At 47.3% G+C, this 52,224-nt stretch overlaps 1 protein-coding gene across 1 annotated transcript; it reads right to left on the reverse strand.

Moving 5' to 3' along the window:
• Positions 1–3,042: 3,042 nt before the first annotated feature.
• PDPR (pyruvate dehydrogenase phosphatase regulatory subunit) lies at positions 3,043–51,895 on the reverse strand. The gene is made up of 17 exons (XM_068126015.2): positions 51,510–51,895; positions 48,715–48,848; positions 48,341–48,422; positions 46,190–46,353; positions 44,282–44,403; positions 42,600–42,717; positions 41,861–42,010; positions 37,116–37,308; positions 31,388–31,512; positions 30,979–31,128; positions 30,695–30,828; positions 25,041–25,189; positions 23,147–23,259; positions 22,158–22,252; positions 21,085–21,174; positions 13,192–13,374; positions 3,043–4,951 (listed from the first exon to the last, which is right to left on the reverse strand). The coding sequence occupies exons 1-17, from the start codon at positions 51,752–51,754 to the stop codon at positions 4,592–4,594; spliced, it is 2,607 nt and encodes an 868-aa protein (XP_067982116.2). The 5' UTR covers positions 51,755–51,895; the 3' UTR covers positions 3,043–4,591.
• Between the last annotated feature and the right edge of the window lie 329 nt (positions 51,896–52,224).

Raw genomic sequence — 52,224 nt, forward strand, 5'->3', positions numbered from 1 at the left:
ATCTCGTTGTGTGGCGATGTTGGGTGGCCGGCCCGTTCCCCTGACCTCACCCCTTGTGATTTTTTTTTCTGTGGGGCTACTTTAAATCACGAGTGTATACTCATCGACCCCAAACTCTTGAAGCCCTTAAGGTTGCTATTCAGCAGGAGATAGCCGCTGTTCCACCCGACATGACCCGTCGAGCCTTCAGAAAATCATAGCCGCTGTTCCACCCGACAGCCGCTGTTCCACCCGACATGACCCGTCGAGCCTTCAGAAAATCATAGCCGCTGTTCCACCCGACAGCCGCTGCTCCACCCGACATGACCCGTCGAGCCGCTGTTCCGCTGTTAAACACCGCTGTTCCACCCGACATGACCCCTCGAGCCGCTGTTCCGCTGTTAAACACCGCTGTTCCACCCGACATGACCCGTCGAGCCGCTGTTCCGCTGTTAAACACCGCTGTTCCACCCGACATGACCCGTCGAGCCGCTGTTCCGCTGTTAAACACCGCTGTTCCACCCGACATGACCCGTCGAGCCGCTGTTCCGCTGTTAAACACCGCTGTTCCACCCGACATGACCCGTCGAGCCGCTGTTCCGCTGTTAAACACCGCTGTTCCACCCGACATGACCCGTCGAGCGTCACGCCTTCAGAAATCGCCTCCAAGCGTGTATAGACAATGACGGCCACCATTTGGAGGATGTCATCATTAAAACATGATGAATAAAAACTGTATTGAATGAAGTTTCATGTGTGCAAATAATATCTTGATTATCGTTAACCATTTTTTTTTTCATTTACCTTTGAAATGTGAGAGGTGTTTTTGGGTCACCCTTAGGGAGGCCGAGTCGGTAGGTGGGCAGACAGCTTATACCACCGTGGTTAGGGAGGCCGAGTCGGTTGGTGAACAGACAGCTTATACCACCGTGGTTAGGGAGGCCGAGTCGGTTGGTGACCAGACAGCTTATACCACCGTGGTTAAGGAGGCCTAGTCGGTTGGTGAACAGACAGCTTATACCACCGTGGTTAAGGAGGCCGAGTCAGTTGGTGACCAGACAGCTTATACCACCGTGGTTAGGGAGGCCGAGTCGGTTGGTGACCAGACAGCTTATACCACCGTGGTTAGGGAGGCCGAGTCGGTTGGTGACCAGACAGCTTATACCACCGTGGTTAAGGAGGCCGAGTCAGTTGGTGACCAGACAGCTTATACCACCGTGGTTAGGGAGGCCGAGTCGGTTGGTGAACAGACAGCTTATACCACCGTGGTTAGGGAGGCCGAGTCGGTTGGTGACCAGACAGCTTATACCACCGTGGTTAAGGAGGCCGAGTCAGTTGGTGACCAGACAGCTTATACCACCGTGGTTAAGGAGGCCGAGTCGGTTGGTGGGCAGACAGCTGATACCACCGTGGTTAGGGAGGCCGAGTCGGTTGGTGGGCAGACAGCTGATACCACCGTGGTTAGGGAGGCCAAGTCGGTTGGTGACCAGACAGCTTATACCACCGTGGTTAAGGAGGCCGAGTCGGTTGGTGAACAGACAGCTTATACCACCGTGGTTAAGGAGGCCGAGTCGGTTGGTGGGCAGACAGCTGATACCACCGTGGTTAGGGAGGCCAAGTCGGTTGGTGACCAGACAGCTTATACCACCGTGGTTAGGGAGGCCGAGTCGGTTGGTGAACAGACAGCTTATACCACCGTGGTTAAGGAGGCCGAGTCGGTTGGTGGGCAGACAGCTGATACCACCGTGGTTAGGGAGGCCAAGTCGGTTGGTGACCAGACAGCTTATACCACCGTGGTTAGGGAGGCCGAGTCGGTTGGTGACCAGACAGCTTATACCACCGTGGTTAAGGAGGCCGAGTCGGTTGGTGGGCAGACAGCTGATACCACCGTGGTTAGGGAGGCCAAGTCGGTTGGTGACCAGACAGCTTATACCACCGTGGTTAAGGAGGCCGAGTCGGTTGGTGAACAGACAGCTTATACCACCGTGGTTAAGGAGGCCGAGTCGGTTGGTGGGCAGACAGCTGATACCACCGTGGTTAGGGAGGCCAAGTCGGTTGGTGACCAGACAGCTTATACCACCGTGGTTAGGGAGGCCGAGTCGGTTGGTGGGCAGGCAGCTTATACCACCGTGGTTAGGGAGGCCGAGTCGGTTGGTGACCAGACAGCTTATACCACCGTGGTTAAGGAGGCCGAGTCGGTTGGTGGGCAGACAGCTTATACCACCGTGGTTAAGGAGGCCGAGTCGGTTGGTGGGCAGACAGCTGATACCACCGTGGTTAGGGAGGCCAAGTCGGTTGGTGACCAGACAGCTTATACCACCGTGGTTAGGGAGGCCGAGTCGGTTGGTGAACAGACAGCTTATACCACCGTGGTTAGGGAGGCCGAGTCGGTTGGTGACCAGACAGCTTATACCACCGTGGTTAAGGAGGCCAAGTCAGTTGGTGACCAGACAGCTTATACCACCGTGGTTAAGGAGGCCGAGTCGGTTGGTGGGCAGACAGCTGATACCACCGGGGTTAGGGAGGCCGAGTCGGTTGGTGACCAGACAGCTTATACCACCGTGGTTAGGGAGGCCAGGTCGGTTGGTGACCAGACAGCTTATACCACCGTGGTTAAGGAGGCCGAGTCGGTTGGTGAACAGACAGCTTATACCACCGTGGTTAAGGAGGCCGAGTCGGTTGCTGGGCAGACAGCTCATACCAGCGTGGTTAAGGAGGCCTAGTCGGTTGGTGGGCAGGCAGCTTATACCACCGTGGTTAAGGAGGTAGGTGTGTTTTTCGGACAACTCTGTAGTGGTAAGACAGTTCACCGTAAACCAATTCGACTTCCTGTAGCTTGGAATTCAACTGCCATAATTTTTCTGCTTTAAACCGGTTTTGAACCCTCACCCTCTAATATCCCGGTCTAGCGTCCACACCAATAAGCAATCTTCGCCATATTCCCACTATACATTTCCTGGTTTGCTTGTTTCGTGTCCTTCATCCCCCACCACATACAATTCGTCAAGTGAATAAATTAAGCAAAACAAAAACACCTTGAAGCACCAATCTTAACACCAAAGCTCAAAACGATGCTTGGATTTTATTATCGTGTAACAATAAAATAATGACAAAAATATATTTAAAGCAAGCATACCTGTACACAAGTTTACAAGGGAATCAAAGAACCATCCAGAAAACCCTGAAGATCAAATGTTACAAGTGTGTCACAAAACATGCAATCGTTTTATTTAATACCATGTTCTGGCTTTGCATGTCCTTCAGAATCACACACAAATTGGCAACTTCAAATCATTCCATGTTTGTACACGAGATAAAAAAATGTTCATGATAAAACACCTGTGCATGTGTTCAAAGAACGTCGCTGTTCATCGGAGGGCTGGAGCTTAATATCAAGGTGGACGCACAGGTACCAGGTTTTCATAACAAACATGGTTGTATGAAGAACGTGCGTGTGCCTGCGTCTGTGCGTGTCCCCAACTTAAAATCGGAAATGCTCTTTCACCCCATGAAATCTTGTGCCTTTGGCCACTGGGTATACGTCATAAGCAGGTGGTCACATGCACAGGTTGTAGAGCTCAGCAGTGTAAGGTATGTTGTGTCGTTTCGTATGCAGCCGGTGGCTACTGGCAGCTGTCCGCTGATGCAGTGCCCGCAACCAGTAAGCTGTCCGCTGATGCAGTGCCCGCAACCAGTAAGCTGTCCGCTGATGCAGTGCCCGCTACCAGTAAGCTGTCCGCTGATGCAGTGCCCGCTACCAGTAAGCTGTCCGCTGATGCAGTGCCCACTACCAGTAAGCTGTCCGCTGATGCAGTGCCCGCTACCAGTAAGCTGTCCGCTGATGCAGTGCCCGCAACCAGTAAGCTGTCCGCTGATGCAGTGCCCGCAACCAGTAAGCTGTCCGGTGATGCAGTGCCCGCAACCAGTAAGCTGTCCGCTGATGCAGTGCCCGCTACCAGTAAGCTGTCCGCTGATGCAGTGCCCGCTACCAGTAAGCTGTCCGCTGATGCAGTGCCCGCTACCAGTAAGCTGTCCGCTGATGCAGTGCCCGCTACCAGTAAGCTGTCCGCTGATGCAGTGCCCGCAACCAGTAAGCTGTCCGCTGATGCAGTGCCCGCAACCAGTAAGCTGTCCGCTGATGCAGTGCCCGCTACCAGTAAGCTGTCCGCTGATGCAGTGCCCGCTACCAGTAAGCTGTCCGCTGATGCAGTGCCCGCTACCAGTAAGCTGTCCGCTGATGCAGTGCCCGCAACCAGTAAGCTGTCCGCTGATGCAGTGCCTGCTACCAGTAAGCTGGTACTTATTTTGCCGACCTCGGAAGGATGACCGGCATTGAAATAACACCAGGTAGGTAACCCACCTGGTGTTATTTCAACGGCATGACATGGTCCGGAACTCAAGACGTTAAGGTCTTAAGCGAGCCACCTCAACCGTTAAACCAGCACCAGGTTTACTTTATGAGGGATAATGGGGGCAGAAGAGATTGTAACGTCTAATATTTTCTACAATAACCAATGTTGCCAAAACGGATTAGTGAAGGAAACATGAGGTGAAAGTTCCTGAACTGACTCTCCCAAACCGCATCACCTCATGTGAACATTTGTAGACATCTTTAATTTATATTTGGTAATGGCACGGGGTATAACCGGGCCTTGGCCTTGTACCTCATGCCTGCAATCTCCAGTTCATAATCCCCCTGCGTGACGTAATCAGGGATGACCGACAGCAACTGGCCGCTGGTCGCGTCTCTGTGTTGCACGTAGCCTAAACAGACATGACCTTTGAGGGAGAAGCTATAGTCACAGCTCGTGGTGAAACCCACAAACTGATTGTTCCGAAAGATCGGCTCGTGCCCATGAGGCCAAGGGTCTTCATCACAACTGTGTTCATTGAGGATGAGCATCATCAAGCGTCGCCGCACGCCATCTTGTTTTTGCTGGAGCAGGGCTTTACGACCAAGAAAGTCTATGTCCTACAAACAGATGGAGAGGGAAACAACCTGTGGACCACCACCCAAAATGGACAGTCTCAAACTTCTCAGTGATTTGGAAAAGAAATAGACAAACTGTTTATGCCTGAAAGCTTCATTTACAGTGCATTCAGAAAGTATTCAGACCCCTTCACTTTTTTCACATTTTGTTATGTTGCAGCCTTCTGCTGAAATCGTTTAAATTCATTTTTTCCCTCATCGATCTACACTCAATACCCCATAATGACAAAGAGAAAACAGGATTTTAGAACGTTTTGCAAATTTATTAAAAAGAAAAAACTGAAATATCACATTGACATAAGTATTCATACCCTTTGCTATGACATTTGAAATTTATCTCAGGTGCCTCCCATTTCTGTTGATCATTTTTGAGAGGGAAGCCTCTCCTCAGTGAAAGACACATGAAAGCCCGCTTGGAGTTTGCAAAAAAGCATCTAAAGGACTCTCAGACTGTGAGAAACAAGATTATGTGGTCTGATGAAACCAAGATTGAACTGTTTGGCTTCCATCTGGCCACTCTGCCATAAAGCCCAGATCGGTGGAGTGTTGCAGTGATGGTTGTCCTTCTGGAAGTTTCTCCCATCTCCACACAGGATCTCTGGAGCTCAGCCAGAGTGACCATCGGGTTCTTGGTCACCTCTCTTACCAAGGCCCTTCTCCCCCGATTGCTCAGTTTGGCCGGGCGGCCAGCTCTAGGAAGCGTCCTGGTTGTTCCAAACTTCTTCCATTTAAGAATTATGGAGGCCACTGTGCTCTTGGGAACCTTCAATGCAGCAGAGATTTTTTTGTCGGCTTCCCCAGATCTGTGCCTCGACATAATCCTGTCTCTGAGCTCTGCAGGCAGTTCCTTCGACCTCATGGCTTGGGTTTTGCTCTGATATGCATCGTCAGCTGTGAGACCTTATATTGACAGGTGTGTGCCTTTCCAAATCATGTCCAATCAATTGAATTTACCACAGGTGGACTGCAATCAAGGTGTAGAAACATCTCAAAGATGATCAAGAGAAATGGGAGGCACTTGAGCTAAATTTCAAGTGTCATAGCAAAGGGTATGAATACTTATGTCAATGTGATATTTCCGTTTTTTCTTTTTAATAAATTTGTAAAACTTTCTAAAATCCTGTTTTCTCTTTGTCATTTTGGGGTATTGAGTGTAGATTGATGAGGGAAAAAATGAATTTAAACGATTTCAGCAAAAGGCTGCAACGTAACAAAATGTGAAAAACGTGAAGGGGTCTGAATACTTTCTGAATGCACTGCAGAGGCTTTCAACTTGTTCAGAACCCCAAATAATTCTCACAACCCACGATGTGGCAAAGCTGGCAGGACCCAACCACACCTACTTAAGCTACATCTCTTCGTACAAACTACATCCACGTAGTTTAAATCCATCGTCTCAACGTTGCCAAGACCGGTGCGATGATGTCCTGCTTTTGTCGTTCCTTTTCGTAGATGACCCATCCAACTAATAGATCATCCGAGTCTACGCTTCATTTCATTGTTGATATTGATAATTATGAAACCATTTGGAACATTGAGAGACCATTTTAATATTCTGCAAGAAAACAGGGAAGAATATCAGTTTGTAGCCCCTCACCCACAACCAGTAGGCCTTATATCCCCTTCCTTGTCCATCACGACTTTCTACTCCCACCCACATTTATTATCTCCATCACTACTTTCTGCTCCCACCCACATTTATTATCTCCATCACTACTTTCTGCTCCCACCCACATTTATTATCTCCATCACTACTTTCTACTCCCACCCACATTTATTATCTCCATCACTGCTTTCTACTCCCACCCACATTTATTATCTCCATCACTGCTTTCTGCTCCCACCACCATTTATTATCTCCATCACTACTTTCTACTCCCACCCACATTTATTTTCTCCATCACTACTTTCTACTCCCACCCACATTTATTATCTCCATCACTACTTTCTGCTCCCACCCACATTTATTATCTCCATCACTGCTTTCTGCTCCCACCCACATTTATTATCTCCATCACTACTTTCTACTCCCACCCACATTTATTATCTCCATCACTACTTTCTGCTCCCACCCACATTTATTTTCTCCATCACTGCTTTCTGCTCCCACCCACATTTATTATCTCCATCACTACTTTCTACTCCCACCCACATTTATTATCTCCATCACTACTTTCTGCTCCCACCCACATTTATTATCTCCATCACTACTTTCTGCTCCCACCCACATTTATTATCTCCATCACTACTTTCTGCTCCCACCCACATTTATTATCTCCATCACTACTTTCTGCTCCCACCCACATTTATTATCTCCATCACTACTTTCTGCTCCCACCCACATTTATTATCTCCATCACTACTTTCTGCTCCCACCCACATTTATTATCTCCATCACTACTTTCTGCTCCCACCCACATTTATTATCTCCATCACTACTTTCTACTCCCACCCACATTTATTATCTCCATCACTACTTTCTGCTCCCACCCACATTTATTATCTCCATCACTACTTTCTGCTCCCACCCACATTTATTATCTCCATCACTGCTTTCTGCTCCCACCACCATTTATTATCTCCATCACTACTTTCTGCTCCCACCCACATTTATTTTCTCCATCACTGCTTTCTGCTCCCACCCACATTTATTATCTCCATCACTGCTTTCTGCTCCCACCACCATTTATTATCTCCATCACTGCTTTCTGCTCCCACCACCATTTATTATCTCCATCACTACTTTCTGCTCCCACCCACATTTATTATCTCCATCACTGCTTTCTGCTCCCACCACCATTTATTATCTCCATCACTGCTTTCTGCTCCCACCACCATTTATTATCTCCATCACTACTTTCTGCTCCCACCCACATTTATTTTCTCCATCACTGCTTTCTGCTCACACCCACATTTATTTTCTCCATCACTGCTTTCTGCTCACACCCACATTTATTATCTCCATCACTGCTTTCTGCTCCCACCACCATTTATTTTCTCCATCACTGCTTTCTGCTCCCACCCACATTTATTTTCTCCATCACTGCTTTCTGCTCCCACCCACATTTATTATCTCCATCACTACTTTCTACTCCCACCCACATTTATTATCTCCATCACTACTTTCTGCTCCCACCCACATTTATTTTCTCCATCACTGCTTTCTGCTCCCACCCACATTTATTATCTCCATCACTACTTTCTGCTCCCACCCACATTTATTATCTCCATCACTACTTTCTACTCCCACCCACATTTATTATCTCCATCACTACTTTCTGCTCCCACCCACATTTATTATCTCCATCACTACTTTCTGCTCCCACCCACATTTATTTTCTCCATCACTGCTTTCTGCTCCCACCACCATTTATTATCTCCATCACTACTTTCTGCTCCCACCCACATTTATTATCTCCATCACTGCTTTCTGCTCCCACCACCATTTATTATCTCCATCACTACTTTCTGCTCCCACCCACATTTATTATCTCCATCACTACTTTCTGCTCCCACCCACATTTATTATCTCCATCACTACTTTCTGCTCCCACCCACATTTATTTTCTCCATCACTGCTTTCTGCTCCCACCACCATTTATTATCTCCATCACTACTTTCTGCTCCCACCCACATTTATTATCTCCATCACTGCTTTCTGCTCCCACCCACATTTATTATCTCCATCACTACTTTCTACTCCCACCCACATTTATTATCTCCATCACTACTTTCTGCTCCCACCCACATTTATTTTCTCCATCACTGCTTTCTGCTCACACCCACATTTATTATCTCCATCACTACTTTCTGCTCCCACCCACATTTATTTTCTCCATCACTGCTTTCTGCTCACACCCACATTTATTTTCTCCATCACTGCTTTCTGCTCCCACCCACATTTATTATCTCCATCACTACTTTCTGCTCCCACCCACATTTATTATCTCCATCACTACTTTCTACTCCCACCCACATTTATTATCTCCATCACTACTTTCTGCTCCCACCCACATTTATTATCTCCATCACTACTTTCTGCTCCCACCCACATTTATTTTCTCCATCACTGCTTTCTGCTCCCACCCACATTTATTATCTCCATCACTACTTTCTGCTCCCACCACCATTTATTTTCTCCATCACTACTTTCTGCTCCCACCCACATTTATTATCTCCATCACTACTTTCTACTCCCACCCACATTTATTATCTCCATCACTACTTTCTGCTCCCACCCACATTTATTATCTCCATCACTACTTTCTGCTCCCACCCACATTTATTATCTCCATCACTGCTTTCTGCTCCCACCACCATTTATTATCTCCATCACTGCTTTCTGCTCCCACCACCATTTATTTTCTCCATCACTGCTTTCTGCTCCCACCCACATTTATTATCTCCATCACTACTTTCTACTCCCACCCACATTTATTATCTCCATCACTACTTTCTGCTCCCACCCACATTTATTTTCTCCATCACTGCTTTCTGCTCCCACCCACATTTATTTTCTCCATCACTGCTTTCTGCTCCCACCCACATTTATTATCTCCATCACTACTTTCTACTCCCACCCACATTTATTATCTCCATCACTACTTTCTGCTCCCACCCACATTTATTATCTCCATCACTACTTTCTGCTCCCACCCACATTTATTATCTCCATCACTACTTTCTACTCCCACCCACATTTATTATCTCCATCACTACTTTCTGCTCCCACCCACATTTATTATCTCCATCACTACTTTCTGCTCCCACCCACATTTATTATCTCCATCACTACTTTCTGCTCCCACCCACATTTATTATCTCCATCACTACTTTCTGCTCCCACCCACATTTATTTTCTCCATCACTGCTTTCTGCTCCCACCACCATTTATTATCTCCATCACTACTTTCTGCTCCCACCCACATTTATTATCTCCATCACTGCTTTCTGCTCCCACCACCATTTATTATCTCCATCACTACTTTCTGCTCCCACCCACATTTATTATCTCCATCACTACTTTCTGCTCCCACCCACATTTATTTTCTCCATCACTGCTTTCTGCTCCCACCACCATTTATTATCTCCATCACTACTTTCTGCTCCCACCCACATTTATTATCTCCATCACTGCTTTCTGCTCCCACCACCATTTATTATCTCCATCACTACTTTCTGCTCACACCCACAGTTATTATCTCCATCACTGCTTTCTGCTCCCACCACCATTTATTATCTCCATCACTACTTTCTGCTCCCACCCACATTTATTTTCTCCATCACTACTTTCTGCTCCCACCACCATTTATTATCTCCATCACTACTTTCTGCTCCCACCCACATTTATTTTCTCCATCACTGCTTTCTGCTCCCACCACCATTTATTATCTCCATCACTACTTTCTGCTCCCACCCACATTTATTATCTCCATCACTGCTTTCTGCTCCCACCACCATTTATTATCTCCATCACTACTTTCTGCTCACACCCACAGTTATTATCTCCATCACTGCTTTCTGCTCCCACCACCATTTATTATCTCCATCACTACTTTCTGCTCCCACCCACATTTATTATCTCCATCACTACTTTCTGCTCCCACCCACATTTATTTTCTCCATCACTGCTTTCTGCTCACACCCACATTTATTATCTCCATCACTGCTTTCTGCTCCCACCACCATTTATTATCTCCATCACTACTTTCTGCTCCCACCCACAGTTATTATCTCCATCACTGCTTTCTGCTCCCACCACCATTTATTATCTCCATCACTACTTTCTGCTCCCACCCACATTTATTTTCTCCATCACTACTTTCTGCTCACACCCACATTTATTATCTCCATCACTACTTTCTGCTCCCACCCACATTTATTTTCTCCATCACTGCTTTCTGCTCCCACCACCATTTATTATCTCCATCACTACTTTCTGCTCCCACCCACAGTTATTATCTCCATCACTGCTTTCTGCTCCCACCACCATTTATTATCTCCATCACTACTTTCTGCTCCCACCCACATTTATTTTCTCCATCACTACTTTCTGCTCACACCCACATTTATTATCTCCATCACTACTTTCTGCTCCCACCACCATTTATTATCTCCATCACTACTTTCTGCTCCCACCCACATTTATTATCTCCATCACTACTTTCTGCTCCCACCCACATTTATTATCTCCATCACTACTTTCTGCTCCCACCCACATTTATTTTCTCCATCACTGCTTTCTGCTCCCACCACCATTTATTATCTCCATCACTACTTTCTGCTCCCACCCACATTTATTATCTCCATCACTGCTTTCTGCTCCCACCACCATTTATTATCTCCATCACTACTTTCTGCTCCCACCCACATTTATTATCTCCATCACTACTTTCTGCTCCCACCCACATTTATTTTCTCCATCACTGCTTTCTGCTCCCACCACCATTTATTATCTCCATCACTACTTTCTGCTCCCACCCACATTTATTATCTCCATCACTGCTTTCTGCTCCCACCACCATTTATTATCTCCATCACTACTTTCTGCTCCCACCCACATTTATTTTCTCCATCACTGCTTTCTGCTCACACCCACATTTATTATCTCCATCACTACTTTCTGCTCCCACCACCATTTATTATCTCCATCACTACTTTCTGCTCCCACCCACAGTTATTATCTCCATCACTGCTTTCTGCTCCCACCACCATTTATTATCTCCATCACTACTTTCTGCTCCCACCCACATTTATTTTCTCCATCACTACTTTCTGCTCACACCCACATTTATTATCTCCATCACTACTTTCTGCTCCCACCCACATTTATTATCTCCATCACTGCTTTCTGCTCCCACCCACATTTATTTTCTCCATCACTGCTTTCTGCTCCCACCCACATTTATTATCTCCATCACTGCTTTCTGCTCCCACCCACATTTATTTTCTCCATCACTACTTTCTGCTCACACCCACATTTATTTTCTCCATCACTGCTTTCTGCTCCCACCCACATTTATTTTCTCCATCACTACTTTCTGCTCACACCCACATTTATTATCTCCATCACTACTTTCTGCTCCCACCCACATTTATTATCTCCATCACTGCTTTCTGCTCCCACCCACATTTATTATCTCCATCACTACTTTCTGCTCCCACCCACATTTATTATCTCCATCACTACTTTCTGCTCCCACCCACATTTATTTTCTCCATCACTGCTTTCTGCTCCCACCACCATTTATTATCTCCATCACTACTTTCTGCTCCCACCCACATTTATTATCTCCATCACTGCTTTCTGCTCCCACCACCATTTATTATCTCCATCACTACTTTCTGCTCACACCCACATTTATTATCTCCATCACTACTTTCTGCTCCCACCCACATTTATTATCTCCATCACTACTTTCTGCTCCCACCCACATTTATTATCTCCATCACTGCTTTCTGCTCACACCCACATTTATTTTCTCCATCACTACTTTCTGCTCCCACCCACATTTATTATCTCCATCACTACTTTCTGCTCCCACCCACATTTATTATCTCCATCACTGCTTTCTGCTCCCACCCACATTTATTATCTCCATCACTGCTTTCTGCTCCCACCACCATTTATTATCTCCATCACTGCTTTCTGCTCCCACCCACATTTATTTTCTCCATCACTACTTTCTGCTCACACCCACATTTATTATCTCCATCACTACTTTCTGCTCCCACCCACATTTATTTTCTCCATCACTACTTTCTGCTCCCACCCACATTTATTATCTCCATCACTGCTTTCTACTCCCACCCACATTCTTTTCTCCATCACTGCTTTCTGCTCCCACCCACTGTTTCACACCTTCCTTCTCCTCTCCGACTTCCCCCACCCCAATACCTTTGTAGCAAATTTTCAACGCGTTTCCCAAGAGGGTTAAACAACAAGTGAAACGTCATCAAGTTTCCTTGTACTCTAGTTTCCGTGAAGGGCGGCCACGTCTTGCCGATGTCGATTCCCGATTGGTTGTGAAAGTCACGTGACATCGACATGCATTTAACAGCCAATCACAAACTCACAAAGGCGAGACGGTGGCCGCCTCTGCACAAATTAGCGAGAACCTCGATGTGAAGTTGCATTTATTCGCATCTGAAGGCAATGCAGCAATTATCAGCTTTTGAACTTCAGTTCCCGTTAATCAGTGTGTCCGTGTGCAATGACTGACCTCGTCGAACTTCACGCGATTTTCCCGTCCACATTCAAGTGGGGTTGTGCACGAGTTAAGATCTTGCCCCCAAAAAGGGAAGAACCTCTCGATGCGCAAGCTGCGCAGGGCGAAGTAACCGGCGTTTTGAATTCCGTGCTTCTTTCCAACTCCCATCATTTCATTGTAAATGTAGAGCGCGTACTGTAAAACAATCATTCACAATACTCGAAACAGCTCTTCCTGCAATGACGTCAAAGCTCATGGGGGAGGGGAGGGGAGGGGAAGGGAAGGAAGAACAGACCAAATTATGGATGCTGGGTACATATACCAAGTGTTGAATTGGACAAAAAGGAAGACAGGAGACCATAAGACCAACAACATTTGAGTGCAGTAAAGATCAAGGGCCGGGGAGGGGTTGTCGGGACGTCACAATGGGCTGTAGAAGGTAACCTAGGCAACGAGTTATCGGAGAAGGTGCAACACCCAGCATTGATTGCATGCAAAGAGAAGGACGAGACTTCACCATCATGAATATTGAGAGCAGGGATAGTTTTCAAAATGGCAGAATGCCGATCCGTAATCGAAGACATGGGAAACCATCCAGAGGAAGCAACTTCACGTCTACTATCCAGGGCGTTGACTCACTCACGTCGACACTGAAAGGAGACGCACGGTAAGAAGTTAACTGATCGGTGGAAAAACCAAAGTGATTGTTAGAAATCACAAATGCTACAAGAAGCCATTCCTTTACATCTGCAATCGTGGGCTCCATCATCGTGGGCTCCATCACAGCGCATGAATGGGACGGCCTGTAAATGAGAGGCCTGCAGCACCTTTGTTTATTGGTGTAGCAATGATTTCAATTCTACATGTCGACGCGAGGCAGCACATTGATGATCTGCTCCATCAGATAGCACGTGCGCTGATGCCATTACAGGGATCAAGGCTCATGGACGAGCTAAAAGGCAGCAGGCTTACAGACCACCAAGGGGTGTGCAGCAGGGGTGTGGGGCAGACACACACACGAGGAGGAAAAATACAATAACAAGTAACAACGGCCTGGTGAGGAACAGAATGGAAATAGAAGATATCCATGGGTGAGCGCATGAGGTGGTGATGGGCAGCGCAAGACGAGTGAAGAAGACAGACGATTTCACAATAGGGCCAATAAGAGGACCAATAGATATAGGTGGGCAACCAGTCTCGACTATGGGAAGGTAAGCAGGTGGGGGTATCTTGAGGAAGGTGGACGATGTGGCAGGGCAAAGGTAGGAGAGGGCACGAGAAGCAAGACCAGATGCAAGTGTGTATAAAAAAAAGAGCCAACTAACTTGCCAAAAAACCTGGTGGTACACAGAGACTTTGCGGATCCACTTCCTGAAGCAGAAACCGTGTTAATAGCCAGGACTGATTGTTTATCTTGCCCATTTCAGAGACTGAAAAGGTCGAGTGTCTAAAACTAAAGAGCATATTGAAGGAGCTCGGGCTCCCACGTCGATCGGAAGAATGGACGCGACAAAAAGCTGGAATTCGTCCGAGTTGCTTTATTCAAACAAAACACTCAGGTACTCTGAAAAGTCCGTTTATCGGGCAGCAATATAATATATACACACATTATCCCGGAGCGTTTGCCCAGCAAAGGCGAGAGGGGGCGTGGCCGAGCGTCCTGGCTGCGGCCTGGCAAGTTGAGGGCGAGCCTGCCCGGGCGTCCTGGACAAGCCCGGCATGGTGATCGCTCCGCGTCCTTGATAGGTGCAAGGCGATTGTGAAAACCCAGCGGTAGCCGCTACACACGTCCCCCCAGAATCGACTTGCACCGGCAGGGTCAATTTGAGGGGGGTCCTGATGACCCGGCCAAAGCGACCCCTGGCGGGTCGTGGGGGGGGGGGGGTCCGGTGTGGTGGTGGGCGGTCGAGTGGGGGGCACCGTGGACGGGGGCGGCCTCGCCGCAGCGGATGGGCCACCCGTGGTGGTTGGTCGACGTCCACGTGCGCCGGCTTGAGGCGGTCCACCGCAATCCGGTCCGACCTGCCGCCGATGTCGATGACGAACGACTTGTCGTCCCGTCGCAGGACCCGGAAGGGCCCGTCGTACGGCGGCCGGAGTGGCCCCCGATGTGCGTCGTGACGCACAAAAACATACTCCGCTGTGCGAAGTGCTGGGGGGACGTAGGACTGGGGGTCACCGTGGTGGGATGTTGGCACGGGGGCAAACCGTCGGGCGGCCTCCTGGAGGTCCGAGCGCTGGTGAGCTGCGGACCAGGGACTGGTAGCGTCGGGCACTAATTCGCCCGGGACGCGTAGCGCCTGGCCGTAGACAAGCTCGGCGGTGGATGCCTGGAGGTCCTCCTTGGGGGCCGTGCGGAGGCCCAAAAGGACCCACGGCAGCCGGTCGGCCCAACCGCCGTCTTGAAGGCCGGCCATGAGCGCGGCCTTCATGGAGCGGTGGAATCGCTCGCACAACCCGTTTGCTTGGGGGTGGTAGGCCGTAGTACGGTGGAGCTTGACCCCCAGGTTGCGGGCGACGGCGCCCCACAGCTCGGAGGTGAACTGTGGTCCGCGGTCTGACGAGATGTCCGCCGGTGCGCCGAAGCGGGCGACCCAGGTGGCGATGAAAGCCTGCCCCACGTCGGCGGTGGTGGTGGAGACGAGCGGAACGGCCTCCGGCCACCTGGTGGTCCTGTCCACCATGGTGACCAGGTGTGTGAACCCCCGTGATGGGGGGAGGGGGCCCACCAGATCCACGTTGACATGGTCGAAACGTCGTTCGGGCACGGTGAAAGGTGCCAGCGGGGCCTGGGTGTGTCGGTGGACCTTGGCCCATTGGCAGGCTGTGCAGGTGCTGGTCCAATCGTGGACGTCCCGACGAAGGCCGTGCCAGACGAATCGCGCCGACACCAGCTTCTGGGAAGCTTTCCGGCCCGGGTGGGAAAGGCCGTGGAGGGAGGCGAAGATGCGGCGTTGCCAGGTGACGGGCACGATGGGGCGAGGCTGGCCTTGGGAGACGTCGCAGAGCAGGACAGTGTCCGCGAAGGGGATGTCGGCCAGGCGGAGGCCCATGTCCGCCGCCCGGAGGGCTTGCACCGTGGTGTCGGTGGTTTGGTCCGCCGCCATAAGCGCGAAGTCCACGCCCAGGTGGACCGCGTTCGCGCTGGCCCGGGAAAGACAGTCGGCCACGGCGTTGTTTTTGCCGGCGACGTGCCGGATGTCCGTGGTAAACTCCGACACGGCGGAGAGGTGGCGCTGTTGGCGGGCCGACAACGGCTCCGTGACCTTGGCCATTGCGTAAACCAACGGCTTGTGGTCGACGAACGCCGTGAAAGGTCGGCCCTCCAGGAGGTGGCGGAAATGGCGGACGGCCAGGTGTAGACCGAGGAGCTCACGGTCAAACGTGCTGTATTTGAGCTCGTTCGGCCGGAGCTGCCGGCTGAAAAAAGCGAGTGGCTGCCAAACCCCGTTCACCCATTGCTCATGTACGGCGCCCACCGCGTAGTCGGAGGCATCCGTGGTGAGGGCGATGGGAGCGTTGAGCACTGGGTGAGCGAGCAGTGTTGCGTCGGCGAGGGCCCGCTTTGAGCTTTGGAAGGCCGCGTCCATTGCTGCGGACCAGGCGATGTCGTGCTTGGCCGGCTTGCCCCGGAGGGCTTCGTAGAGGGGCCGCATGAGTTGAGCAGCGCGGGGCATGAAGCGGTGATAAAAATTCACCATTCCCAGGAATTCCTGCAGGGCCTTTATGGTGCGGGGACGCGGGAACGTGGTGATGGCCTCGACCTTGGTTGGCAGCGGCACGGCCCCGTTCTTGGTGATGTGGTGGCCCAAAAAATCAACGGCCGTCGTGCCGAAGTGGCATTTGGCCGGGTTGACGATGAGGCCGTGCTCGCTGAGGCGCCCGAACAGTGTTCGGAGGTGGAGGAGGTGCTCGGCCCGGGACGTGCTGGCGACGAGGATGTCGTCCAGGTAAACGAAAAGGAACGGCAGGTCACGCAGCACGCCGTCCATCAAGCGCTGGAACGCCTGAGCCGCGTTCTTGAGACCAAACGGCATCCGTAAGAATTCGAATAAGCCGAACGGCGTGATGACTGCCGTTTTAGGGACGTCGGCCGCCCTGACAGGTACCTGGTGATATCCCCGTATGAGATCAATTTTCGAAAAAATGACCCGTCCCGCCAGACGGGCGGAGAAGTCTTGGATGTGCGTGATCGGATACCTGTCGGGGGTGGTAGCGTCGTTAAGGCGGCGGTAGTCGCCACATGGGCGCCAGCCGCCCCCTGGCTTTGGGACGATGTGTAGTGGTGAAGCCCACGCACTATCGGAGCGCCGCACGATGCCAAGGTGTTCTAAAGCGTCGAACTCGGCTTTGGCCACGGCGAGCTTGGCTGGGTCGAGGCGGCGGGCTCTGGCGTAGACCGGCGGGCCTGTGGTTGGTATGTGGTGCTCGATCCCATGCCGTACTGCGACGGCCGAAAACGTCGGCCACGTGAGGGCCGGGAACTCCGTGAGCAGGCGAGCAAACTCGTTCGCCGCCGGGAGGGCGCATGCCAGCTCGGTCGGCGCGGAGCTGCTCAATGTGCATACCAGGGAGCTGAAGGTTTCGGCGTTGATTAAACGACGCCGTTGGACGTCCACCAGCAGTCCGTGTGCGCAGAGGAAGTCGGCGCCTAGCAGAGCCATGGGCACGTTTGCGGTTACAAACGTCCAAGCAAAGCGTTGGCCGCCGAAGCAGAGGGTGACGTTGCGTGGGCCGAAGGTGCGGATGGCCGATCCGTTGGCCGCAACCAAGGAGGGGCCGCAAACCGCGGACTGCCTGTCCTGGTCAGAGGCGGGTATGACGCTCAGTTGGGCGCCGGTGTCGCACAGGAAGCGCCGTCCGGACGCTTTATCCGTGATGAACAGTAAGTTGCCCGTGTGGCCGGTGCTCATGGCTGGTAATGAACGCCGGCCCGGCCGTTTCCCGGCCTGCCGAAGGTGCACGGGGGTCGGCATGTCCGGGCCTTCTGTCCGAACATGGCATGATAGTAACACCACGCTTGGTCAGGTGGAGGCCCCGGTCGTCGTGCTGGAGGTGGTCGGCTCGGTGTAGCGGCCGCCAATTGCGTCGGCAGTTCGGTCGTCGACCGTGCCGGGTGCTCGGGCGCCATGGGTGTTGCGTCGGACGGCGGTGGGCCCCAGGTCGCTGCTGCGATGCGCTGGCCTGCGGCGGAGATCTTGTCGGCTTCCCTGGCAAGGGCACGGGGATCCGTGATCGTCGTGCTTGCCAGGGCGAGGCGTACCGGGCTAGGCAGCTGACGGAGGAACAGCTCCCGGAACAGGAATGCCAGAGAGTGCTCGCCGAGCAGCGAAAGCATGTAGTCCATTCGCTCGGAAGGGCGCGTGTCGCCGAGCTCGGGCAGGTCGAGCAGGCGCCGTGCGCGTTCCGCCGATGGGAGGGCGAAAGCGTCGAGAAGGAGCTTTTTAATCGCGCCGTATTTGTCAGCGGCTGGCGGGCTCTCGAGGAGGCTCAGGGCGCGGGCCGCGGTGGTTGAACCGAGTGCTGCTACCACATGGTGGAAGCGGGTGTCGTCGGCCGTGATGCCTCGCAGGGCGAACAGGGAGTCCGCCTGTGCGAACCAAACCGCCGCGTGAGCCTCCCAGAAGGTAGGCAGTTTAAGGGCCACTGCCGTGTCCATGTCGGTAGGTCACCAATGAAGGAGCTCGGGCTCCCACGTCGATCGGAAGAATGGACGCGACAAAAAGCTGGAATTCGTCTGAGTTGCTTTATTCAAACAAAACACTCAGGTACTCTGAAAAGTCCGTTTATTGGGCAGCAATATATGTACACACATTATCCCGGAGCGTTTGCCCAGCAAAGGCGAGAGGGGGCATGCCCGGGCGTCCCGACCGAGGCCTGGCAAGTTGAGCGCGGGCCTGCCCGGGCGTCCTGGACGAGCCCGGCATGGTGATCGCTCCGCGTCCTTGATAGGTGCAAGGCGATTGTGAAAACCCAGCGGTAGCCGCTACAATATGATCGTTGGTGTCATTGGAGTGACAATGACAACGAGTGGAAGTGGATCAGAACCACCCCACCCCCCCCCCCCCCCCCCCAAAATGGAGCTTCACCATTCATCTGTGCTTTAAATACCATGCCCCTCATTGTACCAAGCTGTGATGAGAGGATGAAATAGATGGTGATGTGAAGGAATTCTCAGATAGGATAAAGCCTACCGATTGTCGCTACACCACAAATGTAGATCGTCAAAGTTCCGATCCATATGCAGTAAAGACAGCAAATACAACCACTGAAGGAACAGAAATCGAGCATGAAACGATAGCACAGACTTGAACATGACGATGACATTATACTGAAGCGTTAAAAGATTCTCGGAAACAACGCACTGTAAACAGACAGCAACCTCGACCGAAACAGGTTACAATAAAAACCGCACAGGTAGACAGAAATAAATCACATACACCTTGGAGTGCAAAATAATAATGATACGTACGACAAATGACTCGTGTGACAAATACTACAAATGTGTCGTGTGACAAATACTACAAATGACTCGTGTGACAAATACTACAAATGACTCGTGTGACAAATACTACAAATGACTCGTGTGACAAATACGACAAATGACTCGTGACAAATACTACAAATGACTCGTGTGACAAATACTACAAATGACTTGTGACAAATACTACAAATGACCCGTGTGACAAATACTACAAATGACTCGTGTGGAAAATACTACAAATGACTCGTGTGACAAATACTACAAATGACTCGTGTGATAAATACGACAAATGACTCGTGTGACAAATACGACAAGTGACAAATACCACAAATAACTCTTCTGACAAATACCACAAATGACTCGTGTGATAAATACGACAAATGACCCGTGTGACAAATACTACAAATGACTCGTGTGACAAATACTACAAATGACTTGTGTGGAAAATACTACAGATGACTTGTGTGACAAATACTACAAATGACTCGTGTGACAAATACTGCAAATCACTCGTGTGACAAATACTACAAATGACTCGTGTGACAAATACTACAAATGACTCGTGTGACAAATACTGCAAATCACTCGTGTGACAAATACTACAAATGACTCGTGTGACAAATACTACAAGTGACAAATGACTCGTGTGACAAATACTACAAATGACTCGTGTGACAAATACTACAAGTGACAAATACCACAAATGACTCGTGTGACAAATACGACAAGTGACAAATACCAGAAATGACTCGTGTGACAAATATTACAAATGACTCGTGTGACAAATACCACAAATGACTCGTGTGACAAATACTACAAACGACTCGTGACAAATATGACAAATGACTCGTGTGACAAATACCACAAGTGACAAATACCACAAATGACTCGTGTGACAAATACCACAAATGACTCGTGTGACTCGTGTGACAAATACCACAAATGACTCGTGTGACAAATACCACAAATGACTCGTGTGATAAATACCACAAACGACTCGTGTGACAAATACCACAAATGACTCGTGTGACAAATACTACAAATGACTCGTGTGACAAATACTACAAGTGACAAATACCACAAATGACTCGTGTGACAAATACTACAAATGACTCGTGTGACAAATACTACAAGTGACAAATACTACAAATGACTCGTGTGACAAATACTACAAATGACTCGTGTGACAAATACTACAAGTGACAAATACTACAAATGACTCGTGTGACAAATACTACAAGTGACAAATACCACAAATGACTCGTGTGACAAATACCACAAATGACTCGTGTGACAAATACCACAAAGGACTCGTGTGACAAGTGCAATTGTATGTGTGGCTGTTTTACACCTCATAAAAGAAAAGAGCAATGTTATTAATGATGTAGAAAAAGCCAATTTATTCTCCTGAAATAACATACCTCAATCGGGATGTACAAGACAAAGCCAGGTTCGCCGGTGTGGGTCGTGCTAATAGCTCGAATGCCAGTCGCGTACCCCATGCTCATCTCCTGCGCCGTACAAGGCAAGTGCAGCATTCAGGAGACGTCTCAAAGACCAAGTAAAGGTTCAAATAATGGGGGAGGAAGTGGGGAGGAAATATGGGTGTGTGCATGTGTGCCCGGATAACAGAGCTAAGTCAGTGTAAACACCAACAGCACATGCGAAAAAACCTCCTTTAGCATTCATACGTCATTTTCAAAGTCACGTATTGGTGAGCAAAATGCTGACATGGGGTCAAATGTGATGAGGAAATGTGCTGAGATTTGAGGCAAAGCCAGAGAACAACACGGTGGGAGTAAAATTGGATAGAACTAGAACGGTACTCGGTAGAGCGCATACCTCTGCCATGTTGAACAGTTTGTTTTGTATCCCACTGATAGGCTGGATCTGGATTCGGACCTGAACCAAAATCTAATCGGCTTGTTCTGGTCACCTAAACAACTAGTCCACCAAGGTTTGTTAAAAGTTATGCACAACCTTTTGAAATATCGTGCTACATATTGTTTTTTTTCCCCCCCGTCACTCAATGGTGAAGCATCACTTATAATTTAAAAAACTCATATTCGGATTTGGATCTTCACCAAAATAGAATAATTTCGTCCTTGTCACACACCCAACCTGTACACCAAGTTTCGTCCGAATCCGTCCACAACTTTGGGATATCCTGCTACATATCATGCTTGGGCCTATCACTCAATTGTGAAGAATCACTTTTAAAAAATTAAAACTCTCAGATCCGGATCTTCACTGAAATCTAATCATTTATTCGTCATCACACACCCAACCTCTCCACCAAATTTCGTCCGAATCCGTCCACAACTTTGAGATATTCCGTTCATAGACAGACAAACAGACAGGGATGAAAACATAACCTCCATTAGACCCGTTACGCTACATGCATTTGACTGTGTTTGTCCTGCACAAAATCTGTGGACGAGCTCCTCCGTGAGCCATACGTCAATGTATGAGAAATCGTAAAGACGTTACGAACCTTGCAAGTCATGGAAGGGAATTGGTTCTGGGAGATTGGTATGTAGGAAAGGTCAGAGAGCACACTCACTGCCAAGGGTCCGATCACGTTCAATGCTAAAAAATACATAAATAAATAATAATAAATAAAAAATGTCACAATTGTGCGCATTAAAAACCATGGTGACTTATTTATGCTATCTTTATGTTCACTACTCCATTTACTCCAGATCACTGTCAAAGGAGCCTCAGGGAAATGCGCAGATTGTAACACGTGTGCGATTTCACGCCATGTGTTTTTTTTTTTTGTTTTTTTTTGTATACTGAATCGAGGCTCGTGAAAGAGCTAACATTTACTTCACAAACAAATCAACCAGAAAAACAAAATATATAAAAAGAGGGAGCGGAAGACAAGATGGGGAGAGAAGGGGAAGCACACAAACACAACATTTGAGAGCAGGGAGAAGTGTGGGAGGGAGAGGGCTTGGGGGGAGGAGGCGTGGGAAGGGGGGGAGGAGGCGTGGGAAGGGGGGGGGGAGGAGGCGTGGGAAGGGGGGGGGGGGAGAGGTATAAAACACAAGGGGACCAAAGACTTCCAGGACAGAAGTTGGTATTTCAAAAAAAAAAAAGTGTAGGATTTTGGGTGAAATTAGCGGGGGTAGAAAAGATTAAGGTTTTGGATGGGGGAAGATAAGAGATGGTGGTGAACAGCTGTTTTAAAGACCTGGAGGGTGGAGTGGGATTGAAGAGATTGAAGAGTGGGATTGAAGAGATTGTTGAAGTATAACGGTGAGCCAAGTTATCGTGTTCTGAACATTTGTTCAAATAAGTAAATAAATAAGAGTATGACATCATTTCAGCAATTGCTATAACTCTCAAATGCCCAAATGAATGCCGAACGTTCCAGAATGCAAACTAGAAAATCTCGCATCATCCTCGTCGCTCACAATATCCCTTCTTCCAAGCAAATCCCATCGTGAAATCAAACCGTGGATTCCCGTGTGATCGTACCTGTGTATTTCCACGTCACGTCCTCCAGCTGCACGGATCCATCAGCAGGCAAATGACGTGACAGCCAGGCCCAGCAACGGATGTGCTGGTCCGTCGAAGACACGATGAAGAAGCTGACGCACACACACAAAGCAGGGTGCACGCATCACCCAGGAGATGAGAGAATATGTTTACGTGTCGTCACCTGTACAGAATGATAAAACGAAATAACCAACACCTGGGAAGATACACAAGCTTTCTTTGAAACGATACAACAATGCGATGCAGTGGGCATGTGTTCATAAAAAATGCAAAAATAAAACAAAATAAATATACTAGAGAGTGCGTAGAACCGTTACCCCATGCAGTGTTTAAGTATATAGTTCAATTTGAATACAAATAATGATTTTAAAGATTGTTATTAAAAAGTCCGGAAGTTTAGTGCTATTGAATCGGTCTTGTACACCACCCTATTTAATATGTTGAAGTACTGCTAAACAAGAGGTTACTGGAAATACAAACAAGGTGATTTGTGTTCTACAGTGTTCACGTAAATAATTACATTTAAATAAAATAAAGATTGTAAAAGTCGTTTAAATAAATAAATCAATTCCGGAAATTACTGCCATTTCTGCAGCGTCTGTTACATTGCCCTCTTACATGTTACATTCGTTCTTCGGGCCTGTTTGTTGTGTCCTTTATGACGTCCTTCAAAACAGTGCGTTTCCTGTTTGGAATGATTTTCAATTTTATTTTACTGACAGTAAAAATGTTACCTCACTCCTCTCTGCACATGTGATGCGTGCTGGAGAACAGAGGTTCATCATCAAGTTCATTGTGAAGGAGGACATCAAACCAGGTGAGATCGACAGGGCATTATCCATATAATTTCATAATCCATGAAGGACTCGATATCAAATTCTGAGTATAAATGTTTCCCCCATTTTGACCCCTATGAGCTCAAGTCCCCACCCCCGCAGCATGGACAGGAAGTCAAATCTAAAAACATGTTCCATATGTCACGCACCCCCAAAGTCGATTACAAAGTTTCATTAAGCAGAGCCAAAGTAATGTTAATGCTGCAGGTTCGTTTTCCGATTCGTGGTCAAAATATAACAAATTCCATTGAAATAAAGTCGTCGATTACAAACGGGCAGACGTTAACGAATTGCTCAACTCCGCGTTCCACTTCGTGTGCACGGGGTATATGGGGTATATGGGTTATACGTATACAAAACGCGTGATCCATTTCATTATATTGGTACGGCCCAGCTTCCTTGAGAAAGCACCATGGTGACTCCAACATATACTCAGTTACGAGCTCAAAATATGGGTTCATAAAATTATTTGCAAAGAACGTTAATGAAGCAACGAGCAAATTAAAAATATTAAAACTGTGGAAGGAGCTCGTTTGGAAGAGAAAACAAGCGTTACGCCTAGGTCCCCCGTCGGCGAAGTGATGTGAGTTGACAAAGTGGAAGATGCAGAAAACAGGCTATGATACGATATTTCGCTCACAAGGTTCAGACATATATATGCTGGCGGTCATCTTGGATTTTGACGTGGCGACCCAATTTTCAATAGCTTTCTTCCTTATGCCTAGATACACCCACACACCAGATTAGAAGTTGGTACTTCGCTTATTTTTCAAGATATTCTGCTCACAATGTTCAGACATACATGGCATCAGACATACATGGCGGCGGCCATTTTGGATTTTGACGTGGGTTGCACCCACACAACAAATTCGAATGCGGTCCTTCGCTTACGCACGCACGCACGTACGGGCGGATGGACGGACGGACGGAGGGGAAAACCATAGTCCCCCTTTCGCTCCGCGGTGCGACGGGGGACAATAACCTCGTGGTTTCACATTTGTAGTAACAATGTGCGCACAGTTTCGGTGATGTCTTACTTTCCCTTGCTGAGGCGTGCGATGCTGCAGTCGTTCTCGTACGCGCCATTTGCATTGAGCATTCCAGTGTGTACGACGGTGCCGGTGGGCACATCCATGTCATCGCAGCACAACCACTGAAGCATGTCCAGGGCCTGCCTGCCGGCGGACTGCCGTCACACGAGGCACACACATTCGTCAGCTGTAATCACTTCAAACTGTGAGTGTACGTACATTTCGACAATAAGTGTGAATCATACAGGAAGTGACATATGTTGGTCAAGCATTCTGGGAAAAAACGAAAAAGAAGGCCATCACAGTCTTGTGTGCTGAAGAACAGAGGTGCATCATTAAGTTCCTTGGGAAGGACATCAAATCAGGTGAGATTGACAGGAGAATATCCATATTATTTGGTGATCCACATCTTTCACACAGTTGGGTTTGAATGGAAAAGGTGCAAAATGGCCTTGCATTGGTGAGCGATCTTGATCATTCTCACAATGCAATCTCCTGTTGTCACTCTAGCAAACACAAAATGAGCAAAACAGGTATTTTGGGGAATAGCCAGCTGATGTTGATACCACCTGGGAATACCACCTCCCTAAACTATTTAAAAAAAAAAAAAAAAATCTACCACCTGGGAATACCACCTCCAAAATCATTCCTTTCATGGAATGTTTTATCCCATTCCATATGCGGCTGCACTATCCATCCTGAAGACATTGGCAAACGGAATACTAATGGTGAGGTGATTGCAGTCGAGCAGTTTGCTTTTTCAACATGGAAGGTCAAGCTTCTCTGGAAAATCTTCTCTATCTCTTTGCTGACTCCACTCTCTGCCGCTCCATATCTCAACCCTCAGATCGGCAGGTAGCAGCCTCTTCACTCTGCAGACCTGGAAAAAAAAAATCACAAACTGCTCAAACAAGTGGAACATGTCTTTCAATCCTGACAAATCTCACACTCTCACTTTGTCTCTCTGAAAAGACCATCTGGACAACCCTCCCATCTACTTTCTCAACAATCCTCTCAAAGAAGTTCTGTCACTCAAGCTTTTGGGTTTCACTATCTGCCATGATCTTTCCTGGGAAAACCACATTTCCAAGCTGACCTCCAAACCCAGTCGCCGACTGGGCATCCTCCGTCCTTGGAAGTCTTTTCTGGGTTCTTCTGAGCTCCTCACGACATACAAAGGTTTCATCTGCAGCATGATGGAATCAATATTAATTTATCATGTCGAGTCTCCTCGGGCAATGATGGCATGCCAGACACCACGATCCTCCATACACGACCTGATTTCTGCAGTGGTCACAAGTCCTGTGTTCCGACATATGTCGGGTGACGCCCCCCTCTCGAGGCCTGCCCATGCTCCGGTTCTCAGAGCACCAGCTTACTAACTGCTAGGTCCTTATGACGTACGCAGTGTCCTGCCATTCGTAGCCTCCAAGTCCTGATCTTTTGATAGACACGTGGTAGTCCTCTATGCAGTATGTTATTTCTGACATGACCTCTCCATGTCACATTCAGGGCCATCGGTAGCATGCGCGTGTAGCTGCCGTCGAGCCTTGCCTCCTGGAAGTGAGGGTCCATGCCTCAGAGCCGTACAGGAGGATCGATTCGACAGTTGCAACAAATAGTTTTCTCTTGATGTAATCTGGCATACCTGATTGCCACATCTTCTTGAGGTAGTCTGGCATACCTGATTGCCACATCTTCTTGAGGTAGTCTGGCATACCTGATTGCCACATCTTCTTGAGGTAGTCTGGCATACCTGATTGCCACATCTTCTTGAGGTAATCTGGCATGCCTGATTGTCACATCTTCTTGAGGTAGTCTGGCATGCCTGATTGCCACATCTTCTTGAGGTAATCTGGCATGCCTGATTGCCACATCTTCTTGAGGTAGTCTGGCATGCCTGATTGCCACATCTTCTTGAGGTAGTCTGGCATGCCTGATTGCCACATCTTCTTGAGGTAGTCTGGCATGCCTGATTGCCACATCTTCTTGAGGTAGTCTGGCATGCCTGATTGCCACATCTTCTTGAGGTAGTCTGGCATGCCTGATTGCCACATCTTCTTGAGGTAGTCTGGCATGCCTGATTGCCACATCTTCTTGAGGTAATCTGGCATGCCTGATTGCCACATCTTCTTGAGGTAATCTGGCATGCCTGATTGCCACAACTTCTTGAGGTAATCTGGCATGCCTGATTGCCACATCTTCTTGAGGTAATCTGGCATGCCTGATTGCCACATCTTCTTGAGGTAGTCTGGCATGCCTGATTGCCACATCTTCTTGAGGTAATCTGGCATGCCTGATTGCCACATCTTCTTGAGGTAGTCTGGCATGCCTGATTGCCACATCTTGAGGTAGTCTGGCATGCCTGATTGCCACATCTTATTGAGGTCGTGAAGGGCTCACCAGGCTTGTGCTTTCCATACTTTGATATCTTTCTTGGTCGACCTGATGTAGGACCCAAGGTACTTGAAGTCGTTCTTCACTGCCAGAGTGGAACCATTGAGTGTCAAGATCCTGACCTCATCTGTGATGTTGAAAGCCATCACCTCGGTCTTCTTCACATTTAGACCCAGGCCCACCTTCTTACACTCAGGAGCAGTTCCTGCGCTTGTTGTACGTGGTTGGACACGAGGGCAATCTGTCAGTCAAAATCTGTCACCGTCACCGGGCCGACTCGCCTGCTCTTCTGGGAGTGATTGTGACGCCATACACTTCCTCCCTTCCTGTGATCGACTGACGTAGAGCATAATCCAGGACGATTATGAAGAGGTATGGTGCCACAGTGTCCCCCTGTAGGATGACCGATAGAATGGGAAAGGTTTCCATCTCACCGTCGGGAGAAAAGACCCTGGCTGAGGTGTTGGCGTACACATCGCTGATGGACTGGACAATGCATGCTGGAATGCCATAGGCTCTGAGTATCCGCATGAGTTTTCCACAGTGAATTGAGTCGAATGCCTTCCTGAAGTCAATGAACGTCATTACGGCAGGTATATGTTTCCTTTTCACTCCCTCAATGATTCGTCGGAGAGCCAGCACTTGCGAGGTTGTGGTCCTTTTCTCTCTAAATCAGTTTTGGTCGATACGGAGTCGAGGGTCGAGGATGGAGTGGATTCTGTTCAGAATCATCCTGTTGAACACCTTCGCTACAACTGAGCTGAGGCCGATTCCTCGATAGTTGTCAGTTTTACTGAGGTCCCCGGATTTAGGGATGGGTATGATATTGAGGATTGTCCACTGCTCAGGAAGCTCTCGATCCATATGAGCCTTGTTGATAATGTAAAGTACTAGGTCATAAATTAGTGTACACTTCAACACCTCTGGTACGATACCATCTTCTCCACAACTCTTCCCTGCTTTCAGCAAGCCCATCGCAGCTTGATATTCTTCGTGAGTGAATGGCCCGTCATTGATTGTGTCAGGGATTAAATATTCATATTGACAATATTGTTAGAATATATATCAATGTAATCTTGTTTAAAGTGGAATTATGTTTTACTTTACGAATGAGCAAAAGAGCATAGAACTAGCATTAACATGTGGTCAGGAGAGTTAATTTCAGACAAGAATGTGTAACGCTCTTGGACCGCCACCTGTCGATCATTAATAGCCTCTGTTCAGGGCACTGCGCACACGCTGCAAATTCTTTTTCAGCAGGTCAGAGTATTTGACCTCTTGAACAGAAATAAGTATTTGCTGGCCAAGAAAGCCATATAAGGTTTTTTGGATAAGGAACACCCTGCATGCTCTGCAACATCAAAGGAGTTTGGGGCTTTAAAACCAGGAGAAAGTTGCGAGGAGAGAGAGGAGAGTGGACTGGGACAGTGAACTGAAGAGGAGTGAAAACTGAAGACCAGTTGAAACTGATCAACCAACTGGAGATTGTCAACAACTGAACGAGCTTCAGAAAGACCTACTGAACGAGCTTCAAAAGACCGACCAAACGAGCTTCAACAAACTCTGGAACAAAGACTCATTAAAGATCTCGGCTTAGTATACAACAAATTCTCAAAAGTGAATAAAACATTGATTTTGCTAAAACGAGTTTCTGAAGTTTCTGAAGTAGAACAGTAGTTAAAATTATTATTCTACAATTGGTAGATCTTCAAAGACTGGTTCTATCTCCTCATACTCATTCACCATCACACGTGGGTTACCCAGAAGGTTCTTGAAGTGATTGAACCATGCATCCCGGCGTTCTTCAGCAGTCTTGCCTGTGATCTGACTTGGTTGTGAGGATTTCTTCCTGGATATTTCCATAATGAGGTTCCAGCCCTGGGAGGGTTGCTTGTTGGTGTGGTGCTTTTCAATTTCATGGATTTTCTTGGCTAGGTTTTCAGCCATGACCTCAGCTGATTCTGAGTATCTTTCACTCACTCACCGCAGGCAGGTTGGTGGTCTTTCTATCTTCTACCGATTCCTCTCCGGCCTAGCTCCCTCAGCTCTCTCTGTGCTCTGTCCCCCCAATATTCCTGCAGAATGCACAAGATCTGCCTGCAACCCTCTTCTGGTGAAACTGCCAAAATCAGGACTCTCTATTCACCTTCACTCTTTCATCCCTCTTTTCTCCCACCTCTGGAACAAACTCCCTCACTCCCTTCAATCCCACTCCTCCCTCCAGGTCTTTAAAACAGCTGTTCACCACCATCTCTTGTCTTCCCCAATCCAAAGCCTTGATCTTTTCTACCCCCGTTAAAACACCCCAAATCCACATTTTCCAAATTCCCTATTTTCTTTCCGAGAAGTCCTTGCAGTGTCCATCTTGTTTATCCCATGTACCCCACCCCAGGCCTCTCCCTCCCACAGATGTCCCGATGTCCTTGTTATCTACTGTTGTTGTGCTTCCCTCTCTCTACCCTTCTTGTCTCATGCTCCCTTCATTATATGTTCTGTGCGTTAGTTCTTACATGAGCCTCGACTTAGTATACAAAAAAATAAAAAAATTAAAACCTGACTGATGGCAATTTTTAGTCATTTACTAAGCCTCACAAGTGTGCGTCCATCTTTAGGTAGGCCAGAAAACAATCTTGCATATCTCACTCAAGTCAGAACTCTCCAACCAATCTCCCTCTTCAAAGTCAAAATGACACCTTGTCATGTCCGTGTCTGGTATATACCCCGACCCCCTTTAGACCGAGGCCCACCTTCTTACACTCACGCTCTACACTCAGGAGCAGTTCCTGCGCTTGTTGTACGTGGTTGGACACGAGGGCAATCTGTCAGTCAAGATCCGTCACCGTCACCGGGCCGACTCGCCTGCTCTTCCTGGGGGTGATGGTGACGCCATACACTTCCTCTCGTCCTGTGATCGCCTGACGTAGAGCACAATCCAGGACGATTATGAAGAGGTATCGTGCCACAGTGTCCCCCTGTAGGACGCCCGCGAGAATGGGAAAGGTTTCCGTCTCACCGTCGGGAGACAAGACCCTGGCTGAGGTGTTGGCGTACACATCGCTGATGGACTGGACAATGCATGCTGGGATGCCATAGGCTCTGAGTATCCGCATGAGTTTTGCACTCAAGAACAGGTAGAATTTTTTGAACTCTGTGTTTACCCTCAAAACACCCTTCCGCTGCCCCACAAACCCCCTCTAATGAAGGTAATGACAGGGATGCACACCAGGTAACACACAACCCACACATCAATACAATTCACGTACCCGTAACTCAAACTTGGTGAAAGAAGACATATCTATTGCGCAAACGGCTTCCTTGCACGCCATCACTTCATTACGAACGATGTCGAACCAACTTGGCTTGTAGAACGTCACATTCTGCTCGCCATCACTTTGGCCTGAAATACGAGTGTTCGGTGCACAAAGTATCACGGCACAACCTCAACACAAAAATAATCTTGCAACACTTGCTTCGTATCAAATACACAACTGTCCCCGAAACCTTGTAGGAAACGAAGAATGCAGTTATCTTGCCCAAACAAACACACCTTCGGTCACAAAATATTTTGGCCTTTCAAAAGCATGTTTCTCAGTCCACCGAGCACCCTGACTGTCCAGACGGTCATACAGAGGAGACGTGCGCAGACGCCGCCCTGTCTGGAACTCCACCCCGTGATACAGACGCTCATAGAGCAGTGCTGTCCAAACAAGAAAGATCAACATGAGGTATCCATCTGGACGAACATTCATCGAGGTGGAAAAAGCGAAGCATTCAAAATGGAGGACAATAATCCATTTCTAAAAAAGTATCGGTGGATAAAGACCAAATTGAGGCAATGATTCTTGTTCCAAACTCGTTCAAAAGTTAGGTTCATCTGAGAAAGTAAATCAATGTTGGTGCAATCAAGGCCCGAGTGTTGTTGCGAGTAATGCAAAATGGCGCATGTGAGAACATACGGACAACTTCCATGACACGGTGTCGTAGAAAAGTACGGCTGCCTTGCAATGCGCTGAACCTTCGGATATCCATGGGCCAAACGTCCACGGAAGTGGAACCAAAAGCGATCCACTCTGCGAGAAGCCTGGAAGTCGTGAGTGGGGTCGATACAAGGGGATGCATTAGTGGGGTCGATACAAGAGGATGCATTAATGGGGTCGATACAAGGGGATGCATTCATGGGGTCAATACAAGGGGATGCATTAGTGGGGTCGATACAAGAGGATGCATTAATGGGGTCGATACAAGAGGATGCATTAATGGGGTCGATACAAGGGGATGCATTCATGGGGTCAATACAAGGGGATGCATTAGTGGGGTCGATACAAGAGGATGCATTAGTGGGGTCGATACAAGAGGATGCATCAATGGGGTCGATACAAGGGGATGCATTAATGGGGTCGATACAAGGGGATGCATTAATGGGGTCGATACAAGGGGATGCATTAGTGGGGTCGATACAAGAGGATGCATTAATGGGGTCGATACAAGGGGATGCATCAATGGGGTCGATGCAAGGGGATGCATCAATGGGGTCGATACAAGGGGATGCATTAGTGGGGTCAATACAAGGGGATGCATTAGTGGGGTCGATACAAGGGGATGCATCAATGGGGTCGATACAAGGGGATGTATTAGTGGGGTCGATGCAAGGGGATGCATTAGTGGGTACAATACAAGGGGATGCATTAGTGGGTACAATACAAGGGGATGCATTAATGGGGTCAATACAAGGGGATGCATGAGTGGGGTCAATAAAAGGGGATGCATTAGTGGGTTCGATGCAAGGGGATGCATCAATGGGGTCGATGCAAGGGGATGCATCAATGGGGTCGATACAAGGGGATGTATTAGTGGGGTCGATGCAAGGGGATGCATTAGTGGGTACAATACAAGGGGATGCATTAATGGGGTCAATACAAGGGGATGCATGAGTGGGGTCAATAAAAGGGGATGCATTAGTGGGTACAATACAAGGGGATGCATTAGTGGGTACAATACAAGGGGATGCATTAATGGGGTCGATACAAGGGGAAGCATTAATGGGTACAATACAAGGGGATGCATTGGTGGGTACAATACAAGGGGATGCATTGGTGGGTACAATTCAAGGGGATGCATTATGTGCGTATAATACAAGGGGATACATTAGGGAGTACAATACAAGGGGATGTATTAGTGCATACAATACAAGGGGATGCATTCATGGGGTCAATACAAGGGGATGTATTACTGCGTACAATACAAGGGGATGCATTCATGGGGTCAATACAAGGGGATGCATTCGTGGGTACAATACAAGGGGATGCATTAGTGGTTCCAATAAAAGGGGATGCATTGGTGGGTACAATACAAGGGGAGGCATCCGTGGGGTCAATACAAGGGGATGTATTAGTGGGTACAATACAAGGGGATGTATTCATGGGGTCAATACAAGGGGATGTATTCATGGGGTCAATACAAGGGGATGTATTACTGCGTACAATACAAGGGGATGCATTCATGGGGTCAATACAAGGGGATGCATTAATGGGGTCAATACAAGGGGATGTATTAGTGCGTACAATACAAGGGGATGCATTAGTGGGTACAATACAAGGGGATGTATTAGTAGGTACAATTCAAGGGGATGTATTAGTGGGTGCAATACAAGGGGATGCATTAGTGGGTGCAATACAAGGGGATGTATTAGTGGGTACAATACAAGGGGATGTATTAGTGGGGTCAATACAAGGGGATGCATTCGTGGGGTCAATACAAGGGGATGTATTAGTGGGTACAATACAAGGGGATGCATTCGTGGGGTCAATACAAGGGGATGCATTCGTGGGGTCAATACAAGGGGATGCATTCGTGGGTACAATACAAGGGGATGTATTACTGTATTAGTGGGGTCAAACAAACATCAGTAGTGATACAAATTGGGACATTCATCAGCCAATAGTTTGAATCGAAGAACGGACAGCCATAGACCGAAGGAGATAGTTTGGAGATACAGTGCATTGAGAAAGTATTCAGACCCCTTCACTTTTTTCACATTTTGTTATGTTGCAGCCTTTTGCTGAAATCGTTTAAATTCATTTTTTCTCTCATCAATCTACACTCAATACCCCATAATGACAAAGAGAAAACAGGATTTTAGAAAGTTTTGCAAATTTATTAAAAATAAATAAGCGTTACGCCTAGGTCCCCCGTCGTTGAAGTGATGCAAGTTGACAAAGTGGAAGACGCAAGGCGGCCATCTTGGATTTTGATGTGGCGACCTATTTTCAACAGCGTTCTCCCTTATGCGTAGATACACCCACACACCAGATTAGAAGTTAGTAGTTCGTTTATTTTTCAAGATATTTCGATCACAAGGTTCAGACATATATATGGTGGCGGCCATCTTGGATTTTGACGTGGCGACCCAATTTTCAATAGTGTTCTTCCTTATGCCGAGATACACCCACACACCAGATTAGAAGTTGGTACTTCGCTTATTTTTTAAGATATTCCGCTCACAAGGTTCAGACATACATGGCGTCAGACATACATGGCGGCGGCCATCTTGGATTTTGACATGGGTTGCACCCACACTCCAAATTAGAATTCGGCCCTTCGCTTATGCACGCACGCATGGATGCACGCACGTTCACACACACGGATGTACGGACGCACGCACGGACACACATGGACGGAGGGGAAAACCATAGTGCCCCTTTCGCTCCGCGGTGCGATAGGGGACAAAAACTGAAATATGACATTGACATAAGTATTCATACCCTTTGCTATGACACTTGAAATTTAGCTCAGGTGCCTCCCATTTCTCTTGATCATCTTTGAGATGTTTCTGTACCTTGATTGGAGTCCACCTGTGGTAAATTCAATTGATTGGACATGATTTGGAAAGGCACACACCTGTCTATGTAAGGTCTCACAGCTGACAATGCATCTGGAGTGTTGCAGTGATGATTGTCCTTCTGGAAGTTTCTCCCATCTCCACACAGGATCTCTGGAGCTCAGCCAGAGTGACCATCAGGTTCTTGGTCACCTCTCTTACCAAGGCCCTTCTCCCCGTATGCTCAGTTTGTCCGGGCGGCGAGCTCTAGGAAGAGTCCTGGTTGTTCCAAACTTCTTCCATTTAAGAATTATGGAGGCCACTGTGCTCTTGGGAACCTTCAATGCAGCAGAATTATTTTTGTAGGCTTCCCCAGATCTGTGCCTCGACAAAATCCTGTCTTTGAGCTCTGCAGGTAGTTCCTTCGACCTCATTGCTTGGTTTTTGCTCGGATATGCATTGTCAGCTGTGAGACCTTTTATAGACAGGTGTGTGCCTTTCCAAATCATGTCCAATCAATTGAATTTACCACAGGTGGACTCCAATCAGGTGTAGAAACATCTCAAAGATGATCAAGAGAAATGGGAGGCACCTGAGCTAAATTTCAAGTGTCATAGCAAAGGGTATGAATACTTATGTAAATGTGATATTTCAGTTTTTTCTTTTTAATAAATTCGCAAAACTTTCTAAAATCCTGTTTTCTCTTTGTCATTACGGGGTATTGAGTGCAGATTGATGAGGGAAAAAATGAATTTAAACGATTTCAGCATAAGGCTGCAACATAACAAAATGTGAAAAACGTGAAGGGGTCTGAATACTTTCTGAATGCGCTGTAAAAGACATTTGTGGATCTAGTTGAAGAAGGAGAATGCACAATGGGAAGACTATGCTATTGAAGCACAAACCCAGTAGGATCGACAGACACCAGGCAAAGCACAGGTTTCTCTTCAACACAAAATAATTCCTATTTGGGATTAACAAAGCAAAATGTGGTCAGGATGAGAACCTAAAGCTTGGCGATGAAAATAAAAGTGATGCAACAAATTTAACAGGTTAATATAAACAACAACAATGTGGAGAACCTCCGCCACGGGTCTCCGATCTCCACGTTACTGACCTCAAATGCTAACGCCAAACACGGCTCGGGGTTCTTTGTTGCCATTTCGGACATGTCTATGCAATCCCATTGTACAGCACGATTAAACTTCCAAGGATATGTCATCATGATCTCTTGTCCCAAGGGAATACTGCTGCTAAATTTACAAGGCCCAACTTTCCAAGAGATGTTGCAGCCATCTGCTAAATGAACATCTAATACACTGCACAGCGTGGAGTAACAAACATGGTTTTAATCAATGTTTCGGCAAATGTAGATGTCACACTAAAGTTACTAAACTGAATGCTCACCGGAGGATGCACCGCGAATAGATTTAAAAACTAATCTATGTCGAAAAATGATCTTAAGGCCAATCTACATCGTCATCTCGATAAACTCCTGCTCATCCCGTCTCACCCAGGAAGGCAGTTGTAACCATTTACGCCAGGTAACCAAGCACAATGGATTTGCAACTGGGAATACAAATATAACTAGAGTGAAGTCGATGGCGAGTCATCGCAAATCTCCGCTCTTACCACCAAAAACAAAGTTGCGGCCATCATTCCATGTTCCATCGATGGCAAAAAGATCCACCACAAATGACGCAATATCAAATTTTGATTTAATCCCCCCCCATTTTAACCCCAAGTCCCCACCCCTACTCGCTGGGCCACGACCCGGAGGTCAAATCCAAAAAAGGTTAAACATTTCATGCATCCTCCAATGGACATTGAAATAAACAGTTTAATTTAACAAAATGCCCGTAATTGCATTTTTACCCTCGCCAGGGGAGAGCTTATTGCATTTGAGTCCGTTTGTCTGTTTGTCTGTTTGTCTGTCTGTCTGTCCGCACAGAATAAATTTGATTTTCTCTGCAACCGTTGGCCCGATTGACAGGAAATTTTCAACATAGGTGCAACTCCACCTGTGTAATGTATAAATTTTTAATGATAATTATGACGTCAGAGGTCACGTGGTTCGGCCGCCATCTTGGAAAAACCGAAAAACTTTGCACCTCCATATCTCGGAAAGCGCTGAATAGAAAAAATTGAGAAATGGCTCATTGTAAAGAACTCTCCATGGGGAATAAAATATGTTCATGATGACGTAATAGGTGCCTCCATTATGACATCATAATTCGACAAGTACAAAACTTCATCCGATAAAGATGAAATTTCTTGAGCATAATCTAGGAATAAATTAGGTTACAAAAAAATAATGATGACGTCATCAGTCACGTGGTTCGGCATTTGTTTTAACACAAAAGCCTTAAAAACCACTGAAAATACATCCTGGCGAGGGTTTCCAATCTCCGATTGCTCTTTTTTTTGTTTGGTATTTGACATTTTGACCCTGCCTACAGGGGGAAGGTCAGGAGGCCATAAATGGTACTGCTCATTTACCTTATTTCCATGTGGTGATCATCACTATCAAGTTTGGTGAATTTCTGTACACCGTTTGAGATAGCGTGACACGGACAGACGGAGCAGTACACAATACCTCCCCACCCCCCACCCCCCCCCCCCCCCGTTTGTTTTCAAAAAGTGTGGAGCTAAAAAGATTACTTACCAGCTTAGAACAGGCATTAACCATAGAACCGTGGACCTGGATTGCAGAATCCCCTCTCAACTACACTACAAGGGACAGTTCTAACAGTGAAAACAAATCACCAAAGCATCAGCACAAACAGTGACCCAAATTGGGATAATTGGTGTTAATGAATCAGAATGCTCAACTGCAAGAGATAATTTAGGTTAGCAAGAGAATTTACCTCCCGGCACCGCCTGCGAGCGAAGTTCCAGAAGAGTTCATCCCTGCCAGTACGAAGTAGTTCCGTACACTGGGCGATTCCCCCAGGATGCAACGCATGTCAGGGCTGAACGATTCGGGACAGTTGACAAGGCGCCGGATATGGACATCGGATAGCACTGGCATTCGCTCCAACAGCGACTGCAGCAGAGGCCCTGATAATGGGAAGGCAACGAACAGGTGAATATTTCACAAACAAACAATTACAATGAAAGACAGCAGGTAAGATAATGAAGCAGGAAAATAGAAAAACAAATGGAGCCAAGTTGATGACGCGCCATCGCAAATCCCCATGTTTCCCACCTAAAGCAAAGTTGAAAGACGACAAAAAGGTTCCATTCGGAATGACCTGCTATTAAAAATTTCCAAGTTAAAAATATGTTTTCCTAGATTTGACCCCTGTGATCCTAAGTCCCCACCACCTGGGTTCAAATCCAAAAAATAGTTGCATATTTCACGTGCTCCCCAATAACAAAAAAAAACAAATAAAAAAAAACAAAAAACAAAACGTGCTCTCCAATATTGATTGCAAATACAAAGTTTCATCAAAAATGTGCTGATAATTGCATTTTTTGGTGTTTGACCTTTAAACCCTGGAAGCCAATTGTACTGCTCTTACACCTCCTTGCTATGTGTTACGGATTCGTCACTTCCGCTGTTGTGGTTTTCACCCACTTGACATGTTTCGGATATCATGTATTATTATTATTCTCAAAAGGTTTAGTATTCAGGAACAGCTATCTAAAGTTTAAAAGGTTAACGTAAAATGATACAGGAAACCGACCCGGAAGAAAAAAGGCGGTAAAGAAGAAGAAGGCGTTAGGACAGTGAAACGACGCGGTCTGAAAAAGCTCCGTACCTAGCGTGGCCGAGCGTACATGGCGAGTGAACTTTGAGTCCTTGAAAGGAATCTCGTGCGATCGGTGTTATCGCCGGAGTTGTGGAAAAGCCTGCGAAGCCAGGTACAGGGGTGAGATTCCGGAGAATCTTCGCCTCAAGGCCACGGCTCGAGTGAGAGCCGTCCGCCATTTCGCCCCGCGCGCTGCCTTCATCGGAAAAGGTTTGTCGCGTCGGCTGGGCTTATCCTCCGGTGGTTTGCCGGGGACGGCTGTGCAATAAAGCGGCGTTTGAGGAGTACACGGCGATTCGCTGATTGAACGGCAAACGTGTACGTCGGCGCGCGTCTTTGGAGAGTGTCCATTCTACCGCAAGTTTGCTGGGTGGTGGACCACGTGACTTCTGTGTTGCTTCGACTGTCTACGCCTCGATTGCTCTTGATCGGACATTGTTCCAACGATCACCGGAGCGAATCAACTTCGCCTTGAAGGTTATAGAGACATTGAAGAGGTTCTTTCCATGTACTGGGAACAGTGAGTTCGATAACGTTTTTTTTTTTTTTTTTTTTTGTATACAAGATCGAGGCTCGTGAAAGAGCGAACATTAATCACACAGAAAGACAAACCGACACATAAAACATACAACATCGGGAGCGGTAGACAAGATGGGGAGAGAGGGGGAAGGACACAAACACAACATTTGAGAGCAGGGACCGAGAGACATGGAGACATCGAGAGATCTGAGAGAGGGCGAGGGCTTTGGGGGGGGGGCATGGGAAGGGGGCGGTGGGAGAGGTATAAAACACATGGACACTGCCAGGACTTCCAGGAAAGAAGTTGGAATTTCAAACAAGGTGGATCTGGGGTGAATTAGCGGGGGTAGAAAAGATCAAGGTTTTGGATGGGGGAAGATAAGAGATGGTGGTGAACAGCTGTTTTAAAGACCTGGAGGGAGGAGTGGGATTGAAGGGAGTGAGGGAGTTTGTTCCAGAGGCGGGAGAAAAGAGGAATGAAAGAGTGAAGGTGAGCAGAGAGCCGAGATTTCGGCAGTTTAACCATCAGAGGGTTGCTGGCAGATCTTGTGCGACTTGTAGGAATATTTGGGGGACAGAGCACAGAGAGAGCTGGGGGTGCAAGGCCGGAGAGGAGTCGGTAGAAGACAGAAAGACCACCTACCTGCCTGCGGTGAGTGAGTGAAAGGCCCTCAGAGATAGCTTCATCGCGGGAGATTCCAATAATTCTGAAAGCTTTGGTTTCAACAGCGTGAAGCCGAGCTAGGTGTGAGGCAGGAGCACCGGCCCATAGGGGAGAACAGTATTCCATTGAGCTGCAGATGAAAGCCTTGTATGTGGTGAGGAGCTCAGGTGTGCCGAGGAAGGACTTCGCACGACGGAGGATGCCCAGTCGGCGACTGGCTTTGGAGGCCAGCTTGGAAATGTGGTTTTCCCAAGAAAGATCATGGCAGATAGTGAGACCCAAAAGCTTGAGCGACAGAACTTCTTGGAGAGGATTGTTGAGAAAGTAGATGGGAGGGTTGTCCAGTCGATCTTTTCGGAGAGACATAGTAAGAGTGTGAGATTTGTCAGGATTGAAAGACATGTTCCACTTGTTTGACCAGTCTGTGATTTTGTCCAAGTCTTCAGAGAGTGAGGAGGCTGCAGACTGCTGATCTGAGGGAAGAGGATTGGAGCGGCAGAGAGTGGAGTCATCAGCAAAGAGATAGAGAGGATTTTCAAGAGAGTCAGAGAGATCATTGATGAAGACCAGAAAAAGCACGGGGCCCAGAACACTGCCTTGGGGAACTCCAGCCTGAACAGGAAGAGGAGATGAGAGAAACCCATTCAGGGCCACACGTTGACGACGACTAGAGAGGAAGTCCGCCAGCCATGCGTGGAGATTTCCATTCCATCCTAAGATAACAGATGGTACCATCTGTTATCTAAGTTCCACTTTAACAGATGGTACCATCCTAAGATATTGATTTTATGGTGGCTGGCTATCATGGTTGTATCATTATTCCTGTGTGATTTTTAATATATCCCTTTTTGTTGGTAACCATTGGTGTGGGTTCGATCTTGATTTTGACACGGAGTAATATATATTTTTCTGCCGTGATTCCTCCCGGGGTTCGGAGGTATACCGAGACCAGGAGGTCGGGGAGGAACACGTAACATATGCGGTGATCATAACTACCAACATTTTTAAATTTACACGTGGCATGGACAGACAGAGCGGATTACAATATACCTGTACCTCTCCTAATCTTTGTGAACGTAATACCTCTCCTACTCTTTGTGAACGTAATACCTCTCCTACTCTTTGTGAATGTAATACCTCTCCTACTCTTTGTGAACGTAATACCTCTCCTACTCTTTGTGAATGTAATATCTCTCCCACTCTTTGTAAATGTAATACCTCTCCTACTCTTTGTGAACGTAATACCTCTCCTACTCTTTGTGAACGTAATACCTCTCCTACTCTTTGTGAATATAATACCTCTCCTACTCTTTGTGAACGTAATACCTCTCCTACACTTTGTGAACGTAATACCTCTCCTACTCTTTGTGAACGTAATACCTCTCCTACTCTTTGTGAACGTAATACCTCTCCTACTCTTTGTGAACATAATACCTCTCCTACTCTTTGTGAATGTAATACCTCTCCTACCCTTTGTGAATGAAATACCTCTCCTACTCTTTGTGAATATAATACCTCTCCTACTCTTTGTGAATGTAATACCTCTCCTACTCTTTGTGAATGTAATACCTCTCCTACTCTTTGTGAATGAAATACCTCTCCTACTCTTTGTGAATGAAATACCTCTCCTACTCTTTGTGAATGAAATACCTCTCCTACTCTTTGTGAATGTAATATCTGTCCCACTCTTTGTGAATGAAATACCTCTCCTACTCTTTGTGAATGTAATACCTCTCCTACTCTTTGTGAATGTAATATCTCTCCCACTCTTTGTGAACGATATCAATGGCATATTTAACGCCCACCAAGTAATGGTAGCAGACAGGACGCCTCGTTTAACACCCATCCAAGGGACAGCACAATGTGATGCAACACCTTGACACCTAATTCTTGCATCAGAGCTGTGAAGCACCAATGCAAGAATTTTAGAGTCTGGAATCAAGTCCACACTGGGGGGATTAGTGGGGTGGGGTAATTATAGAGATTCTAGCCACCCAGGAATATTTGATTGAGAGATAATTATTTGTTCCCTCCAATTATGGGTGAGAGATGTGATTGGGTTTTGATTCATATGTATCTATATAATAATAGCGTAAGAACTCGACTTTGTTATCCCTTTTACGCCGCACCCAGTGACCCGATGCCCACGGCACTAATGGATTTACGATCTACGAACCGCGCTCTTTGTTTATCACGTACAGCCATACTCGAAAAATCTGAATTAGCCGACGTTGGGGCCCAAAAGCATCCGATTAACTGCCGATACGACGCCATCTTACGACGCCATCGTATTGGCGTCTGCTGGGCGAAGGCGAAGCAAGCCGTCCGCTGATTGGACAGGCGAAGGCGAAAGCAAGCCGTCCACTGAGTGGACAATCCAGAGCATGCATTTGTGCCGGTGTCGGCGATCGTTGTTCATATACGCACTCTTCATTCTCATCTTTCTTCCTAACTCTTACTTGGACAAGCAAATCCCCTATGCCATCCATAATGGTACACTCTATCCATACACCACATCTTCCCTTCCGTGGATGTTCTGCGGGTTTCGGCTAGTATATATATATTGCTACATTTCTGACTTTAAAAAAATTAAAGCGAGAAAAACAACACTATTACAAGAACATATAAAGTGTACGTTTAAGAGCTAATCATGGTGTGATCGATATTGTCACACCGTAATGATCCCAGTCATGCTGCAAGTTCTGGAACTCCACTTGGTTCTTTCCTTCGGTGCAGATAGGTTTGGGGTTTTTTTCAAAACCTCCGGACAAGATCCCACCATTCCAAGGGCGCACGTAGATCCTACCATCAGGGTCCAGCACAACTGCAAGCACAAAGGAATAACAATTCCTGAAAAAATGAACAAAATCAGTTTGGGTGTCTCGCGTGCATAGCTAAAGTCGACAGGTGCACGGCAATAGAACAACTTGGTTGGTTGTGCCATCAGTTCTCAGCTCTCTGATCCTGGGCATGATCTCCAACAGGATTTAATTTACTCAAGGGTAAGGATTTGCTGTAAATATTCAAGACACAAAACACCCCCCCAACCCCCACATAATCCCCCTCCGCCCCCCCTCTCCCTTTTAGCATTCCTCTACACAGTGTATTTAACTCGTAGTGCACAATGCCTGCATAGTTCCACATGAAGACCACACCAGTGATCAAACCACACACCTGAGCGTTATTGTCAGCTAGGTGACGCAACATCCCTCCCATGTGGACATCAATAAAAAGAGTATTTGCAGCAACAGGTGATTGCTACAGCTGGTGGTGCTTTGTTTATCCTCGAGTTGAACTCTAAGCAAACCCCAAACCTCTCTGCGCACAACAAGCCGTTATTCAGGGATTTAATTAATTCAACCAAAGTGACTGCGTTTCAGTGCAGGGAGGAAACACACTGCTCTTTAGAGCACCTGGAAGATCAGAAGCCAGTGGAGACTCGGCTGGCTGGGTGATCAGGTAGAAATGCTCACAGGGGTGCAGGGGGATGCTCACAGGTTCATCACAAGACTGTCCCAACTCGTACGCCCACTACAAGGAACAAGTGGAAAGATAGACACTGCACTTGTACTTCATTGTCCTGCATTCAACTTGTAAAATAAAACCTCCCATTTAAATTTCACCTTGAATAAAAAGTCTGCAAATATCATACAGAATATTTTTTTTACAGGTGTATGGGAAAGATGTGGACATAACATGTGGACAAGAATGTGGACATTAGGAGTGGAGGAATGGTTGATCAGAGTAGTGATGGCAATGTACGAAAGAGCGCGCACAGCTGTAAGGACGAAGGACGGGAACAGTGGTGAGTTTGAGGTGAAGGTGGGAGTGCATCAGGGGTCGGTACGAAGTCCACTACTATTTGTAGCTGTGATGGAGGTGCTGGCTCGGAACGTAAAGGAGGGTTTACCGTGGGAGTTGTTGTATGCAGATGATCTGGTGTTGATTGCAGAAAGTATGGATGGACTTAAGGAGAAGATGAACAAGTGGAAGGAATGTATGGAGACAAAAGGTCTGAAAGTGAATATCGGAAAGAAGAAGGTGATGGCAAGTGGTAAAGCATGTGGTGAGGTGGAAAGAACTGGGAAGTGGCCGTGTGCTGTGTGTAGGAAGGGTGTCGGAGTGAACTCCATTCAATGTACAATGTGCGCTGCGTGGGTTCATCAAAAATGTAGTGGTCTGAGAGGGTCATTAACCAGTGTGGCAGCTACATTCAAGTGTAAGGTGTGCACAGAGGGAGCTGCAAATGGAGGAAATGTTGAGTTGGATCTTGGAGACGGCGTGAAGCTGGAAGGTGTGAAAACATTTTGCTACCTCGGAGACATGCTGAATGGAGAAGGTGGATCAGACTCTGCAATGGTTGCTAGAGTGAGATGTGCATGGAAGAAGTTTCGGGAACTGAGTGGCGTGCTGATGAGGAGGGGAGTGTCGTTGAAGCTGAAGGGAAAGGTGTATACTACATGTGTGAGAAGTGTTATGATTTATGGGAGCGAGACATGGGTAATGAAGGTAGAGCAGCAACGAAGGCTGGAAACGGTGGAAATGCGAATGGTTCGGTGGATGTGCGGAGTATCGTTGAGAGAGAGGAAGACAAATGATGAATTGCGAAAGATGATGGGAATAGAGCCTGTGATGGATGCTGTGAAGAGGAACAGGTTGAGATGGTTTGGTCATGTGTTGAGGAAGGATGAAAGTGACTGGTTGAGAAGAGTGATGGAAATGAATGTAGAAGGAAGTAGAGGACGGGGAAGACTGAGAAAGACTTGGCTGAAGATGGTGGAAGAAGAAATGCGGGCAAGGGGGTTAACAAGGGGAGATGCAGAAAATAGGGCAAAATGGAGAAGATTGTCATGGGGACCGCAAGGCTGACGCCTGCTCTAACAGGGAAAATGGCCTTAAAATGCATGTTGTTGTTGTTGTTGTATGGGAAAGATCCAATCCACAAGAGGAATAGTTTTTAAAATACATGACCTTCTTAAGGCATTATGATGCAAGATGACTAATTATTTTAAAATAAATAAAACGACGATGATGTTATGGGCGCACAACAACACCATCAAAACACAAAGCATTTTAGTACAGCTCACATTCATACCTGCCCAGCACAGTTGACAAAATACTCGCAGGTGATCACGCCTCGATCAGTCTCCACCGCGGTCACCATTCCCTTTTCAACGATGGCGTGGCTCACCGCCGTACGGTCGTACATGCGGACACCTGCAGTACAAAGACGCCACCAGCACAGACCGTTCATTGCACAATGTAATTCAAGGCAGGAGTAGGAGGTCATTTGGTCCATCAAGACTGTGATACACTTATACCATATCAATTTATTGTGGCACTTCATCAACTTTAATTCACATGAGGAGGGGGTTTGAGGGGTGGAGAAGTGGGGATGAGAGTAGTGGGGCAAGCACAAACATCACCATGGTGTTCCATACACATACATTCAATCTGATGTACCATACTCCATGTTACAGAGCATTGGTTCTACCAAAGAAGTTTCTTGGCCTGGGGTCATGCCATCCCTCTCCCAGCATTAGTTGGGGCAGGATTTCGGAATTTGTTCAGGGGGCATCGGTGGTTTGCCCACTCTTTGTGAAGGAGACCGTGGGATATTTAATGCCCACCAACTAATGTTGGCAGATGGGACACCAGTTTAATGTCCATCTGAGGGATGACACACACCGATGAATCACCGCTGTGAAACACCGGGATGGCAGCTGAGTAGGGATCAGAACCCAAGCTAGACAAATTAGAGGTGAGTGTGCGTACCTCCAGGCCATCTTGTCAGCGCAGGCATACACACATTTATTTATTTTTAAAGAAAAAAAAATGTGCATACAACCAAAAACATAACTAGATCGACTCTACTAATTTAAGTAATAAACAAGAGCAGACCCGGTCTTGGGTGACGTTTCACCCGCTTCCCAGCAAACTTCTTTCAGGCCAATAGGCATGAGTATATTGATTCCCTCAGCATTACGGAGGGTTTAACTACCCCATTTCTCGGACGTCATGGCGTATTTTATTATGACTTGTAATATCGGCCTCCACCAGGTACCCTGCACATTTACACGGAGAGAATTGGGGTCTGCCCACACCTGAATGCCCTGGAGTATATTTTCTTTACCCCTTTAAACCATTCCGTGGATCCCATGAGTACATCCACGAGTTTGCAACTCATTCCGTCTAGCTGTTCAGGATTGCATAAACGACAAACAAGCATACAAACAGTATGATATTATATTATAATATCATAATTCCCCATTTTTATGATTACGTCCATAGTTTTGATGTAGATATTCGGGGTATTTTATTATTACTTGTAATACCACCTCACACTAGGAGGGGCACTATATAATACCCTTTTTGGTTTCTACAAGGGCAAGGCTCATGGAAGAAGAGGATTAGCGCCTCTCCCCTGCCCACACCCCTCACCCTAAACCCCAGGGATACGATTTATTTTTAACCGCCTTAAAACCCTCCCGGGAAGCCCACACCTTCCCTAATACAACTACCAGATTTCAACTCATTCTGTGTAATGGTAATGAGTGCATGCGGACAAGCAAACAAACAAACAAGAAAGATGTCGTGCATAGCACGATACTTGCGAAATCCCTAAAATAAGTTGTTGGCCTATCATGACCTCAAAAACAATTGGCTTCTTGCTTATGACCAACTCCACCATTTGGTGAAGTTTCGTGAAGATTGGTTGAAAATTGTGACCTGTAGGCGACTGAAATACAGACAGACAAATACAGACAGACAGACAGAATAATGCACAAGACCAACCAATATACTTCAAAAAAATCTTCCATTTTGGCAAGTAATAAACCCCCAATAAACAGACCCATATCGAAGTGTATACAATCTCAGGTGATACAATTAGGTGATGTAGTAGAAGACCGACCGTGGTGAACGAGCCTCACGTGCAACATGATGTGTGGATCATCCAAAAGCATTATCGAGTATCGACGGTTGTTAACGAATGAACAGTCACCATTTGCGATGGCAGCATGTGCAAAGGCACGACAAACGGCCACAGGATTGATGACTCCATCGACGGGCACGTGGAGAGCTCCGTGCAGATCTGCAGTCTCCACCCAAGGGTGAAGTTCCGCTACCTGAGCGCTCGAGAGGATGCTGCAGGGAATGTCATTCACCCTGAAAAACAAACATCTTAGAAAGAGCAGGTTTCATCGAGAGCAACAAAACTTGGAGGAAATACTCAATACAAAGGGCACATTTCCCTTCCATACTGCATACAGGTGAGAGAGTTGAGAGGAGTGGGGGAGGAGCGTTTGGAGAGCTTTGCATCATGTGGAGGGACGGGATCCAAAATGGTGCAATTTCTGCACGTGAAAAATAAACACATATGGTCCTTTGTATGGAAAGATTATGCGAGTGCAAGGTTTCGGTCACACATGCAAGGTGCATGTTTAACAAACTCTTGTTTTAATGCTTTTTGCTCCTTTATAATTTGCTTCTTTAAAAAAAAAATTATCCAAGTCACGAGTGTCGTGGGAAGCTTCGTGAGCATTCCTCTCACTCCTACTGTCTCAAGAACACAGGATACGTCTTACTGGTCAGTCTATGAATGAGCGTTTAATTCAACGAACATAAATAAATGTTACTTCTCCATGAACCTCGGTATTTATAAATAACAAAACAATAAAAGCAAATGTAAAGTTTTAGATATTTATGTTTACCGTTGGTTTTAGGTATTCATTGATGTTTACCATTGGTTTTAGATATTTATGTTTACCGTTGGTTTTCGGTATTCATTGATGTTTACCGTTGGTTTTAGATATTTATGTTTACCGTTGGTTTTAGATATTTATGTTTACAGTTGGTTTTCGGTATTCATTGATGTTTACCATTGGTTTTAGATATTTATGTTTACCGTTGGTTTTAGATATTTATGTTTACAGTTGGTTTTAGATATTTATGTTTACCGTTGGTTTAGCAGACTCGGTGACGTGGTTAGAGCATCCACTTTGACTTTGGGAGATCAGCTGTTTAATTCCAACACTGGCAGCGTCGTACCAAAGACTTCAAAAAATGTACGCGCTGCTTCCTCGTACCAAAGACTTCAAAAAAGGTACGCGCTGCTTCCTCGTACCAAAGACTTCAAAAAAGGTACGCGCTGCTTCCTCGTACCAAAGACTTCAAAAAAGGTACACGCTGCTTCCTCGATCAACGCTCAGTATTTAGATACAACACAGATGAACCCCTGGGAAAGGGATGCCCTTGGGTTAGGGGGGGGGGGAGGGGGTTAAAGAGGGGAGGGAACTTCTCCCTTTAAAAAAATGACTAACTGTGAAGAGAAAAGCACCGCCATTCATGGTGACACTGGTACGTGCTCCAAGAAGTTACTTCTCCAAAATCAGCAGCTACGTTTGGATGAAATCAAGTCCTGTGTTGTCTGGGCGTGCGTCTCACGTCTCACGTCTCGATCTTCCACGAGTCTTAAACACTGTAGATACTCTAGAACACACTTGGTAGAGTACATACCACCGCCAGGCTCAACAGGTTATGTTTTGTATCCACTGATAGGCCAGATCTACATCTGGACCTTGAACCAAAATAATAATCAGTTTGTTCTTGTCACTTATCCAACTCATCCACCAAGTTTTGGCACAAATCCATCCATAACGTTTTGAAATATCATTCCATGTTATATATCGTTTTTGGTTCCGTCTTTCAATGTTGAAGAATCACTATAAAAAAATATAGGATCCAGATCTTTGCCAAAATCTAAACAATGAGTCCTGGTCACACACCCGACCTCTCCACCAAATTTCGTCCGAATCCGTCCATAACTTTTTGAGATATCCTGTTCACAGACAGACAAACAGATAGGGGTGAAAAGATTACTTCCGTCCACCTTCATTGGCAGAGGTAATTCGACAAGCACTGGTGGAATGAGCGATTCCACCTTCCATAAGTCTGCTCTTGTCAAGCATGTGAACATACTAAAGTTCAGTATTGCGATGACAAAAAGACCAGGAGGGGTACAACTTTTTGAGATATCCTGCGCATAGACAGACAGGGGTGAAACATCAGCTCCGTCCACCTTCGGTGGTGGAAGTAATGATTAAATGAGTGTCGGAGCTCCGCGGTGTTGCAATCGATGAGCAGTGACACTCACTGCAGGTGTGATGCAATCCATTTGAGAGACAGCAGTCTATCTTCACTTTGTGCCAATGAAAGAGAACCAGTCTGATGGAAACCTGGGGGGAAAAAAACCAAAAACAAATCAAAAACACCTGCATTATCACCAGAATTGAGCTTTTTTTTGTTTACAAGTTGATTACCCAAGAACATCGCATTGCGTACTAACGGAAGTGGTTTGTATTTAATACATCCATCGAGCAATAAGAAGGCACGTACAAAAGCTTTGCAACAACAAAGGAGCGGAAGCAAAGGCACAACTGGGACAGAGAATGGGTTTGTACGACTGCAAACCGACAAAGCAAGGCCCAAAGTTGGAACCCCCCTCGTAAAGTTTTACACATTGCCTACCAGTGTCCACCCCAGTCTCCTTCTGCAAGTTGCTGTAGAGTTTGCAGGAGTAGTCAGCCATTTGGCTCAAAATGGGGATATGGCGAGCACGCGTTACAATTCCAGCACATAGCAGGGTCGTGCCACCGTGTAACCTGGAACAAAATGATACAAACCGGGTTAGCTGGGTTTTCCGAGTTGGGCACAATGACCGGACTAGCCTCACGTGTAGCAAATCTGATGAGGTGTGCCAGGTAGACTATCCCATCCTGAAGGTGCTTCGTGAGCTAGCTGGGTTTTCCGAGTTGGGCACAATGAGCGGACTACCCTCACGTGTAGTACATCCAACGAGGTGTGCCAGGTAGACTATCCCATCCTGAAGGTGCTTTGTGAGCTAGCTGGGTTTTCCGAGTTGGGCATAATGAGCAGATTAGCCTCACGTGTAGTACATCCAACGAGGTGTGCCAGGTAGACTACCCCATCCTGAAGGTGCTTAGTGAGCTAGCTGGGTTTTCCGAGTTGGGCATCATGAGCAGATTAGCCTCACGTGTAGTACATCCAACGAGGTGTGCCAGGTAGACTACCCCATCCTGAAGGTGCTTAGTGAGCTAGCTGGGTTTTCCGAGTTGGGCACAATGAGCGGACTAGCCTCACGTGTAGTACATCCAACGAGGTGTGCCAGGTAGACTACCCCATCCTGAAGGTGCTTAGTGAGCTAGCTGGGTTTTCCGAGTTGGGCACAATGAGCGGACTAGCCTCACGTGTAGTACATCCAACGAGGTGTGCCAGGTAGACTAGCCCATCCTGAAGGTGCTTAGTGAGCTAGCTGGGTTTTCCGAGTTGGGCATCATGAGCAGATTAGCCTCACGTGTAGTACATCCAACGAGGTGTGCCAGGTAGACTACCCCATCCTGAAGGTGCTTAGTGAGCTAGCTGGGTTTTCCGAGTTGGGCACAATGAGCGGACTAGCTTCACGTGTAGTACATCCAACGAGGTGTGCCAGGTGGCCTACCCATCCTGAAGGTGCTTCGTGAGCTAGCTGGGTTTTCCGAGTTGGGCACAATAAGCGGACTAGCCTCACGTGTAGTACATCCAACGAGGTGTGCCAGGTAGACTACCCCATCCTGAAGGTGCTTAGTGAGCTAGCTGGGTTTTCCGAGTTGGGCACAATAAGCGGACTAGCCTCACGTGTAGTACATCCAACGAGGTGTGCCAGGTAGACTACCCCATCCTGAAGGTGCTTAGTGAGCTAGCTGTGTTTTCCGAGTTGGGCACAATGAGCGGACTAGCCTCACGTGTAGTACATCCAACGAGGTGTGCCAGGTAGACTACCCCATCCTGAAGGTGCTTAGTGAGCTAGCTGGGTTTTCCGAGTTGGGCACATTGAGCGGACTAGCCTCACGTGTAGTACATCCAACGAGGTGTGCCAGGTAGACTACCCCATCCTGAAGGTGCTTAGTGAGCTAGCTGGGTTTTCCGAGTTGGGCACAATAAGCGGACTAGCCTCACGTGTAGTACATCCAACGAGGTGTGCCAGGTGGACTACCCATCCTGAAGGTGCTTCGTGAGCTAGCTGGGTTTTCCGAGTTGGGCATAATGAGCAGATTAGCCTCACGTGTAGTACATCCAACGAGGTGTGCCAGGTAGACTACCCCATCCTGAAGGTGCTTTGTGAGCTAGCTGGGTTTTCCGAGTTGGGCATAATGGGCAGATTAGCCTCACGTGTAGTACATCCAACGAGGTGTGCCAGGTAGACTACCCCATCCTGAAGGTGCTTAGTGAGCTAGCTGGGTTTTCCGAGTTGGGCATCATGAGCAGATTAGCCTCACGTGTAGTACATCCAACGAGGTGTGCCAGGTAGACTACCCCATCCTGAAGGTGCTTAGTGAGCTAGCTGGGTTTTCCGAGTTGGGCACAATGAGCGGACTAGCCTCACGTGTAGTACATCCAACGAGGTGTGCCAGGTAGACTACCCCATCCTGAAGGTGCTTAGTGAGATAGCTGGGTTTTCCGAGTTGGGCACAATGAGTGGATTTGCCTCACGTGTAGTACATCCAACGAGGTGTGCCAGGTAGACTACCCCATCCTGAAGGTGCTTTGTGAGCTCGCTGGGTTTTCCGAGTTGGGCACAATGAGCGGACTAGCTTCACGTGTAGTACATCCAACGAGGTGTGCCAGGTGGCCTACCCATCCTGAAGGTGCTTCGTGAGCTAGCTGGGTTTTCCGAGTTGGGCACAATGAGCGGACTAGCCTCACGTGTGGTACATCCAACGAGGTGTGCCAGGTAGACTACCCCATCCTGAAGGTGCTTAGTGAGCTAGCTGTGTTTTCCGAGTTGGGCAAAATGAGCGGACTAGCCTCACGTGTAGTACATCCAACGAGGTGTGCCAGGTAGACTACCCCATCCTGAAGATGCTTAGTGAGCTAGCTGGGTTTTCCGAGTTGGGCACAATAAGCGGACTAGCCTCACGTGTAGTACATCCAACGAGGTGTGCCAGGTGGACTACCCCATCCTGAAGGTGCTTCGTGAGCTCCTTGGGTTTTCAAACAATCGACTAATGACATGGACAGCTCTCCTGATACGAGGTCGACAACCCGAAGCCGAGATGCCAAATCATTCACACCGCGGTCTTCGGCCGGATTTGAACCGACCACCTGTGGGAGGTCCTCACCAACCTTAACAACCCAACTCTAAAAAAGTGTTGCTCGGGTGTCATGGCAAAGTTTATTCTGCTTAAACCATCTCCCTCAACTATAGATCTGGTAATACGAACCTAATTGAATAAGAATGGAAACAGATGCTGGACGTCGCTCACCTGCCCTGTTCCAGGAGCAGCACGTCCTTCCAGCCCAACTTGGCCAGGTGATAAGCCACAGAGGTCCCCACGATGCCTCCGCCACAAATGACCACCTTGGCATGCGCCGGCAATGATGGTACGTCGTCTCCCCCATTCGGTCCTTGGGTTGACCCCTGACCGTAACATCGAACGGCAACTCCACACTGGACCGCAGCACGTCTCCCCGTAGCCCATATGCAAGTCAATGCAAACCCTTTCAGCATCGCCTACAAACGCGAGGCCAAACCTGATATGTCGGGTCCAGGAAGTAACATAAAGCAAAATCACAATTTCAGGCTCAAACAAACGCGCATCGCGCCAAGCACCGCCTTTAATCAGCTTCTGCGCATGCGCGGGCCGTTCTCGTGAGTTTCCTGTTCCTCTCAGTTACTGCGCATGCGCATTGCGCACGACGTTGGCAATCTCAAGAACGTTTCCGAAGTCTCGGATACTGCGCATGCGTGGTTCGCTGTCAATGTCGTGACGTCCCCTAATCGTCTCAGATACTGCGCATGCGCGGGACGACGGCAATTCTATCTCAATTCTCAAACATTTCCTGATCGTTTGAGCTTTCCTACGACGAACGAATAAACGTCGATCGCGTTCTCAGGTCTTTTATATCTGGCATCATCTCGTAAAAATCACGAGTCCAGTATTTAAGTAGATTGTCGTTCTTATATTTTCCTCGTTTGGT

Source organism: Myxine glutinosa, chromosome 10 (genome assembly GCF_964187855.1).
Source record: "Myxine glutinosa chromosome 10, kmMyxGlut1.1, whole genome shotgun sequence".
Lineage (NCBI taxonomy): Eukaryota > Metazoa > Chordata > Myxini > Myxiniformes > Myxinidae > Myxine > Myxine glutinosa.

Excerpts from the sequence above, each read along its gene's own strand:
- PDPR (XM_068126015.2), bottom strand. The coding sequence starts at position 51,754 with ATGCTGAAAGGGTTTGCATTGACTTGCATATGGGCTACGGGGAGACGT. Across the intron at positions 31,129-31,387 it reads CCGTGTCATGGAAGTTGTCC|CACTGCTCTATGAGCGTCTG; the intron begins GTATGTTCTCAC and ends TTGTTTGGACAG. Across the intron at positions 25,190-30,694 it reads TCACCAAGTTTGAGTTACGG|TCCGCCGGCAGGCAGGCCCT; the intron begins GTACGTGAATTG and ends GTGTGACGGCAG.